We start from the raw sequence: 70,705 nt of genomic DNA on the forward strand, positions 1-70,705 counted from the left end.
GATCACAGGCACTTTTCTCTGTTCTCCCTCCCATAACAATTCCGGGTTCAGTTTCCTCTCATTTCTGATAATTTCCCTGCTGCCTGGAGATTCTCCCCCTGGGAGGTGTTTCCCTGTCCATGTCTCTTCCCTGTCAGTGCTCACAGACCATCCCACCCTCTGTGCCCTCCCCCTGGCCCTACAGATCCTGCCTGTTCACAGGGCACTGCCTGGGGACATCTTCCTGTTTGCAGGCTGGAAAACAGATTACAGATTAAGTGTAAGGTGTCCAGCAAAGGTGATGCTGGTTTTGCATAGGCAGAGGAGAGGCAAGGCATGCCAGGATTCTCTTGAAGACCTACTGCAGTTCATGTGTCTCAAGTATTTGTTTAAAATTAAAAACTGTCTTAATCACCACCCATTCCCCAGAGTAGGAGACTGAAAACACAGACTCAGGGAGGTTCCTTATCTTTGTAGTACTTTTTGTCTTCTCCTTGAAACCTCCCCTTGTCAATATTCTGGAGTGAGCTGGAGCTGTGAGCAGCCCCGACCCATGGAGAACCCAGCAGCAGAAGGACCCTGCCCTGCTGGGGGTCACTCCTTCCCCCCCACAGCTTCTCCCCTCAGTGTTGTTGGGATCTCCCGGGCAGGCTGAGCGCTGACCCTGGCAGGCGGCAGAGTCCCTGCCCGGCACAGCCCTGGGGTGAAGGGACCCTGCTCTGCAGGACAGCCCTGGGCACCCCTGCCTGCACATTTACATTTACACCCCACAACCACCCTGGGGAGAACGCAGCATTCACGTCTTGTCACTCTGACAGTGCAGAAGGCAATCCCTGCTCTGCAGCACATCGTCCCCTCTGATCAGAGAATCTCTGAGATCTGTACTTACATCTCTTGTAGGCTCTGCAATGTGACAGCTTTCTGAGATCCTACCATGATTTGCAGATGGCCCTGCAGCCACAGGCTTCATATCTGAGAGGATTTCATTTCCACTGAACTCTCAGCATCCTCCCAGCCCACACTGCATTTCCCTCTCTGTGCCTGGCTCCTGTGCCCTCGGTGCTGCAGGCAGAGCCCTCAGCCCTGCTGCGTGTGCAGAGGAGCTGCTCCTGGGCAGAGCTGTCTCTCTGCAGCACTGCCACTTGCCATGAGCTCCCTGTGTCCCAGGAGCCCAGCCCAGCTCAGCAGCACAGGAGCAGCCCATGATGTCCCTTTCTCTGTCCCCTCTGGGCTCCTCCAGGTGTCCCTCAGGCTCCAGGGGCACATCCTTTGAGACAACCTCTGCTCTGCAGAGATACTTCTTGCCAGCATTGTATTCTTGCTAGTAAAAAATATATTGGTATGAGAATATTCCAGGTGTGGTCTCCCCATGGCAGAGCAGAGGGGCAGGAGAACCTCTCTGACCTACTGACCACCCCCTTCTAACCCACCCCAGGTACCACTGGCTTCCTGGCCACAAGGGCCCAGTGCTGGCTCATGGTCACCCTGCTGTCCCCAGGACCCCCAGGTCCCTTTCCCCTACACTGCTATCCAACAGATCCTTTCCCAACTTACACTGGAACCTGGGGTTGTTCCTGCCCAGATGTAAGACTCTACACTTGCCCTTGTTCTATTTCATTACATTTTCCCTGCCCAGCTCTCCAGCCTGTCCAGGTCTCTGGATGGCAGCACAGCTTCCAGTGTCACCACTCCTCCCAGCTTGGTGTCACCAGCAAACTTGCTGACAGTTACTCTATTTCCTCATCCAAGTCACTGAAGAATTTGTTGAATAGTACTGGCCACAGCACTGACCCCTGAGGCACTGCACTAGATCCAGGCCTCAACTGGACTCTGGCCCATTGACCACGACCCTCTGGCTTCTTCCCTTCAGCCAGTTCACAGTCCACCTCACTACCCAATCATCCAGTCCACACTTCCTGATTTTAGCAGCAAGGATGCTGTGCGAGACTGTGTCAAAGGCTTTACTGAAGTCAAGGTAGACCACATTCACTGTTTTGTCATCATGTATCCACCTCATTATGTCTTCATAGCAGTCAATGAGGTTGGTCAAGCACGACTTCCCCTTGGTGAAGCCATGTTGACTGCCCCTAATGACCCTCTTATCCCTGATATGCCTTGAGACGGCACCAAGGCGAAGTCGTTCCATCAGTTTCCCAGGGATGGAGGTGAGGCTGACCGGTCTAGAGTTCCCCGGGTCTTCCTTCTTGCCCTTTTTGAAGACTGCAGTGACATTTGCTTCCCTCCAGTCCTCAGGCACCTCTCCCATTTGCCACAACTTCGCAAAGATGATGGAGAGCGGCCCAGCAATGACCTCAGCCAGCTCCCTCAGCACCCGCGGTTGCATCCCATCCAGACCCATGGATTTATGGATTTGCCTTCAAGCAGCCTTGCCCACGGGATTTCCCCCAGCAATTGCCTGAAAAGGCCAAAGTTTGCCCTGCTGAAATCCAGGGTTGCAATTCTGCTTGCTATCCTGCTCCTGCCACACCAGATCCTGAACTCCACCATCTCATGGTCGCTGCAGCCAAGGCAGCCCTCAACCTTTACAGCCTCAACCAGCACCTCCTTGTTAGTGAGGATGAGGTCCAGCAGCTCCTCTCCTGGTCGGCTCCTCCACCCTTTGCATCAGGAAGTTCCCATGGATGCACTTGCTGAACCTCCTGGGCTGTGTCTGCCTGAGTTGTCCTTCCAGAAACATCAGGGGAGTTCAAACCCCCACGACAAGCAGGGCCTGTGGCTGAGGCCGCTCAGCTGCTGGAGAGGCCTCGGCAACGTCCTCGCCCTGAGCTGGTGGGTTGTGATGGACACCCACAGCAGTGTCACCCTAATGCTCCCAGTGCTCCCAGTAACCCTCCCAATGACCCTTCCAGTGCTCCCAGTAACCCTCCCACTGACCCCTCCAGTGCTCCCACTAACACCTCCAGTGCTCCCACTAACCCCCACTAACCCCTCCAGTGCTCCCAGTAACCCTCCCACTGACACTTCCAGTGCTCCCAGTAAACCTCCCACTGACCCTTCCAGTGCTCCCAGTAAACCTCCCACTGACCCTTCCACTGACCGCTCCCAGTGCTCCCAGTAACCCTCCCACTAACCCCTCCAGTGCTCCCAGTAATTCTCCCACTGACCCCTCCAGTGCTCCCAGTAACCCCCACTAACCCCTCCAGTGCTCCCAGTAATGCTCCCACTAACTCCTCCAGTGCTCCCAGTAACCCTCCAGTGCTCCCAGTAACCCCCACTAACCCGCCAGTGCTCCCAATAACCCTCCCACTAACCCCTCCAGTGCTCCCACTAACCCCCACTAACCACTCCAGTGCTCCCAGCATCCCCTCCAGTGCTCCCAGTAACCCCCACTAACCGCTCCAGTGCTCCCAGTAACCCTCCCACTAACCCCTCCAGTGCTCCCAGTAACCCCTCCAGTGCTCCCAGTAACCCCCACTAACCCCTCCAGTGATCCCAGCAACCCCCGTTGTTCCCAGTAATCCTCCAAAAATTCCCCATAAACCCTCAGTGCTCCCAATAACCCTCCCAGTGCTCCCAGCAACCACCTCGTGCTCCCAGTAAACCCCCACCAACTGGAATGTTCCCAGTAACCCCCACAATGCTCCCAATAACCCCGCACTAATCCTTCTAATGTTCCCAGTTACAGTCCCAATAACCTCCCAGTAAAGCCCCAGCAACCCCCAATGTTCCCAGTAATCCTGCAAGAACTCCCAGGAACCCTCCCAGTGTTCCCAGAAACCCCCCACTAATAAACCTACTGTTCCCAGTAACCTTCCCAGTGCTCCCAGTAACCACCTAGTGCTCCCAGTAACTCCCCAGCAACCCCCAGTGTTCCCAGACACCTCCCCAGAGCAGCCAGTGGCCCCCACTAACCCCTCCAGTGCTCACAGCAACCCCCATTGTTCCCAGTAATCCTGCAAGGACTCCCAGTAAACCCCCAGTGTTCCCAGTAGCCCTCCCAGTGCTCCCAGTAACGACCTAGTACTCAGGCAACCCCACATGCTCCCAGTAACCCTCCCAGTATTCCCAGTACTCCCCCACTAATCTTTCTAGTGTACGTAGTAACCCCCACTATCCTCTCCAGTGATCCCAGCAACCCCCATTGTTCCCAGGAAACCTCCAAGAAGTCCCAGTAAAGCCCCAGTGCTCCCAGTAAACCTCCCAGTGCTCCCAATACTCCCCCACAAATGTCCATCCTGGGCAGCATCCTCTGGGCACTGTGGGGCAGGGGCAGGGTCGGTTGTACACAAGTGGGCCAGCTCTCCACTCGGGTGGGGAGAGCTGCTGGGTGAAGCTGCCGGCCTGGCTCGCACAAGCCACACAAGACCTTTGCTGGTTATCAGCATCAATGCATCCAGTCTTTCCTGTCACTGAATCCTAGAATCACAAAGTAGTTGGAGTTGGAAGTGACATTCACAGCCCGTCTGGTCCAACTCCCCTCGACCATCAGGGACATCTTCAGCAGCTCAGGTTGCTCAGAGCCCCGTCCAGCCTGGCCTGGGATGTCTCCGGGATGGTTCATCCACCCCCTCTCTAGGAAGCCCGTCCCAGTGTTTTACCACCCTCTTATCAGCCCCTTTTTGGTCCAGAAAGGCTGCAATAAGGTCTCCCAGGAGCCTCTCTTCTCCAGCTGAACACCCCAACTCTTCAACAGGCAAACTCATGACATTTTAATTTTTCAATAGACTAGTGTCACAAAAGCATGAGCACATCTTTTTCTATAGCATTTTATATAGCATCTATAGTCCCCTGTAGAGCCCAAATGTCACCAGTGGTACAAAGTGCCCACAGAGCCAGTTACCAGTGGGATCCCTCAGGGACCAGCACTTCGGCCAACACTGTTGAACGTCTCTATTCTCCCCCTGTATGATGTGACACAGTGAACCTTCAGCTCCTTAGTGGATGGTGCAAAGCTGGGCAGAGGCCTTGGACAACCTCACCTGGGTCACCCTGCCCTGAGCAGGACAGTGAGACAAGATGATGTTCACACCTGAGTTGCTCTGTGATTCCAGGAATCTTTCCCTTGGAAACGTTTTGGAAGAAGGAAGAGGTGGAGGAACAAGAAAATAAAAATAGAGGCAGAGGAGGAGACCTCAAAGGTGTCAAATGAACAGAGCAGTTCTGTGAAGAATGTTTCTCTACTCAAACTGTTAGCAGGAAATCTATAACCAGCTCCCCAAACTCCCTGTTCTGCTCATTGGCCCCTGGGATTTGCAGCACATTTCTTTACATCAGATTCTGCACTGAAGTTTGCACTGATTGTTACAACTTCTTCGCAGGGTTGCTTCATGTTTCCTTAGAGAACTGGGTGTAAACAGGCACCGGGGAATTTTTAATTAGAGGAAACAAAAAAGGAAAAAAAAAAAAGAAAGCACAATAGAACTTAATGATGTTTCTCAGTTCTGTGGTTAAATTAAGCAGTTTCCAGCGAGGTCCATTGCCATAGTTGAAGAGTTGCCTGTAGGGAGTACGAGAGCAACTGCTGAAAGACTTGACCTGCCTGAAGCTCAAAGCAGAGTGAGAGCTGAGAGGCTCTGAATGAGCCAAGAGTGAGAGGTGAAGAACCTCTGGGGAACGATGGAAAGTGCAAATGTCCAGACAGGCTTCTGAAGAGATGAGTTCAGACACGGGGAGCTGGGTAAGGACAGGTGGAAACTCCTGCATGTCCAGGGGATTAAATACACGTAGTGATAGACAGAGTTCTGGCACTGCAAGCACAGGGAAAGGCCAATGTTTCATCTCCCACAGTCCGTACACATTCTGAAAATTCATATTTTGGCAGAATAGAAATTTCGCAGACATTTTATTGGAAATAATGAACTATTTCATCTGATGAAAAAAAGAGTGTGGGGTTTTTTGTTCTTTTTTTTGTTGGTTTGGTTTTCAGTTTTGAGGGGAGTTCTCAGGTTTCCGGGCTGAGCTCCATGGTCCCACTCTAAGCACCCAGTGCAAACCTCGAGAGGCCCCGTGTACCTGACGTGTTTGCCTGGGACAGCCAGGTATCAGACCAGACTGATAGATCGATGGTGCTTTCATCATTTACAATTAGTATTCAACACTTGTGCATCTAGTTAGATAAGTTTCAGGACTGTAGGTGAAGAGGCAGATATGTGAAGAGCACTTAGAAGATGTGATAGAAGAATATTCCAGTTGAAAATAGAGAATCATAGAATTATTTCAGTTGGAAGAGACCTTCAGGACCATTGAGTCCAACCACCACCTAAATCTAGCACTAATCCATGTCCCTAAGAACCTCGTCTAAATGCCTTTAAAACACCTACAGAGATGGTGACTCCACCACTGCCCTGGGCAGCCTGTTCCACCACATGACAACGCTTTCCAGGAAGGCTTTTTTTACTAATATTCAATCTAAACCTCCTCTGGTGCAATTTGGGGCCATTTCCTCTTGTCCTATCACTTGCTACTTGGGAGAGTGTGGCAGATTGCAACCCCCCTCCCTCCTTCAGTATGGCACATCTCCCTCTTCCTCTGCTACTTGAGGCTAACAGCTTCTTTTGTTTGGCCCAGAGCACCCTGGCTCCTGAGGCATTAGAAGAAGGGAGTGCCAAGGCACACTGAGCTGCGCCCAGTGTGGGGGATGTTTGAAGGCTTCAGGGGCACCCACAGACAGTGTGGGGGGTGCAGAGAAGCTTCTAGAGTGCCTACAGTCAGATCTGATCAGATAAAAACGGGACTCTCGTCGAGACCCAAGCCCCATTTTGTGTGGGGGTCTCTTGGAGTACGAGCTTAGCCACTGCCGCCAGGAGAGCCCCCTCCCTGGGATGGAGACTCCGCTTGCCTCGCCGCCACGGGTGTAAGTAAACCTCTCGCAGGATTGCGAGTATATTTATACTTTTCGCGCACATTTGCACAAGTAAATTTATTCCTCGCGCAACCGTGAGTGGCTGCCGAGAGCCCCTCGCACAATCGCGAGTGTATTTTCTTTCCGTGCACATTTGCACGTGTAAAATAACTCTCGCAGGACTGCGAGCGTATTATAAATTTACTCTCGCAGAATCGCGGGTGCACATTTTCCGTACTCACTACGAGTACGTGTATCTCTATAAAAATAACCCCACACCGTGTTCAGGCAAGTGTGTACTCCTCCGGGACTCGGGGACGGCCCCGGCATTGTTTTGAGTGAAGCCACGTGCATGCACTCTGTGGACCGCCTGTTGTATTAGTGGCTGTCCCTCTCAAATAATTTTCCTCCCCTGATATCCGAACCTGTATTTAAGTCACTTTTGGGGTGCTAAAACCCTGGTCCTCGCCAGTCTAATAAAAGTTGTTTTTGGACCTTGTTGTCCCTTAAATTGACCTGTGGGTTGCCTCTGTGACAGAGAGGAAATCAACACCCTCCATGTTCCAACCTACTTTCAGGTAGTTGTGGACAGAGATAAGGTCTCCCCTCAGCCTCCTCCAGGCTGAACAGCCCCAGCTCCCTCAACCGCCCCTCAACCACACTTGTGCTCCAGCCCCTCAGCAGTTTTGTTGCCTCCTCTGCACTCCCCCTAGTGCCTCAATGTCCTTCTAATGAAGAGGGACCCAAAACTGAACACAGGATTCAAGGTGGGACCTCACCAGAGCAGAGTACAGTGGCACAATCACTTCTGTAGTCCTGCTGGCCATACCATTCTTGATATAAGCCAAGATACTGTTGATGGCCTTTTTGGCCACCTGGGCACAGGCTGGATCATGTTCATTCAACATCCCCAGATCCCTTTCCACCAGGCAATTTTCCAGCCGCTCGTCCCTGAGCCTGTAGCGCTGCCTGGGGTTGTCGTGACCCACGTGCTGCACCCGGCACTTGATCTTGTTAAAGTTCGGACAATTGACCTCAGCCCAACAATGCAGCTGGTCCAGATCCCTCTGTTGGCCTTCCCACCCTTCAGTTGATCAACACTCCCACCCAACCTGCTGTCATTTGCAAAATTACTGAGGGTGCACTCGATCCCCTCATCCAGATAATTGATAGAGATTAAATAGAACTGAGTTCAATACTGAGCTCTGGAGACACCACTCATGACCTGTCACCAATTGGATTTGGCTCCTATCACCACAACTCCTTGGGCCTGGCTCTCCAGCCCGTTCTTTACCCATCACAGATACACCATCCAGGCCGTGAGCTGCAGCTTCTCCAGGAGATGCTGTGGGATACGGTGTCAAAGGCTTTACTGAAGTCTAAGGACACAATATCCACAGCCTTTCCCTCATCCACTAATTGGGTCACCTTGTCATAGAAGGAGGTCACGTTGGCCAAACAGGACCTGCCTTTCTTAAACCCATGTTGACTGGACCTGATCACATGGTTCTCTGGTATGTGCTGTGTGATGTTACTCAAGATCATCTGCTCCATGACCTTGCCCATCACCTAGGTTAGACTGGCAAGCCTGTAGTTCCCCAGATCGTCTTTCTGGCCCTTCCTCTAGATGGGTGTCATGTTATTCAACTTCCAGTGAACTGGAACTGCCCCAGTTAGCCATGATTGCTAATAGATAACAGAAAGTGGCTCAGTGATCCCCTCCGCCAGCTCCCTCAGCACCCTTGCGTGTATCCCATCTGGCCCCATAGCCTTGTGGGTGTCCCAGTGGTGTAGCAGGTCACCGACCATTTCCCCTTGTATTATTTGGGAGTCACTCTGCTCCCCATCTTTGTCTTCTGGCTCAGGGGGCTGGGTACCTGGAGCACAACTGTTCTGACTATTAAAGACTGAGGCAAAGAAGGCATTTAGCACCTCAGCCTTTCCCTCATCCTTTGTCACTGTGTTTCCCTCTCCATCCATCAGAGGATGGAGATTCCCCTTAGCCCTCCGCTTGTTGATTATACATTTATAGCAACTTTTCTTGTTACCTTTTACAGCAGTACCCAGGTGTAGCTCCAGGTGGGCTTTGGCCCTTCTAGTTCTCTCCCTCCATAACCTCACAGAATTCTTGTATTCCTCCTGAGTAACCTGCCCCTCCTTCCGAAGTTTACTCCCATGCTGTCCCTGGAGATCCCCTGAGCTCTTCTGGGTGCACACAGTTCCTCTCCAGGAGACATCTGTCATCATTGCTATTGCAGGTGGGGCAGCAACAGGCAGATAAGTCCAAGACCTGTTACAGTCTTCTTGGACATGTGCAAACAAGAAGGAAGCTCTTAATCCAGTCCTTGGTCCCTAACACACCCCCCTGGGACTCTGAGCCTGTCCCCCTGAATCCATCAAGAACCCCAAAAGAGCAGGAGTCCTCCTGAGGGAGCAGCACCTGGGCTGTATTCCTGACACCAGCTTTGGAAGAGGCGTCCAGTCTTCTGCCCTGCCCTGAGGAGCCCCTGGGTTTATGGTGCTGTTTGCACAGACCAGCTCTGATCAAGTGGTTCCTATGGCCTGCTCCTCTCTACAGCCTCAGGGATGCCACTGTAGGGACAACAGGACAGTCTCAAGTTACATGAGACTTTAGGGGCCCCACAAATCCAAGGGCACAGCCATTTGTTTTAAAATTGCCTTTCCCATCCCGCCCCATCCCCAGTTCAAAATTCAAAGAGTGTCTAAACTGGATGTGTTGGTGTGTTCTTGGTCACGTTTGCACATGAAGATTAGAAGGAAAAGAGTGATATTCATATATGACCAGTAGGCAGTGTGCGATGTGGCTGCGGACCAGTATCTGCTCTCCACAAGACCTTCCCTGAGCTTGACATCAATCCTGTGCTCCAGCTCCACTGCAGGTTTGACAAAGCCGGTGTCTCTGTGAGGAGACACCAGCACTGAAATGGCCACGTCCTGCTGTTGCCCTTGGCCATGGCTCTAGGGAAGCAGCAGCCCCAATTTGCAGGCAGCAGAGAGGGAACGACTACCTAGGCGCCCATGAGCAGCCCCAAGACCACCAGGGCTGCTCCTCCATGGGGCAGCATTTGCCTCCTGGACCCTCCTGCATCCTGGGGCTGCTCCCCCAGCCCCAGAGGAGAGTGAAGAGATGGGAACTGAGTCAAAATGTTTTCAACTGCTTTATTTATTGAGTTTATAAAAAACAAAGGAGCGTATATACATATGTACATGAGGTCTTTGGTTCAAGTAAAGACACATAGGAGGTCAAGAATTTTATTATTACAGACAAGAACCAAAAAACAAAGCCCAGCAAAAGCACTATGGAAAAATATAGATAAATATGAAGAAAAGTGGCTGAGCCCTGAACCCTGGGACCTGGTAGATCTTTCTCCAATGTTTTTCAAGGCTTTTCCTGTGGTCAGTGTGAGTGTTTTGTGTTTTGGGGGTGGGTTTTATGTCAAGTGCTGTTGCTTTACCTGCAAGTCTCTGGTTTTCTGTGGAGTTGGAAATGCCTGTGAGTTCCTCACAACTCATCCAGCTTCTTTCATACACCTGGCAGTGGTCACCAATCACCTCAATGTCCCAGTCCCACACTTGCTTGAATCCTCTATTTGGATCCATACCCATCACTCCAGGAGGTTCATGGATCCACCAGGTTCATGGATGATTCCTGAGGACCATCCAAGTGTGGGCAGTGTGAGAGAGGAGCAGAGCAGGGTCAGCTCATGGGCCATGACTGAGCACAGCCACCCCAGCAGCAGCCGTTCCCCATCTCAGAGATGCAGGGAGAACCATTAACAAAACCTCTACGCTGGACTTCTGGAGGGCAGATTTTTGCCTATTCAGAAGTCTAGTTCAGAGCACACCCTGGGAAACAATGCTTAAAAACAAGGGGGACCAGGAGGGTTGGACATGCTTCAAGCAGGTGGTTTTGAGTGCACAGGAACAGGCTATACCAGTGTGCCGAAAGGCTAGCCGGCGGGGAAGACAACCAGCTTGGCTAAACAGGGAGATTCTGAATGAAATCAGAAATAAAAAGAGACTTTACCGACTGCGGAAAAAAGGGCTGGCTACTTATGAAGAATTTATGGAAATAGCTAGATCATGCAGAAAAAACATCAGTGAAACAAAAGTGCAATTTGAAGTTAATTTGGCCAATTCTGTCAGGGATAATAAAAAGTCCTTCTTCAAATATGTTAATAACAAAAGGAGGGGCAACGAAAACCCCCATTCTCTGTTGGACTCTGAGGGAAATATAGTTAACAAAGATGAGGAGAAAGCTGAGGTACTTAATGCCTACTTTGCCTCAGTTTTTACCAGTAAGACAGGTGGCCCTCAGGACAACTCATCTCTGGAGATGGTTGGCAGAGATAGGAAGCCAAATAGGCCCCTTGTATTCCAGGAGGAAATAGTTGGTGATTTACTGAGCCATCTGGATCCTCACAAGTCTATGGGACCAGATGGGATCCATCCTAGGGTGATGCGGGAGCTAGCACAAGAACTTGCCAAGCCGCTCTCCATCATCTTCCAACAGTCCTGGCTCACTGGGGAGGTCCCATATGATTGGAAACTGGCCAATGTTACCCCAGTCCACAAAAAGGGCTGCAGAGCTGACCCTGGCAGCTCCAGGCCTGTCAGCCTGACCTTGGTGCCTGGCAGGGTTATGGAGCAGATCATCCTGAATGGAATCACACAGCACCTTCAGGATGGACAAGGGATCAGACCCAGCCGGCATGGGTTTAGGAGGGGCAGGTCCTGTCTGACCAACCTGATCTCCTTTTATGATCAGGTGACCCAGCTGGTGGATGAGGGGAAAGCCGTGGATGTGGTCTATCTGCACTTCAGCAAGGCCTTTGACACTGTCTCCCATAATATATTCCTGCAAAAGCTGGTAGCCCCTGGCTTGGACAAGTGTACTCTACGCTGGGTTAAGAACTGGCTGGAGGGCCGGGCCCAGAGAGTGCCTGAGTTCCCAGGCGCGTCCCCTTTCCCGACACAATCAGCGTGACCGCATTGCCGACTGCTGGATTCACTCGCTATTAACTCATCTGTCACACAGTTCTGTTGTCCAGTTCTTATTCAGTGACTCCTTCTGCTCTCTCGTGGAAGCTGGAGGGTTAAAAGGCGGTACAGGCAGATACAAATTGGTATAAGGACTGATAGTACACTTGTTTACGACTTTAGCATCCTCAGCTTTCGCGGGTTCTTTAGGCAAGTTGTCTGACTCCAGTTCTTTGGACTTGCTGTTCTCATCAGGGTTGGGTAATTGAGTAGGAGGACACCGCTCGGCATTTTTCCTCCCCCCGCCCCAGACTGCTGAGCCAACGGGGGCCTGAAGGCACAGCAGCACATGGAATAGGGAGGGTATCAAAGACACGAACCGGGTAAACTCCACAGCGACTTTCAGGATCCTTATCAGTCTGCAACGCTACAAAAACTCCAGCAGCAGCAGACCGTTCAGCCTTAAACCTTTTATAAGCTTCCATGTAGTTACTAATGGTTTAGCTTCTTTATCTCTATTGCTGAACTTATCCCATCATTTCTGCCCTTTATTGTCCCAAAGTTAACATTTAAAAGCCTTCTCGGTTTCTCCTGGGTAGCCATTAATTCTACACCAAACTAACACTCTACATATGTTACTTTCTTCATATTGAAGTCCTCTCACAGAGAGAATATCAGGAGGAGCTTCACTCTTCCCTCCTCCTGCCCCAGCTGCTCACCTTTTCCGGTGATCCATCGACGAATTTATCCCCGGGGCGTCCGTACGCCTCTGTCCGGTCTTCAGTCCGGCTGAACCGCCTCCGGCTGGGCTGCTCCAGCTTTTCCCCGATCGCAGTGAGACGCCATTCAGAGCATCACGCCGGGGTCACCGTTTGATGGAACGATAAAGGACTCGGCATTCCGATTCAATGTGAACCACGCAAAGTCATTTATTACAGAAACAAGCCTCCTTATACGTGCAGTTGTTCTCTGATCACGCGTCCACGCTCCAAGCACGCATTCACTGATTGGATATCATCAATGCTCACGAGCTGTCCATGCGTTGGAGTCTCACTGATGACAGGTCCGTCAATCCACGTCATGTTGAGGCCTTGTTATTACAGAACTGCTTCTCTCCCACAGAAGGTCCTGTCTTCAGCACTTGAGTTGGCCTTGAAATTCCTGGCTGGTTCAGTAACAAATCTCCATCTAACAGAAACCCCTGCGCAGGTGCCCAGGGCTGAGCTGGCCTGTGCCTCCCCAGGCGCAGGGTCACAGTGGGGCCCTTTGTGACCTCACACTGTGACACCCACTGCCCTGCCGTGCTCAGCGCAGCCGTGGGCCCAGCTCACACTGTCCGACAGGACGGTGACGGGACAGGGTGCGAGCACGGAGCTGGCGAGAGCCCCGAGCGTAGCCCACGTCTGTCAGAGAATCAGAGTCTTCTTGGTTGGAAGCAACCCTTAAGATCACAGAGTCCAACCACAGCCTAGCTCTAGCTGCCCCCGGCAGACTTGGAGCAAGGAGCTCCTGAGCTCACGTCTTTCCCCGACGAGGAGCACACGGGCGCATCCCACACCCTTCACCGCTGCCTCTGGCAGAGCTGCAGCACCGAGGCGTTTTGCCGAAGCGCCCGCCTTCCTCATCCCTAGTCCTTCCCTTTGATTGCAAAATGGCAGGGAGACCCCCAATCCGACGCAGGCTGGCCTGGCAGGAGAGACCCCCCAGCTGCCCCAGGGTGGCCTGGCAGGAGGAGGTTGGGGCTCCCCAGGAGGTCACATCTCCACCGCAGCCCAACCAGGTGGATGTGGCCCAGCCACCGCAGATTGGTGAGTGAGGGGCCCTGATTGTCTGGGCAGGGTGGGGCCCAGTGATCGCTCCCTGCTCGACACCAGGGTCGCGGTTCCCCACACGCTGGCAGGGGGTTCCATGGGTGGGGATTATGCTGCCTGAAGCCCAGGGCTGCTCTGAGCTGGGAGCCGGCCCCAGCACAGCCTCTGTGGGCAGAGGGGACCCAGCTCCTGCTGCAGGGCACGGGCAGCGAGAGGCAGCTGGGCGGGCAGGAGGCAGCCGTGCTGTGGGACGGGGACCTTCCTGCCCGTCTGAAGCGAGTTCCTCACCCGCTGCACTGGGCGCTTTCCCCGTCCTGCTTGGCTCCAGCATCGCAGCCCGTCTGCCGGGCACCCTGCAGCCCTGACACGCACGGGGAGACTGTGCTGGGGCAGCGGGCACTGGGATGGACATGGGGCAGAGCTCCTTCTGCTCTGTCCTGCCTGCAAACCCTCTCTGCAGCCCTCCCTGCTCTCCTCCTTTATTAGATGCTGATGCGTTACCTGTGAACGGATTTCTAAGCGGATACATGGACTCCATCGTGTCCTTTCTCGGCAGCCCAGAAAAGGTAACCGCAGCCGCTTTAAAGGCACCTGTGCTGGCGTCTGCTGACATGGGCTCTGCTGCGGGTGCTGGAGGGTGCTGGATGGGCAGAGCTGCTGCTCCCAGGTCTCTAATGGGCACTGCACCCCCATGCTGCGGTGACGCTGGCCGCGTGTCCCCATCTCACGCTCCCTGTTGGCCTCTCTGCTCCCTGGCTGCCAGGAGGAGAGCCACAAGGTCGGGTTTCTCATGGACATCCGTGACCTGTGCGACACCAGCAGGCGCCAGCGCTCCCCAATGGGCCTAGATGTCTTCTGCCGGAGATACGAGCTGGCGGAGAATATCAAGGTGAGGGGATACCCGGCGGCTCTGGGGAAGGGGTCGAGGACTCCGGCACCGGCACCATGTGAGGACAGCGCTGGGCAGGGCCGGGGGCTGGCGGCGCTGGGTGCTGGCAGCTGCAGGTCCCATCCCAGCTGTGCTCTGCAGGTGCTGCTGGAAGAGGAGCCCAGGGACCAACTGCGCACGGCGCTGCGGCAGATCGCCATGCGTGCCATTGCCGAACTGAGGTACCTGCCCATCCCTCCCGGGGATGCCTGCATGAGGCCTCGAGGCGCTGCTCCAGGTACCAGCGTGCGGCTGGCTGCTCTCTCTCTCTCTGCAGCACAGTGGAGAGGGTGCTGGAGGGCAAGGAGACAAGGCTGCTCCAAGCCTGCTTCTCCAGTGTCTTCTCACTTCCACCAGAAGTGGAGGACATGGACCGTTACCTCTACTTAGAAGTAAGTGCTGCGTGAGCTACAGGAGCCCCCAGTCCCTCTGTCTGCTCCCCAACCACCCCGTGCCGTGATATAACCAGAGATCCAAGGCAGGGCAGGGTCTCAGCTCTGCTGTCCCACCCTCATCCCTTTGTCCCCTGCCTGTGAGCCCGGCCACGTCCAGTTTCACAGGCTGCTCTGCCCATAGCAGGTTATTTGCCCCTGGGTCTCTCCCAGGCACAGTGCAGCAGCGCAGGATTCGTCCCTCGGTGCTGGGAGTTCACATCAGTCCCCTGGGAGTGAGAGGGGTGGCAGGAAACACGACCACAACCTGTTGTGTTCTTGCAGACCATGCGGTCCATGGACAACATGCTGCAGGCGTTGCTCCTCAACTCTCGTGCCTCCAGAGTCAGCGACCTGCTGCAGAATATCTTCCAGGTCTGGGTGTGCGAAGTTTGGGCTTCGCAAGGGCTGTTCCTCACCCTGGGGACGGGGTGTCCACTCTGGAGGTGACAGTCCCACCCCGTGCCGTGCAGAGAGCGCTGCCGGGAGGGTGCCCACCTCCCTGGGGAACCAGGGGCTGCCCTCCAGGCTCTTCCGCAGCACAGTGGCCGCAGAGGGTGGCATCTGCCTTCCTGCCTGGCCATGGGGCTGGCCTGGGGCATGTGCCCCAAGCCTGCCAGGGACCCCAGGGCAAGAGCCTCGCTACAGGCTTTGGTCGAGTCCTGGGGAACCCTTAATGGAGCGGGCCAGTCCAGCCCAGGAGTTGAGCGGTGCTGCTTCTGCTGGAGCGGTGGCTGCTCCCAGGGCTCACCAGCAGCTTCTCTCTCCCCAGATGCTCTTGACTCTGAGCAGCTCCGAGAGAGAACATGTGCGGCAGAGGGCCGTGGGGAGGATTGAGGGGCTGAGCTTCATGTTGGCTGAGAATCCCACACTGGAGGTAAGGAGCCAGGCACCCTCCGGCCAGAGCGTCTGCCCATCCCTGCACCCCAGAGCAGCCTGCAGCTCTCCCCACGCGGGGCTGTTGCCCACCCAGCTGCTTTGGGAGCTGTGACCAGCACGGCCCTGGACAGTCCTGCCTGCCCACCGAGCCCTGGACACACGCTTGGGTTCAGGGCTTTGGCACAGCCGCCTGCCCTCAACCCTCCTGCTGTTCTGTCTCCCTCGCCCAGGCCTGGTGCCACTCTAGGACAGACATACACAGTCCTGTCAGCTATAGAGACATCCAGATCCCAGACCTGGGACAGCTGCTGGGGCATCTCCTCCTTTTCCAACATTCCTGGGGAGAGGCAAAAACTCTGGCTCGAGATGCAGTGCAGCACCTCGCTGTCTTCTTGGCTGGACAAAACAGTAAGAGAAATTGTGCTGGGCTTGATCCCTCTATACACAGACATCTCCCGATGGGTCTGCTCCTGTTCCTCACCTCCTTTGTCCTTCCCAGCTGCTTCCCGTAGCATCCCAGCTGCCATTTTGCTGCAGCAGCTGAGCGCTCTCCCAAAGTCTGGGATCTGTTCTCTGCTGCTCTCCTTCCTCCCTCCTTTCGGGATCCTGAAGCCTGCTGTTCTGTGGTTCCCAGACCCAAACATACGGCTGATTGCCATGACCCAAAGCCATGGTTGTCCTGCCAGTGAAGAGCAGGTCTATCTCTGAGTCCTCCTGGCTGGAGCTTCCAGTGCTTGTAGCAAGAAGCTGTTCCTGATTCCCTCCAGAATTCTCCTTGACCACTTATGCCCTGCCGTCACGAGGGCAGATCTTGGGGTGCTTTGGGAAGCTTGCTGACAAAGCTGCTGTGCTTTGCTGAGTTCTCTATGTTTCCCCGCTGTTTAGACAGGAGGAATCAAGCACAACAGCCCCACTTGGAAGATCCCGACAGCTCCTCTGAGGACTGGCTAAAACCCGACATCATGGTAAAGAGCTCCTGCTGGCACTCTTGTTGGTGGCATCAGCAGGGGACTTGTGTGAGCAAAGGCCTCCACAATCAGGGGGCTGGCACATCCCTGCTGAGAGGGTTCCTGCTGTCCCCAAGCAGGGACGATGCGAGGGCTGCTCTCCAGTGTCCCAGCAGCAGCCCCAGCCCTGCTGGCCACCAGCAAGCCCTGGTTCACGGCAGGACCAGCAGCCTGTGCCCAGGACCCCAACCCTCCTCCCTCTCCCCGGGCCTCTCTTCTCATCTTCCCATGCAGTCACTGCCGCCCCTGCTGCCAGCTTTGCTGCGGGCACTGCCGCAGCACCGCCGGGCGTCTCTGCAGGGCTGCTGGCACTGCCCGGCTATGCAGCAGCACCGGGGCACTCGGTGTGACTTTGCTTCGCTGACTCCGTTCCTCCCTTAGCTCTTTGCAGAATACCTCCAGCCTCCCGAGAGGACAGACATGGTCCTGGTGTTCATCGAGGCGATGAGCGACTCCAGCACTTTTGACAAGGAGGCAGCCAGAAACATGCTGGGCATGGTCAAGAGAAACTGTGATTTCTGGCTGGTGGATGTAAGTGGCCTTTGGCTGGATTGTCCTGCCCTTCGGCCCTGTCAGGCCTTGTTCCTCCCTCCATCCATCTCTTCCTCTCAAATCCTGGTGTCTCGGACACCTGAAGCCACCTGAAGGCGGCAGAGAGGGATGGGAAGGACATCTGAGGAAATGGCTGCACTCGAATGGCAGCACCATCCTCACCTGTGTCTCCTCCAGGTGCCAAAGATCACAAGCTGCATCCACAAAGCCCTGCAGTGCATCAACACGGCACCAGCCCGGCGGAGTGTGATGTCCCTAATTGTCCCCATGGCTGACAAGTGCCCTGGGGAGGTGGTGTCTACGCTGCTGACAATTGCACCACCAGGAGACAGGTACTGGCTCCAAAAGCCATGAGGGCTTGTTCCCTGTGGGGAGAGGGGCCAGAGATGCTCTGGCTGCCAGTGCCAAGGAATCCTGCAGGACACCCCCGAGGAGCAGGACCCTCCATCCCACCACGCTTTCCAGCACTGGGGCTCAGCCAGGCCCGCAGCAGCCACAGCTGAGCAAGACAGCCCAGAGCCCCCCACTGCACTCCTGCCAGCCCCACGGGAGCACCAGCTCAGCCTCTGCTGCTGCCCAGGGCATCCCAAGCGTCCTGCAGCGCGGAGCCGGACACGCTGCTGTGGGCCAGGCTGCCCTGCTGACAGAGCGCTCTCTTGCAGCACTGCCCTGGCACTGTGGGAGGTGATGTTCTCCGTGCCCCACACCCTGCAAAGCGTTTTGAAGGAGCTGCTCATCCAACTCCAGGACCAGCACTATAGGGTCTTATATACACACTGGGTGGACACCGCCATCCTTCGCTTGGCTGTGAGTTACTGGAAAAAGCTCCTGGTGCCCCAGGAGCTGCACGGTGCCAGGAGCCCCAGCAGCTCTGCCACTCTGAGCAGCTCTGCTCACTGCTGGCTTGCTTTCAGATACTGGCCAGCAGTGACCTGCAAGATGAGGAGTTTGCTCCAATGTACCGAGTCATGAGGTTTCTGAGGCAATGAAGCCTGGGGGCTGCCTGGAGAGCTCTCCAGGCATCGACCTGGTCCCAAGACGGAAACTCTCTTCTTCATATAGGCCAGAAAAATGAAGGTCATGCTGCCAGACCTGATGTGGGTCCTGCAGTACAGCAATAAGGCTATCAAGATCAAGGCTCTGGTGGTCTTCAGAAACGCGATGGCTCAGCTGGAGAGGGAGAAGGCCAGTCCCACCGCTGTGCAGCTGGCAGAATTTCTCCTGCCCCTCTTTGATGACGTAAGGCTGATGTATAAGGCTGATGTGTAAGGCTGATGTATAAGCCTGAGCCCCGCGGGTGGGCACTGGACAATGACAGCTGCCCTTCAGCCCAGCCACTCAAAGCAGGGACTTCTCCTCTGCTTTCTCCCCGGGGCTCTTGTGGGATGGCTTCTGTGTTCTGCAGCCCAGCCCAGCTTCTCCCTGCCCGCTGCTCCCACAGCTCCTCCCCACCATGGCTGCTGAGGCTGCTGGGGGTGCTGGCTGGCTGGGAGAGCACTTTGAGGCACAGGCACTGCCTGAGCAAGTCTCACGAGTGGCCTTTCATGGACCCAGGGCCGCAGATCTGGCCACAACTGCAGTGTGCACAATGCCGCCCTGGAGCGTCTCCCCTCCCGTCAGCCATGCAGGAGCTTCTGCTCCCCGTGGGCAGAGAGCTGCTGGTGCTCAGGTCCTACTGTGCTGCTCCCTCCCAGGAGCTGAGCCAGCTGAGAGAGATCTCCATCAGCCTCTTCAGAGACCTGATGAAGATGGTGGTGCGGAACGACAAGAGGGAGATGAAGAACACGGTGCGACGTGGCCTGCTCCCTCTCTTCTTCCGCATGAGTGACCAAGTGCAGAGCGTGGCCAAGGTACAGATTTCAAAGCCGAGCAGCGATGCAGGGAAGAGACCCCTGGGCGTTTGGGCCAGGGCATGTCACCACTCCCTAAGGGCAGAATCACCCCAGGAATGGAGCCCAGAGGAGGGTGACGCCAGGTCTCCTGCCCCAACCGTGGTGCCATCTCCCAGCTTCTCCTGTTCCACAGGCCGCTGGGGAAGCCCTCCTCGGTGCAGCAGAGCTCCTCAAGTGGAAACAGCTTGAACACCTGGTGCAGACACAGCAGACATGGCGGATTGGAGAGAGCTTGGTGAGGACAACCCCCAAGGCCCAGGGCCCAGGCTGGACGGGGCTGCCCCACATGTCTGTGCTGTGGGCTCTGCAGATGTGCCTCCCCTGTCCTGCTGCAGCCCCGAGCTGCATCCTTGTTCCCTGTGCTCAAGAACAGAGCCCCCAGGGCTCTTCCCTCTGCCCCGCAGCCAGCGGGAGGGAGGGCTCTCAGCACCCCTGGGACCCCTCGGCCTGTGTCTCTCTCTCAGCCCCACAGGGCTCCTGGCTGGAACACGGGAATGGCCGGAGGGGAAGGGTTCATGGGAGCATGGGTTCATGGGAGGAGAGACTGATCCAGCCAAGTGGGGAGGGACAGTGATATGCCCATGCCCTTGTGCTCTCTCCAGCTGGAGCGGGACAGGAGCAGAGCTCAAGAGCTCTTGAGTCAGAGCCTGCCGTACCTGAGGGATGCTCAGGCCAGCTTGCGAGAGGCGGCCGTGAGGTTCATCGGTGAGTCACAGCCCCCGGGTCCCTCTTTCGGCAGCCTGGCCCCAGTCCCCACCGCTGCCCTGGCACAAGGAGCAGCCCTGTGGCTGCCAGAGCCCCGGCTGCCCCGGGCAGGGCCTTGGCCTGCCCTCCCAGCCCTGCCCACGCAGGTGGCCTTGGTGGCCGCCTTGCCCGGTGCCACCATCTCGGCTCCTGCTCTCCCCTGGGCTCAGCCCTGATGAGGGGAGGGAGCAGGGGCTGACGGAGCTCTGTGCCCAGGGCTGGCTGCGCGGCCCCTGAGGGACCGAAGGGAGGAGGAGGAGCTGGCTGAGATCTGCAGCGGTGAGTAGGGAGTGTGGTCGGGAGGGGATGCCCGGGGGTCTCTGCAGACGTGGGAGCTCATCTGGGTTCTGCTTCTTTCCCTTGCAGCCCTTCAGCCCTTGGAGCAGGATAGTGAACCCTCCATCTGCTCCCTGGCAGCTCAGACCATCCGCATCCTGGGCAACCCAAGGGAGCAGCCGAGATCGCGATGGACCCTGCGAGCCCTGTGCTGCTGGCCCCACTAAGCCCGGCGGAGGTGCAGCTCTTCTCGGGAGGAGGGCTGGAGTTTAATAAAGCTGGAGGAGAATGCCAAAGCCCTGGTGTCCTTCAGATGTGCAGTGCCCTGGGCGTGCTGAGCAGACGGTGTCGTTCCTGGGCTCTCCCGCTGCCGCAGGACGTCTGTCCCTCAGCACAGCCTGGTTCCAGGCGCAGTTACGGTGCCGGCGGGCGGGCGCTCGCTGGCCCCCAGGCTCTGCACTGCAGGGGGAGGCAGGGGAGGCAGAAGGCCGTGCGGGCACGGCAGGCACGGGGGCAGCAAAGACACGCAGGTTTACAGCAGGGCTGGTCCCAGCGCCTCAGGAGCTGTTTCCCACTGGTTTGCCCTCAGCTCCCGCCATCCCCCTGGGGTTTCCACAGCGCCGTTTCAGCGAGACCCTCTGCTCCGGGCTGCCCGGCCTCGTCTCTCACGCTGCCCTCCCCTCCTCGCCAGCAGCTGCCGCCCGGCGCTTTCACCCTGTCCTGGAGCCGCTTTCCCAGCGGCACTGCCGGGCTGAGTCGGGGCAGTGCGGGTTCAGAGAGTCACAGGACGGTTTGTGTTGAAGGGACCTTCAAAGCTCATCCAGTGCCACCCCTGCTGTATGGGAACTGTGGAAGAACCGACGCCCTTACGTTCCTTTAACTCTAGAGTGGCAGTCTGGGGGGATTTTGAATGCATTAGCTCTGGTGGATATGGGGGCTGAGGTCACAGTTTTACATAGTGACATTAAGAACAAAGATGCTACATTGCAGATTTGTGGTTTGGGGGGACATCTGAACCCTGCTCTCCAAGCTACTGTTCCCCTCACAATCGCAAATCCCAAGCCATTTACTGGAACAGTGTTGATTGCCCCAATTAAAGAATATATCCTGGGTATTGATGTCCTACCAGGGCAGACGGTTGGAGCCTTAAATGGTCAGTTTGCTTTCGGCTCTCTGCGCACAGTATTTGCTATCCGGTCTGTAACTGTCTTGTGTAGATTCCCAAAATGGGATCCTGTTGTGCTGCCTGCACCCGCCAAGGGGGTGACTATAAAACAATATTGCATCCCAGGGGGGAGGAAGAAATTACTGAGACTATTCGGGCACTCTGACAAGTGGGGATCATTAAAGAAACTGTGACGGCTTTCAATAATCCTATCTGGCCTGTTCGAAAAACAGATGGTACTTGGAGAATGACTGTAGACTACAGAGAATTCAATAAAGTCACCCCTCACACCTTGCAGTTATGGTGCCAGATATGGTTACACTCATAGAAAAAACTGGCAAGAACTTATTGCCATGGAAAATGGTGCTAGACCTTGCTAATGCTTTCTTTTCAATTGCCATTGCCCCAGAGAGTCAGGACCAGTTTGCTTTCACCTGGCAGCAAAAGCAATACACCTTTCAGGTACTGCCCCGAGGATACAAGCACAGCCCCTCTATATGCCATCAATGGTAGCAGCTGACGTAGCACCATGGTCAGGTATCTTACTGTACGACATGATACTGATGATGTCTTGCTCACGGCAGAGTCACAACAAGAAACTGAAGCAGCTGCTGAGTCATTGCAGTCACATTTGCAGAACCAGGCCTGGACAATCAATCCAAAGAAAATACAGGGCCCTAGTACCACTGTACAGTTCTTGGGGGTCGTCTGGCATGGGCAGATTAAGGAAATACCAAATAAAGTGCAGCAGACAGTTCAGCAATTTCCTGTACCAACCACGGTAGCGCAGTTACAGGCCTTTGTGGGACTTCTGGGGTACTGGAGGACTTTTATCTTGTATTTGGCAATTTTAATGAGGCCTCTGCAGAAACTAACTAGAAAGAAGGCTGTTGGCAGTGACCAACAACAACAAGAAGCTTTTGATGCCTGTCAAAGTGCCTTGATTGAACATGCCCGATTATATACTCCCAGGCAAGGATATCCTTTTGAACTAGAAGTAACAATCTTGGATGATGGAGTCTCTTGGCGATTGTGGCAGACAACTGGACTAAAAAATCAGAAGGAACCCCTAGGGTTTTGGTCTAAAGCACTGCAAGGGTCTGCTATTCATTATACCCCAATGGAAAAACAGATTCTGGCTGTTGTTTGGGCACTGCAGGAAACTGAAAAAATCATGGGTCAAGATAGTGTAACTGTCCACACCCCCACACCAGATGACTCTGTTAGGGCCCATGCAGGAGTAGGTCAGGCAGCTACGCACTGGAAGTGGAACACTCTCTGCAGCAATGATTTTTACCAGGAAACTCACGTGACTGCCCCACATGCCACCCTTCTTGCTACAATATCATTTAATCATGTGCCTGCACTTGAGGAAACTCTTCCCCAGGAGACATCCCAACCTCTCCTGTGGAGGAGGCTCCTCCTTACGACGAGTTAACAGCAGAGCACAAGAAGGATGCCTGGTTTACTGATGGCAGTGCAGCATGCACTGCAACTGGACAAAGGCAACGGAGGGCGGTTGCGTATGCTCCTTTACAGAATCACAGAATCAATTGACTGGGTTGGAAAAGACCTCAGAGATCATCAAGTCCAACCCTTGGTCCAACTCCAGTCTGTTTACTAGATCATGGCACTAAGTGCCATGTCCAATCCCAGTTTAAAGCCCTCCAGGGCCGGTGAGTCCAGCACCTCCCTGGGCAGCCATTCCAATGCCTGACCACTCTCTCTGTAAAGAATTGCTTTCTAATCTCCAGCCTAAATTTCCCCTGGCAGAGTTGAAGCCCATGGCCCCTTGTCCTATTGCTGACTGCCTGGGAGAAGAGACCAATCCCCACCTGGCTAGAACTGCTCTTCAGGTAGTTCTAGAGAGTGCTGAGCTCACCTCTAAGCCTCCTCTTCTCCATCCTAAACAAGCCCAGCTCCCTCAGCCTCTCCCCATAGGTCTTATGTTCAAGTCCCTTCCCCAGTCTTGTTGCTCTTCTCTGGACCCGCTCCAGCACTTCAGTCTCTTTCCTGAACTGAGGAGCCCAGAACTGAACGCAATACTCCAGGTATGGCCTCCCCAATGCAGAGTACAGGGGAAGGGTCACTGCCCTTGTCCTGCTGACCACGCTAGTTTGGATCCAGGACAGGATCCCATTGGCCTTCTTGGCCACCTGGGCACACTGTTGGCTCGTGTTGAGCTTCCTGTCAATTAGTACCCCCAGGTCCCTTTCTGTCTGACTGCTCTCCAGCCACTCTGCGCCCAGCCTGGAGCGCTGCAGGGGGTTGTTGTGGCCAAAGTGCAGGACCTGGCACTTGGCCTTGTTGAACTTCATCCCATTGGAATCAGCCCATTTTTCCAGTCTCTCCAGATCCCTCTGCAGAGCCCTCCTGCCTTCCAGCAGGTCGACACTCCCTCCCAACTTGGTGTCATCAGCAAATTTGCTGATGATGGTCTCAATCCCCTCATCTAAATCATCAAACAAGATGTTAAACAGGACAGGACCCAACACTGACCCCTGGGAACACCACCAGTGACTGGCCGCCAGCTGGATGCAGCCCCATTCACCAGCACTCTCTGGGCCCGGCCCTCCAGCCAGTTCTTAACCCAGCAGAGAGTGCACTTAACCCAGCAGAGAGTGCACTTACCAGGCATAATACTATGGCAGACAAGTGTGCAGGTCTCTAGTCAGTGGGCTGAACTGATTGCAGCATTCCTTGCTATCCTTGAAGGGAGGGCACATTATTTATATACTGATAGTTGGGTAGTGTATAAAAGTCTCACAATCTGGTTGCCCCTCTGGGCCCAGGACGATTGGCATGTACAGAGATATCCTATATAGGGGGCAGATATATGGCAACAAATTGGGCAGCATGCACAGACATCTCCTTGGAGACATGCTTCAGCTCATCAAAAAGATGACTCACTTGAGTCACAGAACAAGAGAGAGGTAGATGAGATGAGCTCTGCCGACATACATGCTCAGGCTTTAAATGCGCATTTTGCTTGTGGTCATCGCTCAGCTTCTACTGCACGTGCATGGGACGTTGCTCATAACCAAACCCCTGTGCCACTACATGCTTATACGTCATGTGCACATAACTGCGCTACTTGTACCCGGTTACACCTGAGAGCACCATGTAGGCCGTGGGGACAGATGAAGCGTGGTCAGTGGGCTTTGAACACCTGGCAAGTTGATTATGTGGGCCCCTTACCCCCATCTAGGGGGTGGCAATACGTATTCACTGCTGCGGATACAGTGTCAGGGCCATTATTTGCCAAACCCACTAAACATGCTAATCAGCATAATACGATTGAGGCGCTAGAACAACTCAACCATCACTATGGACCTCCCCATCAAATACAGAGTGACCAAGGGACATGCTTTAGTGGATGTAATTCACAAGACTGGGCTCAAGGGTTAGGGATAGACTGGTTGTTCCACATTGCATATCATCCCCAGGCCAATGGTTTAATTGAAAGGATGAACGGGATGTTGAAGGAACAACTGAAGAAACTAACCAGTACTAAAACTTTGCAACATTGGAGCCCACATCTGACTAAAGCAGTTTTTTTGCTGAACAGTCGGAATATCCATAATCAAACACCCTGTGATCGCATCGCAACACCCCCAGTGCAAAACATGGTGCAGACTGAAATCCTTCCAGATGGCATTTCTTCCAAAATACTAACTACAGGGGAAACGGAATTATTCACCCCGATGGATTGCGAAGTGGGACTGTGACCTATTAATCTGGATGTGAAAGTCCACATAATAATTCCTGAGAATGGTGTATGGTTGTGTCCTCTGACTTCTCCTCTTATGTTGCATCCTTTGCTAATATCGGACTCTCGAGTTCTTGTATTTCAGGTATCTTCAATGACTACTTGTGCTTTGTCTAGAGGAGACAGCATTGGAACGGTGTTACTTGTGTGGCAGACCCAACGTCATGTTGAAGTTCAATCTGAGAAAGCACAGGCCATGGCTTTCCAGTCTGTGTGGGTAATTACCCCACACCAGGTTGTCAAGCCTGGAGTAATACTAGCTGAAGGAGCTGGAGCAACAGTGTATGTATTACTGGAAGGAGAAGATGCCCCTGTTTTCCTCACTTATCAGAGATTCTCGTCATGGCTTGTAACCCTATGTTACAAGTATAATATGCAGGACACACCTCCACAAGACTAACAGCTGCAGATCTCTTACTGTCATTTAGTAACGCAATAGCTCTGCTACAGATATGTATTATGCCAAGGGGTTTTGTTTGGGTTGTTTTTTTCACACTAATGTTTCTCATTGTTCTTTAGCCTTGGGTAGGTAGTGGCTGAAGATGCTGCCCTGATTTTTTAAGGCAAGTGCTGCTTCAAGACAGCTAATGAACTAGTCAGAATGGAAGATAACACCTAAATACTTGTGGGACTGACACATCAAATGAAGCAATCCACTGACAGTGCCTGGCCGAAAGACTCATCTCATTCCTTGAGAAGATAGACGGGATGCCAGATGCAACCTATCATTGCACACATATATTTGTTCCTTTTCTCTCTTTATATATGTATATGTGTTTGTTGGGTATCTCTGTAAATTGTTCTGTTCTGAACTTTACACGCCCAAGTGAACACCTCTGGTCATTCTGGCCCCAGCAGAGATGGTCCCTTGGGCGAGGGGGTGGAATGCATGGGAATTGCAGAAGATTGGGCGAGGAGGAGAAAGGTAAACACGCTCAAGTGACCCGCAGCTGGGGTATAAAGAAAGCACATACATCACATTAATTGTTCTACTGACCTTGTGTGCTTGACAAGTAGAACCTCTGTGTGAGATAACACAGGCCTGAGGGAAACCCTACGGTACCTTATCATGTCTGAGATTCCTGCTTTGTTTTGAGAAAGAGCAGAGCACAGCAAGAGGCTGCATCTGCTCTAAGCCTTTAAACACAGACGAGCGCAGCCGGCCTAACGACCTTCCAGCAGGGCTAAACTTATCAGCGCCTGCATCCCCGCTGGTGTCACCTCTGCCTGGGAGCTTAGGTGTGGCTTTGGAGATCCCCCAGTAGAGAGGTAACTAAAATAAAACTTGCTCTTTGCAATTGCATTCGTGGCCTCCGGCTCTTCTTGTGACGTGCCTGTGCTTGTCCACACAAGTGGCTTCTCTCTGAGCCAATGGGACGAGCAGATTTGTACACAAAATAGGCACAACTGTAAGAGCCCGTGAGTTATCTCCCGTCAGCCGGAGATCGTAGTTGCAGTTTTTCAGGTTTGACACTGGGATGGAGACGGCAAGTCCAAAGTCAGTGTAGTTTGGGACTTCTCTGACATAATCCAGAGACATGGGGATGGACCAGAGGAGCTTGATGGAGTTCCTGTTTCTATAAACCTGCTGTTGAGGATCCAGGGAAAAAGTTGGGGCCACGGGAGCAGCTGGAAAAAAAATGAAAAAAACCAAAAACTACACAACAAACCAACATAATGCAACACAGAATACAAAAAACTGGCTGCGCATTGACACCAGGACCTGTGCACAAAGCCAGTGTCATGACTCAGCCTAGAAAATCAGCTTACTCTTTTTCTGATTACTATTGAGGCAAATAGGGAGCCTTGAATGACAAAACAGGGTGTGGGGGTCATTTGCGTCTCTGTCTAAGGGCAGAGAAAAAACAGCCCCTGGATCTCAGAGCTCAGCGTAGCTTCCACGGTTTCTTTCCATTCACTGAAGTGCAGAAAATAAGTATTTTCACATGCCCAAAGTAAGAAGGCAAGTAATATACCCCAAACCCTGCTGGAAGTTTTCCTGGAGCTGACACAGCCGTCAGGCCAACAAATTCCTGCTTTCGCAGAGCAATCCAGGAGCACAAAAGCTTGTGAGAGGCCAGAGCAGCTCCATGTGTCCACTGGTGACCCAAGGACAAGGCCATCAGCCAAGATGACGCTCTCCAGGGAGGCACGTGGTATCAGCTCCAATTGCAGCTGAGTCGTAAGACGAGACCAGCCTACCCTGAACCTCAACGGTGAGAGGAAAGCTCCGCTTGGAAGGGATTTCCTGTCCAGAGTCCTCCATGAAGTACATGTATGAGCACTCGCCAGCAGACACTTTTGTAGCTGTGAGCTGCAGCCGGGCAGTCAGGAGGGGGTACAGTGATCGCAGGTCGATTTGCTCCCCAGTTTGATTGAAGAACCAAAATCTGCCAATTTTCCTCATCGTCTTGGCCATGCACAGAAAAGTGAGATGTTCCCCTTCATAACAGAAATGGTAACTGGGGTCTGTGGAGAGCGCAGGGGGTAAAAGGGGTCTGGTGAAGAAAAAAAAAAGGATTTGGAGGTTGGGAGGAAACTTTGCATAAGGAGAAGTGAGACACCCGTTTTCCCCGTGTTTTAGAAACCCCAGCCAACTAGAGAGCATCTAGGGAGGGGTCGAGCTGCACTTACCCACAGAGGACACAGCCAACGGCAGCAGCTGGAGGAAAGCCAGGAGAGATCGGCGTTGAGACAACGAGTGCAAGGAGGCTGCAAAAGGGAGAGAAAAGAAATCACTGATGCGGCCACTGCCCAATGGAGTCCTGTCCCTCGTGACCACCGTTCCAGGGGGCAGCCCCCCCACAACGTCACAGATTAACACAGGTCGTGGTTCCTCTTTGTGCCACCGCGGCACGGAAAGCCAAGATGGATCATGAAGAAAAATTAAAAACAATTTCACAAGACAGTGAGGCCACACCGGGAAAAAAAAAATCTAGAAACCTGAACTTATCTTTCAGTTACATGTGACACGTGTTGCATGAGATCATTTCTTCTGTCAGAAATGATTTGCTGATCGCCAAGCGATTGATTGATATCGGCAGTGGGAAACGGTATGTTGAAACTTAAAGAAATGAGGCTGTAGGAGAAAGGAAACTTTGGGGTTTCTGGCCAGCTTGAGGTGGGCTGTTGCTGGGATTGGAGATGTGAGGGGCTGGGGAGCTGTGGTGGGGCAGCCTTGGCTGGCAGACCAACTCCATGCACCCCTCAGCAGGATGGGAATGAAGAATATGATGAGCAAAAGTAAGAAAACTCATGGGCTAAGATAAAAAAAAAGTGAGATAAGTAATTGAAAGAGGAAGAGAGAAAAAAACGGAACACGTGATGCAAAGACTCATGGGCTCCCACAAGCACAGGGAGATCCAGCAGACCCTGAGCGATGGCTGCCCTCCAACCCCCCTTCCCTGCCTTTTTACTGATAAGCACCATGTTAGTGGCATGGAATATCTCCTGGGACAGACGGGGGTCCAGTACCAGTACAGTTTGAGGGTGGACCCACTGGAAAGCAGCTCTGCGGAGAAGGACTTGGGAGTTCTGGTTGACATCAGGTTGGCCACAAGTCACCAATGTGTCCTTGTGGCCAAGAGGCCAAGAGTACCTGGGGGATATTAAGAAGAGTGTGAGCAGCAGGTCGAGAGAGGTGAATCTTCCCGCTCTGCTCCGCCCTGGTGAAGCCGCATCTGGAGTTCTGGGTCCAGTTCTGGACTCCCCAGTTTAAGAAGGACAAGGAATTACTGGAGGGAGTCCAGTGGAGGGACACAAAGATGCTGAGGGGTCTGGAGCATCTTTCTAATCAGGAGAGACTGAGAGAGCTGGGGCTGTTCAGCTGGAGAAGAGAAGCTGAAAGGGATGTGATCAATAGGATCAGTATCTCAGGGTGGGTGTCAGAGGATGGACCAGACTCTGTTCAGTGGTGCCCAACGCCAGGGTGAGGGGCAACAGGCACAGACTGAAACACAGGAGGATCCATCTGAACATGAGGAGAAACTTCTTTGTTGGGAGGTGCCAGAGCCTGGCCCAGGCTGCCCAGAGTGGGTGTGGAGTCTCCTTCTCTGAGACATCCAAACCCATCTGGACCCACCTGTGTGATCTGCTCTGGTGACCGTGTGTTAGCAGAGCGGTTGGACTGGATGACCTCCAGAGGTCCCTTCATCCCAAACCAGAATGGGGTTCTGTGAGAAGAGAAGCCTCCAGGGAGACCTTATTGTGTCACATGTTGGGCACGTCTCCAGGAGCACCATGGCAACGAGTTTTCAGCCCAATTGGTCCTGTCCTCAGAATTTAGATTTGCAGTTGACAGGACAGAACTAATTCCATCAGCTCAGCCAAGAAATAGATGAATTTTACAAATATACAGAATTCTATATGAATATATAGAATATGTGAATATGAATATTAATTACATGAATTATGTAGTTATGTAATTATGCAATTATTATAAATTAATGAATATTAATTACATTAATTAAATGAATATTAATTACATATGGAGGAGAGGAGGAGACGGAAAGGGAGATGGAGAGAGGATGATGAAGACAGGAGGGAAGAGGGGATCAAAAAACAGAAAGGAGAGAGGAAGAAAGAAGAGATGACAGCAGCAAAAGAGAGACTTGAGAGGGGTATAAGGCAGAAGAAGGGGAAATTATGAAAGAAAGGAAAAGAAGAGGGGAAGAAATGAGAAAAAAGATAGCTGTATGGGAGGAGCAGCAAGGGGAGGATGAGACACTCACCCAGAAGCATCACGAGGCTGTGACCATCACGGCACATGACCCAGGGGCTTCTCAGGGCTCCGTGGCGGCCTCTCCAGGAGAGCAGCGAGCTGCCTGCTGGCCTTGTCCTGCCCGGTGTTTCTGAACCACCTTCTCCAGCCATCTGACACGAGCTGGGCAATCAGTGGGGCAGGAAGGGCTGATAATGAAGGAGAAGCCGCTGACCACAGCTGGGAGGAAGCTCGGGGGAAGCTGCACACTGGATGTGGCATCTTGGGGCTGTCATGTTTTCGGGATCTTTTCCTTTCCACATGCCCTAGATCACCTCTTTGCCCCAGGAACCATTGTCCATCTTGCGCTGGGGGACATCGGTGGCTGTTCTCTCTTCTCCCTCAGGCACCTTCCTCACAACGAGTGATGAAGAGGATCAGCAGTAGCGCGGTCCTTGATTCTTGTCCCCATTTCCCACGGGATCCAACCTTCCCTTTCCGTTTTCCCTCGGCTCCCATCAGGTCCGTGACCAATCCAGAGGTGTCGATAGTCTGGTGACCTGCAGCAAAACGGCCGGGAAGGGACGTCAGCTAATGAGTCGCATGAAGATGGTTTCCACGGCTTCCTCTTGCACCAGAACTGGGACGGCATCAGTGTTTGGAGTTACTTTTGCTTTCTCGGAGAGAATACAGATAACGAGATGTCGACATTAACACCTCGTGAATACATCGAGCTTTCTGTATCGCTTTATTCAGTATGACTGTAGATAAGGGCAGCAGCGAACAGTCACTGAAGCTTAAAGAACGTTTTTAAAACAAGTACCAAGGCCTCATATTTGTTCGGAAGCTTTTATTTTCAGGGAATAATACTGTTTAAGGGTCACTTTGGAAAGATTTAGAAGTTGCAGAGGACTCAAGGGCCCATCTCAAGATGCACCAACATCCAGTTAAAACATTTGTTTTGGAACGAAAAAAAGAAATTGTTTCTTTCTCCCTTCTTCCCTCAAACAGAGCAGAGGCCACAAGTGAGGCCCCTGTTGAGCAAAGACATGATCCACGTAATCCTGAGACTTTTGAGCAGGGCCTGTTGCGACGTGACAAGGTGTCGAGGGTTAAGATTGCGGGGTGACAATAAAACCCTGGCAGATATATTGCTAACCCCCTCTCCCCCCCCACTTCCCCCTTTGTGCCCCTCCCTCTCCCCCCTTCCCACTCAGGACAGGCGATCGGGAGGGAAAGAAGGACAGAGAGAAGAGAGCTGGAAAAATTAACAATGTTTTACTAATGCTACTAATAAGAATAGAGAAAATAATACAAAATATACAAAACCAATCTTGAAAGTCTCAGCAACTGCAGAGCAGGCACCCAAAGTCCTGGATTGGACTCTGCAGCCAACCGGAGCTGGATTCAGTCTGTCATTGGCCTCAGTTCACAAGCCAACACCCAAAGTCCTGGACTGGACTCTGCAGCCAATCGGAGCTGGATTCAGTCTGTCATTGGCCTCAGTTCGCAGGGACGACTAGCAAGGTCCTCTCCTAATGTCGGCCATAAGCAGAAGGGAAAAGGGCAAAAGGGAAAGCAAACGAGATCCTCCTGATCTCCCACTTTTATATGAAGTATTCACGTGAATGGGATGTTATACACAGTTGGTCAGTTTCTTGGTCACTTGCTTCTCGTCACCCCTCTCGCGAGATGTCCATCCGTGCTTATCAATAAGTTTGCATTCCATTGCCAGGTTTACCAAAACATGTGTCTGGTTCTCCAGGAAAATGCAGTTAATATGAAGCTTTAGCTGACAGGCAAATTCACTGAAAGAGAAACTTGTTTTTAACAAAACCAGGACACAAGGGGTGATGGTTTTCAGCTACAGGAGGGGAGATTCAGGCGGGACATGAGGAAGAAACTTCAAACCATTTTTGGTTCGTTGCTTTAGGCCCTGCTGAACGGAACCTCTGAGAAGGAGCTGGGGCTGAGCTCGGCCTTGTAAAACAGAGGGAATGTTTCACTTCTCCTCTCACAAAGTTCCCTCCCAGCCTCCAAATTCTTTTTTCCCCCAGAGAAACCCCAGGATCTCAGGGACTCCCCCAGGGATCCCAGAAACCACTGAGACCCCCCCAGCCCCACAGGGACACTCACAAGAACCCCTGGGATGCCCCCCAAACCCAGGGTCCCCCCCAATAACCCCTTTCTTCCCTCCAGCCCCCCAGGGACCTCACAACCCACCCAGGACCCCCAAGGGGCAGCTGCATGTGTGTGCGGGGGCTCTGACACCCCAAAAGTGATGGGGCACATGGGGTGATGTGGACCCCCCCGTGGTGTTTTGGGGGGTTCCCAAGTTGCCGTCCCCCCCACTTTAGAGTTTTTGTACAAATTGCCTCTATATTTGTACCTGGGGGAAAAAGTGGCCCCTCCCCAGTGCTGCTTCCCCAAACCTGGGGGAGCCCGGGCGGGTCCTCTGGGTCCCCCCGCTGGCACGGGGGGGAAATGAAAGGATTTTGCACAGAAATATTAATTATTGGTGGGAACAAACTGAGTTGAGGCCTAAATCAAGAGATTTAGTCATGTGATCAGAGTGATATTGGCTATTCAACTGTTTAATCACAGAATTTTTAAATTACAGAATGCAGATTACAGGATTTTTAATTACAGAAAATATTTAACTGTTTAATTATGGATTTTTAATGTGGAGAGGGACCAATGCAGTGGTTTTTAAGCCCAAGGCTCTACAGATCACCGCTACCTCTGATGGACATCTAATCCCAAGAAATTTAATTGGAAATTAATTTAATTTGAAACGTTCTTCATCAAACTGTTTAGGTCACTTTTGAGATACAAAAAGTTTTTAAAGCAAAACATTAATCCCAGTAAATTTACCACAACATTCCCTTCCATGAAACAAAAATTCAATAAAAACTTCAATAAAACTTCAAAATTTTTTGGTTTTTATTTAACATTCAGACGTCATGTTTAATTTTACACGGTTAATTAATACACTGGAGACCTTGGTGCGGGGGGGTTGGGTGGAGTGTGTGTCAAGGGGACATTGGGGGGTACATTTGGGGCTGTTTTGGGGTAAAAAAGGGGGACTGGGGTTCAGGGGGATTTGGGGGAGTCGCGGGGGGCGGGGAGCGATCGGGATGTGCGGGGGTCCCTGGAGGAGTATTCGCTGGGGGCAGGCCGGTCAGCAGCGCCTCCCCCCGCCAAAGAGACCCAGGGCCCCCAAACCTGGTCCCTCCTGCCGGCTGCACCCCAACCCCCCTACAGCTCCCCTGCACCCCCAGACCCGCCCCGTGCCCCCCACAACCCTCCGGAACAACCAAACCCGCCCCCCCGCCGCTCACCCGGGACGGAACCGGCGGCGATCGCGGTCCCGGCGCGTTGCTGAGGAGGATTCTCAACCGCGGAACTGCGCGGGGGGGATCAACGGGACCCACCCCCCCTGCTGCCCGAGGGCAACACGGCGACCGCCCGGCACCGGCCGGCGGGGCCGCACCCCCGGGCCCCCGCCCCGCCCCGCGCAGCCGCTGCAGCCGCAGGAACCGCCCGTGGCAGCGGCGCTCCGGCAGCAGCGGCGGAACGAACCGCCATGGCCGGGCTGCTGCTCCCGGGGCCGGCTGCGTGGCCACTCCCCCGGCACCGCCATTGGCCGCACAGCCTGCGTGTCACCGTCCGTCAGGACCCGTCCCGAGCCGCGATTGGCCTGGAGGCGGCCTCTGATGCCCATTGGCTGTGCCCCTTAGGGCGGGAATCCCCCCCAACCCACACTCGCCGCGCACGCGCAGTGTATGCAGCCACGGCTCCGCGCCTGCGCAGTGCAGCCACCCCCCCTCCCAGCCCCAAGATGGCCGCGGCGGCGGCGGCCGCGCTTTCCCGCGGCGCCGTCGCCCTCTGCGGCCTCTCGCTGCTGCGGCTGCAGCGGGGGCGGCGGCTGCGAGAGGCCGCACGGCGCCTCCGGAGCTCCCGGCACCGCCGGGCGCAGGCGCGGAGCCGCCGCCTCTTCGTTTCGCTGTGGCTGAGGGAGCGCTTGGGCGCAGCCCGGGCCCCGGCGGCGGCCCCGGGGCGGGAGCGGCGGCTGTGGAGCAAGGCGCGGAGCTCGGCCTTCTGGGAGACGGTGCGGGCCAAGGCGTTCAGCCGCGGGGAGTGGCGGGAGAACTTCCGCCTGGGCCCGGCCACCTTCGACTTCCTGGCGGGGCGGCTGCGCGCGGCCATCGAGCGGCGCGACACGTGCATGCGGCGCGCGGTGCCGGCCGAGGTGCGCCTGGCGCTCACGCTCTGGCGCTTGGGCGCCTGCACCGAGTACCGGGCGGTGGAGCAGCAGTTCGGCGTCTCCCGCTCCACCGTCTGCAAGATCCTGCGGGACGTCTGCGAGGCCGTCGTGGCCAACCTGGCCCCGGCCTTCGCCGCCCCGCCGGCCGCCGCGGGCGGGTTTGCGCTGCCGCAGCTGGCAGGGGTGCTGGCGCGGCTGCGCGTCCCCATCCGCGCTCCCGCCGAGGACGCCGCCAGCTACAGCGCGGGGCGCGGCTGGCACGCCGTGGAGCTGCAGGCCGCCGTCGACGCCCGCGGCTGCTTCTGGGACGTCGAGGTGATGCCGCCGGGTGTCAGCCTCCGGCGCTCGGCGCTGTACCGGCGGGCACAGCGGGGTGGGCTCTGCCCCGCGCCCCCCGCGCAGCTGGGGGCAGTGACAGTCCCCGCGTACCTGCTGGGCCGCCCCGGCGACCCGCTGCTGCCCTGGCTGCTGCGGCCGTTCGGCGGGGCGGAGGCGCGGGGGCGGCGGGGGCGGCGGCGGTTCAACGCGGGGGCAGCGGCGGCGCGGGCGGCCGCCGCGGGGGCGGTGGGGCGGCTGCGGGGCCGCTGGCGGTGCCTGCAAAAGCGCAACGACACGGACCTGGGGTTCCTGCCCACGCTGCTGGTGGCCTGCGTGCTGCTGCACAACGTGTGCCAGGCCCGTGGGGAGCCCTGTCCCCGCCACTGGCTGAGCCCCGCGGCGGAGGATGGGGACGGCGAGCGGCAGGGGGACGTGGAGGGGCAGGATGAGGGGGAGGGGGAGGAAGATGAAGATGAAGAGGAGGGGGCGGCTGCACGGCGCATCCGGGAGGCACTGGCTGCTGCCCTGCAGGGCTGAGGGGGGACCCAGGCATCCGGACCAACATTGGAGGGACCCAGAAGTCCCGGACCCACATCTGGGGGGACTCAGGAGTCCACGACCCACAGATTGGAGGGACCCAGGTGTCCAGGAAGGGTGTTGGGTCATGGCAATAAAGTTGTTTTTGGAAAGGAACTCTGAAAACACCTGGTTTCACCTGAAAACTGGGGGGTGGGGTGATCACACCTGGACCCTGCACCCCTCACTTGGGGCCTGTGACCCCCACGTTGGTCCTGGCCCCACAGTGGAGCGTTCCCTCCCATCTTGCCCCAAAATTGGGGCTTCTTACTTTTCCTAAAGTCACTTTTATTTTTTTATTTCAATAAATCAACATTATAAAAGGAGACTGGGGGGAAGGGCAGCCCCAGATGCTGGGGTCACTGTCCCATTCCCCCTCATATGTTGTCACGCATCACCCCACAACTGCCAGAAACTGCCCCATGTTGCCCCAGGGGCACCAGAATTGCCTCCAAACAACACGGCAGCCCCTGGGGCACCAGAATCACCTCAGGGCTCAAAACGGCAGCCAGAGGGACACAAACACCTCACACCGCTGCAGCTTCTCTTCATTTCTGGAGCTGCTCCTGAAGCCGCGACAGCTCATCCTGCTGTGCAGGTGTCAACTGGACAAGAGCTCTGGCTTTCCTAAAACCAGCCCTATTTCTGAATTCGTCTTTCTTTCCTCCCTTACGTCCACACCTCTCGGATGCTTCCTCTTCCCTGCGGAGCTTCCTCGGGAGTTTCCTGTTTCTCGAGCTTCCCTCCTGACAGCTCTGCTTCTTCTCATGGCTGTTGCTGAGCACAGAAACCAGCAACTTTTAGATCTTTCCAGCCCATTCACACCATGACTCTGTCCAACAGTGAAATTTCAGTCTGGGCTCTTCTTGCTCCTTGTTGGATGATTCACTGACCTTGAACGGGCCTTTGGTTTGTTAAACTGCCAATATTGCTTCTAGTCCATCACCTTGAAGGTTCTGTTCAGTGCAAATAAATCCTTTTCTTCCCAGCAAAGAGCAGAACAGGCCCCGTTGTGCAGATGTTTGTGATGTCTTCGCCTTGGCCTTGAAGTAATTTATTTACTCCCCAGTTGACTCCGTTCTTCACAGCAAAGTGTGAACCAGACCTGATCACACAGGTGCTCAGTGCAGTCTGGAGCTGTTTTGGTGAATACCAGCAGAATTTTACAGCTTCAGATTTCAGCAAATTCAGCTCCCTAAGTACCATGAAGCAAAGAGGATATTAAAAATCACACAACCTTGTCATTCTGGGTGATTCGTTCTATCTAGGAGGCCTTTAGTTAAGCTAAGTGATTGATGTGAGACTTAAATTGGGCTCGTCCACTGATCTGTGAGCAGCACAACCATGGCTGTACGGGCAGCTTGCTCAGCAGAGAGCTCACAGCAGCTCCCCAGGCTGCTGTATTGATGGAACAAAGTGGCTGTTTTGTAGCGCAGTGGCAGACGATGGGAAAGGTCTGCACGAGGCTCCGTGCACCCACATCTTGTCACAGTTCGGTGTGTTATTTGCTTCCTCAGGGTTTCCCAGCGGCAGTTCTGGGCTCAGCTGCTGCTCTGGCCTTTCCCTCCTCTGGAGCCTGCACCAAACTGCTGCTGGTATGGCTGGGGGGTCGATGCCTCTGCCAGCTCCCCTACTCGAAGCCACAGGACAAGACCCAAATTTGCCTGTCTGCAGCTCAGAACCTGCGCTCATCCCATCTCCCTCCCTGCGGGCTGTTAGAAACCACGTTCCTCACCCCATGAACGTCCCCGTTCATCTGGCTCATCTGCTGCGGGTGCGGGCAGGCGGCAGCCGTGTCGCCCCAGCAGAGCCCGCAGGGTGTCCCCGCCCTGCTCAGCCGTGGGGAACCCCAGTCTGATGTCAGAGCCACCACTGCAATGTCAGAGTTGGCCAGCGTGGCCTTCCCGCCCGGGGAAGGAGCCCCAGCTGCCATTTGGCTGTTGCCCTGGGCAGGCAGCTCCTGCTGCGGGTGCTGTTGGGCTGCTCGAGCTGTTGGTGCCTGGACAGGCCAAGTGCTGCGCTGAGCGGGGAGCCCGCCCTTGCCAGCCATGGCCAGGAGAAGGGCACCCCAAAGATGCCAAGAGGCCTCCAGAGGCTCCTTGGAGATCAAGGCCAACCAAGAGCCGGCAGGGGAGGCAGCGGGGCCAAGCTGCTGCCAGACGAGTGGGTAGGAAGTTGGCTGCTCACACCCGGGTTGGGGTGGGAGCTGGGATGCAGTGACACATGGCCTGTGGGGTGGGGAGCAGCATGGGGAAGCTGACAGAGGCTTCTGGAGAGAGAAACGGAGCTGGGGAAGTGGCTGGAGCACAAGTGTGATGGGAGCAGCTGATGGACCTGGGGGGTTCATCTGGAGAACAGGAGCTGAGGGGAGACCTTCTGATCTCTGAACTGCCTGAAAGGAGCTTGGAGCCAGGGGGGTCGGACTCTGCTCCCCAGGAACAGGCACCAGGAGCAGAGGAAACGGCCTCAAGTTGCGCCAGGGGAGGTTGAGGTTGAATCTGGGGAACAATTTCTTCCCCAAAGGGCTGTCGGGCATTGGAACAGGCTGCCCAGGACAGTGCTGGAGTCACCAGCCCTGGAGGGGTTGAACAGACACACCGATGAGGTTCTCAGGACATGGGATAGTGACGGTGTTGGGATAGCGGATGGACTCGATCTTGAGGGCCTCTTCCAAGCAAAATGGTTCTGTGATTCTATGAAGAAGACTCTACGGCTTGCGAATCCCCCTGTCTGCAGGGAGGGCTCTGGGCTGGACGGCTGGCTCACTGTCCTGGCCAAAAGCCAGTGTGCAGCAGGGGCTTGTGGGGAGGCCAGGACACAAGCAGCCCAGCCGTGCTCCCGGCGCTGCTCTCCAAAGCGGCAATGAGGACAGGTGTGGGACAGGATTTGGCTGGCCTCAACAAAACTCCCAGCACTTATCAGCTGGTAAAAGGAGACGTGTTGGAACTTGTTGGTCACAGGCCATGGGAAGGATAAAGGCAAGAACCTTACATAGAAGGAATAGAGAGTGCTGACTCTATGTTTAGACGAGGATCACGAGTTAGTAAGGTTGTAGAACAATCGTTCTGTAAAAGAGGAACTACTGTTCCTGCACAAGGAACACTGCTTGAGTTAAGGTAGTAACTGTTTAAGAAAATGTCTTAGCATTAGCCAATCTGTGAATGTCTAGTGTACAGTGTAGACCAATCAGCCTGTAGCACAGTATCAGGAACACCAATCAGCTCGAAACACGTTGCTGAGGAAAAGTATAAATGTATGTGAAGTACACTAATAAAGCCGACATTTTGTTTGCATCAAACTGCATCCCATCCCTCAATCGCGGCAGACAGGCCTAAAAAATGAAGAGCTGGCAGCGGCCTCACAAATCATGTCTGAGCACCGAGTCCTCCTCTTGCAGTCATCTGCCCTCCCTTCCTTCCAGGTGCCGCCGTCGACACGCGGAGAACTTCCCAGACCTACAGCTGCGAAGGGAATTGGATCTGCTGGGCTTTACGGCTGCTTCATGCGTTCAACCCTCCTGAGGCTGTTCTGCAGGTATGGCAGCAGAAATCCTCAGTGCTGGTTTCCTTCCTTCCTGAGAACTTGGGGACTGAGCTCAGGAGCATTTCCCAGCTGCAGCAGACTCCACAGACACCCCGGTGCCTGCGCTGCAAGCCCCGGGGGCAGTTGTGTTGGCCCCAGCGCTCTCTCACGCTTCATTTCTCTGCTGTTCTGGTTGCAGCTGGGTGTTTCCCCAGGGAACTGCTGGCCTTTCCAAGGATGTCAGGGCCAGGTGGTCATCCGGTTGCCAGCATGAGTCCATCTGAGCACCGTCACCGTGCAGCACGTCTCCAAGGAAGCCTCTCCCTCTGGGTCCATCATCAGCGCCCCCAGAGATGTTGTCGTCTTTGTAAGTCTCTGCTGGGCACTTCTGCCTGGGATCTGGCCCTGGGGCAAAGCCGTGACAGCGACTTTGTGCATCCTCGGAGGTTTGTTCCCCGCTTTCTCCTGAGCCCGGCCGTGCCCTGGCATGATACTTCAAGGGCTCCAGAGGTTTCCTCCCTCTCAAGACTTATTCTGGCCAAAGCACCTCAGGGTTCTTCACCAAAACTCCAAGCAGAGGCTGAGCTCCAGCCCAACCAGCGCCAGACGAGTGCTGGAGTCCGAGGAGAGGCTGGGAACAGGACGGGGCTGATCCAGCACGTACGTCCTCTCAGTGGACGTCGTCCAGTCTCTTCTTGAACACTGTCAGGCTTGGGGACATGACACCTCCCTGGGGAGCCTGTTCCAGTGTCCAGCAGCTCTGGGTGAAGAACCTTTTCCTCATGTCCAACTGACCCTCCCCTGGGACATCGTCCTCCCATTCCCTCGGGTTCTTTCATTGGTCACCAGAGAAAAGAGCTCAGCCCTGCCCCTTCAGCTCCCCTGCTGAGGAACCTGCAGCCCCATGAGCTCTGCCCTCAGTCTCCTCTTCTCCAGGCTGAACAAACCCAGGGACTTCAGCTGCTCCTGATAGAGCTTCCCCTCCAAACCCTTCACTAACTTCGTAGCCTCCTCTGGACACTCTGCAGTAGCTTTATATCCTTTTCTCCTGTGTCCTCAGCCCTGCACACAGTGAATGCCCCCGGTGAGGCCGCCCCAGCGCAGAGCAGAGCGGGACAATCTCATCCCTGCCCGGCTGGCCGTGCTGTGCTGGATGCACCAGGACACAGGTCCCTCTTGGCTGCCGGACACACTGGTGGCTCATGTTCAACTTGCTGTTGACCAGAACCACCAGGTCCCTCTCTGCAGAGCTGCTCTCCAGCACCTCGTCCCCCAATCTGTCTGTACAGCCAGGGTTGCCATGTCCCAAGTGCAAAATCCAGCACTTGCTCTTGTTGAACTTCATGTGGTTGGTGATTGCCCAGTTCTCAAATTTGTCCAGATCCTGGGATAAAAGTCGAGGCTGGTCTATACCTTCTGAGCTGTAGGCTGAGCTATTACACCAGTATAGACTGGCCACATACATGCTGTGGGTAGAGTTCCTTTTTGCTAAATCTTATTTCTTTACCATATCCTGGGACAGGTAAGCAGGGGTGGCAGTGCAGTCTGAGGCACTGGGCTCAGCCTAGAATTACAAGAAGCCCGCCCTGACTGATGCAGTAAGAAGGGAAACAGAAAAGGAGCTCGGCAAAGGCAGCCATTAAAGTAGCAGATGAAAGCCGGTCACTGCCACACACGAGGTGGGAAGAGGTGGGCTGGAGAGCCAGAGGGCTCTGCTGTCAGCGCTGGCAACAGGTCAGCAGCAGCTCCTCTGCAGAGCAGGTAACGTGCATTGGAGTCTTTCCAAAGGCCTTTGAAACTGCTGTGAACTGGGGCCCTGTGACAGTGTGGTGAGGCCATCAGCCTTGCAGCTCTGCAGCAGTTCAGAGTCACTGAAACACTCCTGGTGGCAAATGCTGTTTGTGGGCTTCATTTTGGGTCTTTTTTAGTCATTTTGTTGAGGTACAATTATTTATTTGGAATCAGGTGACGGCACTGGCGCTCATCTTCTCTTTCTGGAGCACATCCTGATATCCTTTGTCATCCAGAGCTTTGCCCTCTGTTCCTGAGAGGAGCGCTGGCCGCAATGGGGAATGACTCTGGTGAGTAGCAGTGTCACCAGCAGCCTCAGGCTTTGTGAATCCCCAAAGGCAATAGATGTGGCTGGTGCTCCATCCCTGAATGCTGATGTGCTGATGGCCTGGAGGGAATTCTGGGGCATTTCTTGAGAGCAGCCAGACTTACCAAGGTGTTCTCAATTAGACACAGCGAAATGTGTTTTGTCACTCCCTACCACTATGTACGGAGTTTGAAAGGCGTTGTTCGCAGCAAGATCTGATGTCAGTAGGGTTACTTTCTGTGCCAGGTACTTGCTTTTTCAAGTTACAGTCAGGAAAAGGGAAAACTTGACCTGGTAATGCAATTCATGGCTCTAGAGGGAAAGAAAGCACAGAAACCAGTGGGGGTTTGTTGGACTTTCAGCCAAGCAGGGAGCAGGGGAACATGCTGTTTTCCAAAACGGTTTCTTGAGCAGCAAATTTCAATGGCCGTGTTAGGCTTGCTGCAATGTTTCTGTGCCGGAGGTTTGACCTGGTTGTCCTGGGTGCTCCTGTAGAGAACTCGACTTTTAAAACGTGCTTTCCTGAAGCAGTGTCATCACATCTCTCTTCCAATGTGGTTTCTTGGCAGTCGTTGCTGAGGGAATGGCTCCGCCGCAGAGGATCCTCTTTCCCCCAGAGAAGATTTGCATGGCCTGGCAGCACAGCCAGAGAGCTGGAGCGGGACTGCACAACCTGGGCAACACGTGCTTCCTCAACTCTGTCCTGCAGTGCTTGACCTACACCCCCCCTCTGGCCAACCACCTGCTCTCTGGGGAGCACAGCCGGGCCTATCAGTACTTTTGGGAACATTTCCTTGTACACCTGTTGGGCATTGCCCAGAATCTGGAGCTGATTTAGGAGAAAAGCAGCCCTTCCTTGTACAGGGCTGTTCTTTGAACATGCAAGCGTAGAAGCCGCTTGTTGTATCTGGATGTGTTCATCTTCAGAAAGACACTTCATTCTGTCTCACTCCACATTCCTGCAAATTAAACTCCTTCGCTTATTGCACAGAAAACTTTCATCAGTTCTGCATCCCTCTGAAGAACGTTTTCTGTGCACTAAAATGTCCTGTGCTTGTTGGGACACTGGCACCTTGGGACAAGAGGAGTGGACACCCTTCATAGAACTTCAAGATCTCCATTAGCTTTCCCATCACTGTGGATATTTTGCTGACCTGTGGAGCTTCCCTCTCTCCCTCTTCAGGCAGCCAGGAAGGCTTCTGCGTGATGTGCAGAATGGAAGCGCGTGTTAACGAGGTCCTGCATTCCTCAGCCAGTGCCATCGAGCCTTGAGCGGTTGCCAGAGTCCTCACCCATAAGCCATTTCAGGTACTTTGCAGTGACCACGAGATGGTGGAGTTCAGCATCTTGGGTGGCAGGAACAGAATAGCAAGTAGAATTGCAACCCTGGACTTTAGCAGGGCTAACTTTGGCCTTTTCAAGCAATTGCTGGGGGAAATCCCATGGGCAAGACTGCTTGAAGGAAAAGGGGCCCAAGATAGCTGGATTGCATTCAGAGACTGCTTCTTCCACGCTCAGGATCAGAGCATCCCCACACGAAGGAAGTCAAGGAAGGGAGCCAGGAGGCCTGCGTGGTTGAATAGGGATCTGTTGGGTATGCTCAAGCAGAAAAGGAGAGTTTACAGGTTGTGGAAGCAGGGGCTGGCCACTTGGGAAGAATATAAGGCTGCTGTTAGAGGATGTAGGAAGGCAGCTAGGATAGCCAAGGCCTCCTTAGAATTACAGCTGGCGAGAGGGGTCAAGGACAGCAAAAAGAACTTTTACAAATACATAGCTGATAAAACTAATACCAGAGGCAATGTAGGCCCACTAATGAACGGGGTGGGTGCCCTGGTGGCAGAAGATACAGAGAAGGCAGAATTACTGAATGCATTCTTTGTCTCTGTCTACTCTGCCGGAGGCTGTCCTGGGGAGGCCTGTACCCCTGAGATCCCAGATGAAGCCAGGTCAATGGAGGAGTTTGCTTTAGTTGATGAGGACTGGGTTAGGGAGCAATTAAATAGTCTGGACATCCATAAATCCATGGGTCCAGATGGGATGCATCCGCGGGTGCTGAGGGAGCTGGCTGAAGTCATTGCTGGACCGCTCTCCATCATCTTTGCCAAGTCTTGGGAAACAGGAGAGGTGCCAGAGGATTGGAGGAAAGCAAATGTCACTCCGGTCTTCAAAAAGGGCAAGAAGGAGGACCCGGGTAATTATAGACCGGTCAGCCTCACCTCTGTCCCTGGGAAAGTAATGGAACAGCTAATCCTTGGTGCCATCTCAAGGCATATCAAGGATAAGAGGGTTATTAGGGGCAGTCAGCATGGCTTTACCAAGGGTAAGTCATGCTTGACCAACCTCATAGCCTTTTATGAGAATGTAACAAGGTGGATGGATGATGGCAGAGCGGTGGATGTGGTCTACCTTGACTTCAGTAAAGCCTTTGACACAGTCTCCCACAGCATCCTCACAGCTAAGTTGAGGAGGTGTGGTCTAGACAATAGACGAGTGAGGTGGGTTGCAAACTGGCTTAAGGAGAGAAGCCAGAGAGTGGTAGTCAGTGGTGCGGAGTCTAGTTGGAGGCCAGTATCTAGTGGAGTGCCTCAGGGGTCAGTGCTGGGGCCAATATTATTCAATATATTCATTAACAATTTAGACGAGGGAATAGAGTGTACTATCAGCAAGTTTGCTGATGACACTAAGCTGGGAGGTGTGTCTGACACACCAGAAGGCTGTGCTGCCATCCAGCGGGACCTGGACAGGCTGGAGAGTTGGGTGGGGAATAACCTGATGAAATTTAACAAGGGAAAGTGTAGAGTCCTGCATCTGGGCAGGAACAACCCCAGGTTCCAGTATAGGTTGGGAAATTACATATTAGAGAGCAGTGTAGGGGAAAGGGACCTGGGGGTCCTGGTGGACAACAGGATGACCATGAGCCAGCACTGTGCCCTTGTGGCCAGGAAGGCCAATGGCATCCTGGGGTGTATTAGAAGGGGGATGGCTAGTAGATCGAGAGAGGTTCTCCTTCCCCTCTACTCCGCCGTGGTGAGACCACATCTGGAATATTGTGTCCAGTTCTGGGCCCCTCAGTTCAAGAAGGACAGGGAACTGCTGGAGAGGGTCCAGCGTAGGGCAACGAAGATGCTGAAGGGAGTGGAGCATCTCCCTTATGAAGAAAGGCTGAGGGAGCTGGGGCTCTTTAGTTTGGAGAAGAGGAGACTAAGGGGGGACCTCATTAATGTTTATAAATATCTAAAGGGTGAGTGCCATGAGGATGGAGCCAGGCTCTTCTCGGTGGCAAACAATGATAGGACAAGGGGTAATGGGATCAAGCTGGAACACAAGAGGTTCCGCTTAAATTTGAGAAAAAACTTCTTCTCAGTGAGGGTGACAGAGCACTGGAACAGGCTGCCCAGGGAGGTTGTGGAGTCTCCTTCTCTGGAGACATTCAAAACCCACCTGGACATGTTTCTGTGCGACCTCACCTGGGCGTTCCTGCTCCAGCAGGGGGATTGGACTAGATGATCTTTTGAGGTCCCTTCCAATCCCAAACATACTGTGATACTGTGATACTGTGATATGTTTTTTGCCATTCCTGTAGGAGAGAACTAGTAACTTCTTCTTTCTTAGAAATTTCCAGCATGGCAGGCAGGAGGATGCCCATGAGTTCTTTGCACTGTGGATGCCATGCAGAGATCTTGTCTGAGTGGAAACAGCAAGTAAGCACAAGTAAATTGTCTTTCCAGCCTTCCGGAGCCCTTTGGACTCCTTGATGTATTCCCATCAAGGAAAATTATGCCCAGGGCTTTCAAAGCCAGACTCTTGGAGGAGATAATTCTCTGCCTTCCCATTTGTTTCCAGTGCAGTGGGTGTGAAGAGCGTAACCCGCCAGATTTACTTCTAGTTGGAGCTTGGTCTTACTCACCGCATCCCTGAACACTCTAACAGCCTGCTTGTATTCCTCCCAGGTGGTCTGTCCTTTTTTCCACATTACATAAACCTCCTTCCTCCACCTGAGTTTTGACAGGAGCTTCTTACTCACCTTTACTGGCCTCTTACTCCTATACTTGATTTCTTCCTTATAGGGATGCATTGGTGTTGCACTTGGAGGAAGTGATGTTTGAATATTAGCCAGCTCTCTTGGACCCTCCTACCTTCTGGAGCCCTGTCCCATGGGATTCTTCCAAGGAGGACCTTGAAGAGGCCAAATTTCACCCTGCTGAAGTCTATGGTTTTAGTCCTACTTCTTGTCCTGCTTCTTCCACACAGGATCTTGGACTCCACCATCTCGTGGTTGCTGCAGCCGAGACTGCCCCCAACTATGACATCTCCAAACCAGATCTTCTTGGTTTGTTAGGACAAGGTCCAGCAGCACACCTCTCCTCGTTGGCTCCTTGTCATGGTCCATTTGGTGATGGACTTGTGATCGTTCATTCAGCTTGATCTCAAAGTGCAAAATTAAGACAACCAAAATGCCAAGGTATTATAATTCAATCAAAGAGTGTTACTTTATTATTTTGTCCATAAAGTAGCACATGATAGCGTGAGTAGAGAAAAAGGGAAAGAAAAAAAAAAGAGGGAAAAAGAGGGTTGGTTACCACCACGGGTCCAAAGGCGTCCCTATGGTCCCAGGTTCCGAACTGCATCCTGCCGGTCCTCCGTCATGATCCGTGATCCTTTGGTGGGGAGATCTCAGTGATGTCCAGTCAGGAACCATCTTTATGCTTCTTCACCCCACCTCGCTCCCATTGTTTGAGGCCAATCTCCACCTTTGTTTCGCAATCCAGGCTTAACCGCACAGGCTTGAAGAATCTCCGCTTCACCTGCTAGAAGTCATCTGTGCCTGCGTGGCCTCACATTCAGGGGTCTCTTTCTGGTCCGTTGGGTGACCTCAAGACCCTCTGTGAGCCTCTGCACATGCTTCTCTTCATCAGCCTTTGTAAGAGGGAGGAGGTGGCTGTGGGAAACTGCAGCGGGTCCGTGGAATCCTTGACAGAAAATATGGGAGTAGAGATCAGCCTTGAAGATATTAAGTTTTACCCTTGAGAAGGATGGGAGTAAAGGAGTATCCGAAGATATGGAGTTGTACCCGTGAGAGAGAAGGGGATAGAAGAATAACATGGATGACAGAAAAATTAACCAATGAGATGTTAGTGCTGTAACTTGTAACCAATAGTGAAAAGACACATGAACTGGTAGAATTGTATAAAAATGCACTTGTAGCAATAAATGGCACCTATTACCTAACACTTTCATCTTGAAAGAATTTGGTCCATGTCGTTTGTCTGTCTCAACCGTGACATCTGGTGACCCCGACGTGATCCTGCCTGAAGAGGATCTCACATGACAAGGTGACAGCGTGAAGCTGTGAACAGCCGAAGAAGAGCTGTGGAGACGGAGCCCGGTACAGCTGATAAGAGCAGCCGAGGAGAGCTGCCGAAGATCCGGATCGTTGAAAAGAGACCTCGCTAAGGAGTGGGTGAGCTACCGGGAACATGGCGGGAAACTTATCTAAAGAAGAGGGTACTATATTATCCACATGGAAGCTGCTTCTGAAGAAGCAGGGTGTTAGCCTTCCGGAACTGACTTTAACAAAAATGTTACTATGGGGCAAAGCACAAGGTTTAGAGGTTAATCCTGTGACAGCATTTAGTGTGTCACAATGGATGGACTTGGGAGATAAACTGATAGTGCTACCCAAGGGTCCAAGGAAGCAACTGAGCTGTTAACGACGTGGCGCTTGTTATTAGATACTCTGAAAGAGTTAAAACAGCAACAGGCAGAGGCGGCGGAGGGGGATGGTCTTCCTGGCTCTCCTGGGCCAGATTCGGAGGAAAAGGCAAGATTAAGTACTACTCCGACCCCCCCTGTTACTAAAGATTCGTCAAAACCGCCCAAATCCATATTATCTGACACGGATAAGGATCCGCGGCACTTTCTTGGAAAGTTAAAAGGAGTAAAGGAGGAGCATACGTATGTGTGGCCCCAAGATCTGAAAAAAATTATGAAAGAGTCGTATACATGTGTGTGGCCCCAAGATCAGATAAAAGCTATGAAAGACTCACATGAAAAAACAGCGTTGGGTTATGTGTGATCTCGGGAGGGGCCCTTGGAGCACCGCTTAGAGCAGTGTGTTCAACCAACTGCTCCGCTGTCATCAATCACGGCTTGAACCTCTCCTCTACCATCATCAACCGCGGTTCTGCCGTCTGTGTCACCGCCATTAATCACAGTCCAACCCTCTGCCCCTCCGCTATCAGTCGCGGAAGAAAAAAATGGACATTTTTTTTCCTATCCCCCCTTATCTGAAGATTTGGGTGGGGAGGACCCCCCTGTGGTGAGCCAGACCGAGCCAAATAACGTAATTCCTGTAAATTTGGGTCCCCCCAGCCTGCCCCCGCCCCCCTCCCACGCTGCTGCAGAGCAAATTCCTGAGGGTGGGGGTAGAGTTTCGGAGCGTAAACCGAACTTACCAAAAAGTTGGGATTTACCCCCAGCTTCGATTACAGTTAGACCACGGGACCCTGTGTGTTTCTGGAAAAGGGTGAAGGAAAAAGCTATGGAGGTGGGGGACTGGGACTGATCTGAAAGTATATCAGTTCCTACCCCTGTTATTGAGGCGCCACTCATTGAACTTGTTGACTGTATGGCGTTTCCCGTCATATACCATAACCCTGCAGGGGGAGGGCCCCATGAGCACGTTTCTTATTCCTGGAAAGTAATTCGAGGTTTGCAAAAAGCCACTGCTCAGTACGGGCCTAACTCCCCTGCGGTTATGCAGCTGTTACGTTTGTTATCTATGGAAGCTATGACTCCCTACGATGTTTCTCAGTTAGCTCAGGTTGTTTTTCAACCCGTACAGCTCTCAGTGTTTCGAAGTATTTGGCAGCAAAGGGCTGAGGCACAAGCAGTGGTAAACGCACGCTTCCCAGAAACTGATCCCCGTTCTTCTACTGATGTGGATGTATTGATGGGTTCGGGGCAGTTTATTGATCCGCAACTTCAAGCGCAATGGCCTCCTCTAGTGCTTGAGCAAGTGAAGGCCATAGGGATCCAGGCTATAATTATAACAGCAGAGCTAGCAGAACCAAAACAGAGATATACTGATATCAAGCAGAGTCCTAAAGAGCCGTTTCTTTCCTCCGTTGAAAAATTACTAGCGTCTGTTGAACATCAGGTATTCGATGCGAATGTCCGGGGACTGCTAGTAAAACATCTAGCTCGTGATAATGCTAATATAGATTGCCAAAAAGTGATTGAAACTTTGCCAGGGGATCCAACTGCTTGTGCCAAGGTCGGTTCAGTGGAACATAAAATGACTGCACTTGCTGCTGCTATGGCAGCAGCTAAAACACAATATCAAAAGTGCTATGAACGCGGTCAGAATGGTCATGTAAGACTCATCAGTCCATGTAAAAACAAACAGGCTTCAAAAGCTGTACACACACCTGTCTATGATACAGCCTCAGTAACTTGCTTCAAATGTGGAAAAAAGGGACATTTTTCTAAGCAGTGCCATTCTAGGTATCATTCTAACAGACAGCTACTGCTGTTAGTAACAGAACCAGTTTTACAAAATGTTCCTGAAAGGATGAATCAGTTTTGTAAACTGTCCCTGAAAGGATGTTCAAGCATATCGTGTTCGAGTATACTCTTATCTTAACAACCTAGCTTTTATCTTAGCCTAAATACGCACAGAGTGAGGAGAAGTACATGCAGTATCTCCGGAGGTTGAGCAAGTCAGCAGTTATCTAGCTATAGAAGTAGTACGCCTGTGCAGTACCCAAAGGTCGAAGGGACAGAAGTGATGAAGACTACTTACTTCATCCTGAAGACCCCCTGAAAGACCACCAGAGGACACTGCACATTTTCAAAATAGTTCCAAGATGTTGCAGTCGAGGTTGCAGTCAATGTTGAGTAACCGTTACGTATCTTAATGAATATATGAATATGTATGTGAACGGACTGTATAAATACTCTGTAACTTAAACTGACCAGCGAAGCCAGCTTTGGGTGCGAACCCCTGGTTTCCCAACGCTGAAATAAAGCACCGCATATAACTACGCCCATGGTTATATGTCCTGATTGCTAACATTTTGGCGACCCAGGTGGGACTTCGTGGGCTGCTGAGGCGGATCGCATCTCGATCCTGCTCCAGCTAGCACCGAGGTATTCTTGGGGAGTGCATCGGACGCGACCGACCCTCTGCTGTTCACGACAGACCTCTGACTGGTAAGAAGGTGCTTTATCTGGATTATTGGGTACCCACCTGGTCTGGTTTTAGTCTGGTAGCCTGCTGGTCAGGCATCTGGTAGCCTGCCGGTCAGACGCGGCGAAAGCCATGCTCGGTTGGGCAGGGAGCTCCCGGGGTATTGCCTAGGCAGCCGACCGTTAGACAGAGGGAAACCTCTGCGGGCTCGGCATCTGGTCTGGTCTGGTTATTTGTGCCTCAGGCTCGGCACCTGGTCTGGTTTGGTAATTTGTGCGTACCTGGTCTGGTTATTTGTGCTGCTGAGCACCCGGTCTGTAGTTCTGGTGATTTAATCTGTATTTACTGTTGAAACCAGTGATTTGATCCGTGTTTACTGTTGTTCTGGTACCTGTGTTATCTTTCCGTGTTAGTTATCTGTATCCTTCTGTGCTGATATGTTCAATTCAAACGTATCGCCGTCAAATCGCTTACTGAAACATTAGAAGGAGGTGGGGTTTGGACAGTTTATGCATAAAAAGAAGTGCAATTGTGATCTGTTTGCATATTTGAACTCGGTATTCGGTTTGCGTGTCTGAGCTCAGTATTTTAGTTTGTATGTTTATATTTGGTACCAGAAGAATTTGTTTGGGGAAATAATTACAAAATAAGAACCGGTTCCGTTACTAAAGTGCCACCTTGCTCCCCCTTCAGATGCATCTGTACACATGAAAGTAAATTGAGTTAGCTGTATTGCAGTTAGTGTTGTTCTGTGGATAGACTGATTTGGATCTAAAATTAATGTCAGGGATTGATGCTTAATATGCTGTTTATTGACATTTGTAAGAAGTTACAAAAGGTAGGAGCTGAGGGATGTAACTATTGTTCAGCTAACTGGAATTACATATAAAGTTTATAATCTCAGGAATTAAATGAAGAGAGAAAAAGGGCAAAAGGAGTCCAAACCTGTGCCCGGCAGCTTCTCCTTGATAAATTGCGGAGAAAAAAAAAAAAGGTGAAAAGCTGACTGTCTGCTAAAGCGGTGAAAAAGGAGGGGGGAGCGGCAGCTGCTAGAGCTGGAGCTGCAGATCATCTCCTCCAGGCTCGCCGCCCGCGGGGGATGAAGCGGGGGGGGATCATCAAACGTAATAGCACCCCTTCGGCAGGCAGTAGGTGTGTGGGGGAACCAGTCTATGTAAAAGTTCCGTTTTCGCCATGGGATTTAGTAATCTGGAAGCAATCGGCTGGTCCTTATTGGGAAAATCCACATAAGGTTGCAATAATTAAGATGATAATTAAAATGCAGAATCCTGATTGGGATGATTTACAAGTGATTTTGGATACATTAATGGACCCTACACAAAAAGATATGGTTATACAGGTTGCGAGGGATAAAGTGAGAGAAGATATTCGGAATGGGAAAGTAGAGGCTAACGTTGATGAGAACTTTCCAAAAGAAGATCCCCGATGGAATTATAATACAGGAGGCGGGTTATGCCGTCTCCGGAGGTATCAGGATTGTTTATTGATTGGCATTCAAACTGCTATGCCGAAGCAAATGAATCGGTCAAAATTGTATAATGTGGTGCAGGAAAAGAATGAGTCTCCCTCGGCCTTTTTAGAAAGATTAAAAGAAGCTGCCAAAACCGGGATGCAAAATTTTTTAGTAGACACAGGGGCTACTTAGTCTGTACTGAATTCCTTACAGGAGGCGGTAGGTCACAGAGCTACAACAATTGTTGGTGCCACAGGGAAGGAGGAAGTACGGCCATTCCTACAACCTTTGGATTTGTGTTTTGGAGAAAAGGAACTAACCCACAAGTTCTTATATGTTCCAGACTGCCCAGTTTCCCTTTTAGGACGGGATTTATCGACCAAATTGGATGCCGTAATAATATTTGAGGATGGAAACCTGGTAGTGAAAATTCCAGAATCTAAGGTAGGACAAATTCTGTTATTAAAAGAAAACCTGGTAGTGAAAATACCGCAAGCAGTGGAGGAGGCTGTGATTCCTATGGTATGGGAGACTGACATACCTGGGAAATCAAAAACAGCCCAGCCCGTAAAAGTGGAACTGAAGGAAGATGCCAAGGCAGTACAGTTGAGGCAGTACCCACTGAAACTAGAAGCTAGGTTAGGAATAGTACCTCTAATTGAAAAGTTCTTGAAATATGGTATTCTAGAGGAATGTGAATCCGAATATAATACTCCAATTTTTCCAGTAAAGAAACCTGATGGTAGTTATCGATTAGTCCAAGATTTGCGGGCTGTAAACCAGATCACTAAGGACATTTATCTGGTAGTTGCAAATCCATATACCTTGTTAACATCTGTGAAAGAGAAATATAAATGGTTCACTGTACTTGATTTAAAAGATGCCTTCTTCTGCATACCCCTTGACCATGAAAGCAAAAAGCTATTTGCCTTCGAATGGGAAAATCCACACAATGGGAGGAAAACTCAATTAACCTGGACACGCCTTCCACAAGGGTTCAAGAACAGCCCAACCATCTTTCTAGCCAAGGAACTAGCCAAGGAACTAGCCAAGGAACTAGCCAAGGAACTCGAGGAATGGACTACAAAAGGTCGTATCATGATCCCTCGACAATGGTGTTAGTTGCTACAATATGTAGATGATATTCTGATTGCGACTGAGACACGAGAACTCTGCATCCAGGTAACAACTGAAATATTGAACCAATTGGGAATGAACGGGTACAAAGTATCGAAAAATAAAGCTCAGATTGCATCCGAGACTGTGATCTATTTAGGATGCGAGCTCTCTCAAGGACAGCGGAGGCTAAGCCTGAACAGGATACATGCTATTTGTGCTATTCCAGAACCACAAAACTTACGTGAGTTGGGATCTTTTTTAGGAATGACAGGATGGTGCAGACTCTGGATTATGGACTATGAGTTGATCGCCAAACCTTTGTATGAAGCACAAGGGAATAAAACGTTCAAGTGGGGAAAGCCACAACATGAGGCCTTCCAAAAGCTAAAACAGGCTTTGATGCAGGCACCTGCTTTGGGCCTGCTGGACTTGAGCAAAGACTTCCAGTTGTTTGTACACGACCGACAAAGACTTGCCTTGGGAGTATTAACCCAACGACTAGGATCCTGGAAAAGACCTGTTGGCTATTTTTCCAAACAGCTAGATCCAGTAAGTGCCGGGTGGCTGGCATGCTTACGGGCGGTAGCTGCTACAGTAATGCTGATCCAGGAGGTCCGAAAATTAACTATGGGAAAAAGGATAGAAGTGTTTGTATCCCATATGGTGACAACAGTATTGGAACAAAAGGGGGGCCATTGGCTTTCCCCAAGCAGAATGATGAAATACCAGATAATTCTGACAGAACAAGATGATGTTGTTCTAAAAACTACTAACCTAATGAATCCTGCTGAGTTTTTGGGTGCAGGTACTGAAGAAGGATATCTGGAACATGATTGTGTGGAAGTCATCGAGTACACCCATGCAAGTCGCCCTGATTTGAGAGACACCCCGCTGGCAGAAACTGACTGGGAACTCTGATGGAAGTAGCTTTGTGGAAAGTGGAGTACGGTGTGCAGGATATGCGATCACTACTGTCAAGACAGTAATTGAGGCCAAACCCTTACCACCAAACACCTCAGCACAAAAAGCGGAACTAATCGCCTTAACCAGGGCATTGGAACTCAGCGAGAACAAGGAAGTTAACATATGGACTGACTCAAAATATGCTTTCAGAGTTGTTCATGTGCATGGAGCCCTTTGGAAAGAGCGGGGACTGCTCTCTTCACAAGGAACAAACATTAAATACCAGAAGGAAATACTGAACTTGATTAATGCCATTTAGAAACCATCACAAGTTGCTATAATGCACTGTAAAGCTCATCAAAGTGGAACATCGAAAATTATTGGGGGAAATCGGCTTGCTGATCAAACAGCTTGGTCGGTGGCACGGCAAGTGAGAACAATGGTGGGTCTTGTCTCCCAGAAAGTAAGAGCAATTGATTTATTACCTTCAGAGCCACCTAAATATTCCATAGAAGATGAAAAACTGGCAAGTCTAGTAAGAGCCAGCAAGAATAATTCTGGGTGGTACGTAACCACCAATGGGCAAGTTGTGGTGCCAACCACTATTATGAGAGGAATACTTCAGACGGAACACCAGAAGTGTCACTGGGGTGCAGAAGCATTGGTAACTTATCTAAGAAAACAAATTATGTCGGTCCAGATGTTAACAATGGCAAAGTCCATTACAGCTAAGTGTGAAAGTTGCTTGAAAAATAATCCTCTAGTAAAAAGAAAAATAGAAATGGGGAAAATTAAGACAGGCACGCAACCCAGGGATTATTGGCAAATAGATTACGCGGAACTCCCCAGAACTCGTGGATATAGATATCTACTCGTTGTGGTGGATACCTTTTCTGGATGGCCAGAAGCTTTCCCTTATCGCACCAACCAAGCAAAGGAAACTGTGAAATGGTTATTAAAAGAAATGATCCCTAGATTTGGGGTACCAATAGGAATATAATCCGATAGGGGGCCCCATTTTGTGGCACAACTAGTAAAGGAGGTTAGCAGATGTTTAGGGATCCAGTGGGATCTGCATACTCCCTGGAGGCCCCAGTCCAGGGTAGAGAAAATGAACCAAACTTTAAAAAGACAACTAAGTAAGGTCTGTCAGGAGGCAAAGATTCAATGGCCGCAGGCCTTACCAATAGCATTGTTGTGTATCAGGATAAAACCTAAGAGCGGAATGTCAGTAAGTCCGTACGAAATTCTGTATGGCAAACCCTGTGAAGCACCCAACCCGAATCCAGAGGTCCGCATAAAGGGTAATCAGGACTTGTACAATTATGTGCTGTCTCTTGGCAGGGCACTGAATCGACTCTTATCTGCATTAGTGTGGAATTGACCACTGGCACTTGAAAATCCAGTACATAATATAGAACCTGGGGACACTGTATATGTGAAAAACTGGAATGAAGAGCCTCTGAGAGAACGTTGGGATGGACCCTACCAAGTACTCTTGACCACGTTTACCGCAGTTAAAGTTGCCGGAGTAGACTCCTGGACACATTACACCCATGTGAAGAAGGTTCCAAGAGCGTGGTCATCACATATCCTAGGTCCAACCACACTCAAGATTACATCGCAATAATGCCTGGTTTGCATTACCAAGCTTTGGTTTTGGTTATACCCCAAGTTTTTGTGCTTTTGAAAATTGGAGAGGGAAGTGCCACTCTATTCCACAAGGCCCCTGATAAACAGTGGGAAAGCTCGCCCGATGCATGGAAAATTTATAAATGCAAAAATGAGACTATTCGAATGGAATTGCAAATTAGGCCACGAAGAGCAGTAGATAGTAATGAAAGTACCCAGATACCACAGGTAGTACAAAGTGTACAAAATCAGTCAGAGAACCTAACAATAGGATTAATCCGAGACTTTGGCGAACACAAAATATCAGTAGCATCACTGCCTGCCTTCCCATACCAAAATCAGCTGAGGACCCAGTACAGTGGGGAATAATCGCTACTACCTTACCAGAAATAAACAGAACTAGTAAAATAGCATGTGAATCCCACACTAGAATAGAAGAAGTCCCAACTGAACAAAGGAGAAGAGAACGACAAAAAGGGAAAACGCCAGGACACAGGGCAGATTGTTTAAAATTACCTAAAGCAAGGTATATTACAATAGGACGATTCCACAATGTAGGATGGTGCTTCTATGACAAGTGGACCACTAAAATAGTGAATCAAAAGGTTGAACAGACCTACTGGGAATGTAAAGATCAGGATAACAAAAACATAACTGAATTATGGAACAATATGTGGACATTAAGTATTGTACAACAATACCAATACAGTGAAGCAATTCCGTGGTGCATATGGTGGTCCGATGTAACAGAAGGAATGACAGTACCATGGTGGAATTGCTCACGGCTGATAACTTGTCAAACAGACATTAAAGAGATACCTTTGTCCAGTGTCAAAGTAGCAGTGATTACAGGCTGCATTTGTCAGAAACAATTAGACTCACAGGCAGCCTTTAAAATTGGCATCGAAAAAGACAAAATTGACTGTAAAGGAGTTATAGGCAGTATGGGACATTTAGTTTGGGCCTTAAGTGATGGGACCTGGACTACACATTTGCCAATGCGAGGACCAATTAGAGAAATTACTTTGGGGTTGCCAACACTATGTCCCATTTGGAAAAGGTCACCTTTGAAAAATAGGCAAGAACTTTTACAGGTCAGACATAAACGGGAAATAAACGAGGATGATGTGTGGCATGAACCATCAAGCAATGTTAAATTTAGCCGGGCACTAGAATCTTTCTTTGCACCAATTGCAGCCTATAGGAATAGAGAAATGATTGATAAATTGATCGGGCAAATGGATCGATTGGCTAGAATAACTAAAAAAGGTTTTCGGGATCTCAATATACAATTACAAGCTTTGACTAAAACGACCTTGCAGAATAGAATGGCACTCGACATAATGTTGTTAAAAGAAAATGGCGTCTGTGGATATTTGAAAGACAGAATCGATCACTGCTGCATCCATATTCCAGACGTAACTTCAGAGGTTGAGAAAGACATTTCCGAGCTGACCCAAAGACAAGTGGAGCTGCAAAAGGAAAGACAAGATGCAGAACAGAGCTGGATAGAAGCTCTGTTGAATAAATTCGATTTAAACTTGGGAGGATGGGAAGTGTAGTTGTACTTGCAATTGTGATTGTTCTTCTTTGTTTGTTGTATGTAGGTATTAAGCGCAAACAAATTATTAGTCAAACAAATGCTAGGAATAATCACATTTTCAGTATCCTGAGTAGGAATTATGCTAATCCTATATTGGATAACCCTCCAGCTTATGAAGAGGCACGACTAGAACTATCACACCTGAAGGGAATTACCAATCAATAATCAAAGAAATTGATTGAGGTGAAAATGCATTGTCTAAGAATAGAAAAGCATTTTCAAAGGGGGGAAATGTTAGTAACCGAACCAATTTTACAAAATGTTCCTGAAAGGATGAATCAGTTTTGTAAACTGTCCCTGAGAGGATGTTCAAGCATATCGTGTTCGAGCATACTCTTATCTTAACAACCTAGCTTTTATCTTAGCCTAAATACGCATAGAGTGAGGACACTGCACGTGATCAAAATAGTTCCAAGATGTTGCAATCAATGTTGTAATCAATACTGAGTAACCGTTAACGTATCTTAATGAATATATGAATATGTATGTGAATGGACTATATAAATACTGTGTAACTTAAACTGACCTGCAAGCCAGCTTTGGGTGCGAACCCCTGGTTTCCCAGCGCTGAAATAAAGCACCGCATATAACTACGCCCGTGGTTATGTGTCCTGATTGCTAACAATGGAATCATAGAATAATTGTGGCTGGAAGAGACCCTTAGGATCATTGAGTCCAAACATAACCTAATTCTGGCACTAAACCATGTTCCTAGAGCCTCATCTGTATTTCTTTTGAACACCTTTCAGGGATGGTGACTCCACAACCTCACTGGGCAGTGTGCTCCATTGCTTCAAAACCCTTTCCCTGAAGAATTTCTTCCTCATATCCAATCTAAACCTTCTCATGTGCAACTTGAGGCCATTTCCTCCTGTCCTATCACTTGCTACTCGGGAGAAGAGACAACACCCTCCATGATAAAATCTCCTTTCAGGCAGCTGTGGAGAGTAATAAGGTCTCTCCTCAGCCTCCTGTTCTCAAGGCTGAACAGCCCCAGCTCCCTCAACCGCTCCTCATAAGACTGGTGCTCCAGACCCTTCACCAGCCTTGTCACCCTCCTCTGAACTCTCTCCAGCACCTCAATGTCTTCCTTGCCATGAGGGGCCTAAAACTGACCCCAGGATTCAAGGTGCAGCCTCACCAGTGCCCAGTACAAAGGGATGATCACTTCTCTAGTCCTGCTAAAGCTCTGATTGAATCAAGGCTTGAACACCTTGGTGTGACCCAGTTGGTGACAGGTTGGACTGCAGACTCATGAGGCCCCTTCAAACTCAGTTCTCTTATGATCCCATTGTGATGTTGGGCTCTGTTTCAGACTGGAGCAGAGCAGGCGATGATGGGGCAGGATCCACCTGTGCTGTAGGTGACCATCTAAACCAACATCTCAGCCAGTGAACCAGCCAACACCTCAGTGTGACTCTCTCTGGGCAACGTGTGAGGAGTCCTGGGCAGGGAAAGTTCAGAGGGCATGGGGCGCTGTGCAAGACACAACATGATCTTGGCTTCATTCCTGCAGGCCAATCAGATGTCAGTTAATGTCAATGAAAATTAAAATAAGTCTTTAGTGGGGTTTCTTTTCTTTAAAAATAAAAGAGTTTTCCAGAACTGGGCATGGGTTTAGGACACAAATGTCTTCAACTCCAGGGACACAAACACCTGGTGCCAGTGTAGATGCCCCGGGAACCCCTGCCCAGGCTCCACCTGCACTGCAAGGTGCTCTGGTCTCCCCAGGTCCTGTGTGACAGATGCCAATCCCAGGCCAGCACCTCAGGTACACTGGGGCCCTAAAATGGCCCTGGCTGTTTATGGTGAGACAGCTGATGACTGATGTCTGCCTGGAAACGTGCACTTTATTGTTGTTGTTTTATTTGTTTGTTTTGTTTTGTTTTTTGTTTGTGTGGCTTTGATTGTGTTTTGTTTTGTTTTGTTTTGTTTTGTTTTGTTTTTTAACATATTAATTAAAAAAATAAAAGGCCAAAAAGTGAATTACGGGGAAGGGTACTAAGGATAGGAGAAGAAATATTGGTCTTCCCCTGTACTTCTGTTACCAACACTCTAGTATTTCATCTCCCTCGTCATTCAGGAGTTCCCACCTCTCCTGATTAAATGTCCCTGTCAAAGGACAACTTTCCAGCAGACTGTGTGGACATTTGCCCTTCCCAGTGCTCTCAGGTTTCTCCTCCACTTGCTCTTTGGTCATTCAGTGGCCTCTCAACTGTCTGGTTTCTGCTTTGAGCTTCAGGGAGTTACAAACTTGCCCCATTCTTCAGAGCTCTAATTAACATGGCAGTCAACAAGTTCATTGTGTTTATTTTATCCTCTCCTATCTCTCTGTCTAAACCAGTTCTTGTGTGGGTGTCCCTTGTGGATGCTGGACCTCATCAGATCCAGCTTACACACACAGCTGAGGAAAGTGTTTTGCTGTTTATTAAACTGATGAAGGAAAAGTGATGCAATCTCTGGTGGCCAATGAGGGAACCGGCAGACTGGGGGTGGGGGTGAGGAGCCAGGTTGTCCATACAGTGTCCAGCCTCAAGGGACTGTTCTCCTGCCTGTCCAGATGTCTTCAGGAGACCCTCTGGATCAATGTCCATTGTAGAATGCTGCTGTCACTTCTTCTATACACTGAAAAATGACAGAAAACAAGCTTGAAATAATAAACCTCCTTCATTAAATCTTCTTTGAAACCTTCATCAGCAAGTGTCCCATTGAAACCTCTCCAGTTAGTTCTACAAGTCTGGAAGATTTGAAGGAAATTACAGAAAGAAACATTGCTCGTTAGGGCTTTCTGTGTTTTAATGATCCCCATGGCGTATTTGGTGCTGAGTCCATGAACCTCAGATACCAAGGACAGACTGAAGAATCTGCTCAACAAGTCCAAGTCAGAACAAACTCCAAAGTACCTTGAAGCATTAATGGGCCCCACTGAGGGCTGTTCCTGACAAAGCCTCCCCAGGGACTCCTTAGAGCAGATAATTGGAGGCAGTGATTGCATCAGGCAAAGGCAAAGTGCAGCAGCTCTGATGCTGAGAAAGCCCTTGGTTTGTCTGATGAAGGACAATGGCCAAGCCTTGAGCCCCTGCCCCTGGGAAGGAAGATCCTGTCCCTCACAGGTGGCTCAGGTTCTTCCTGCGGCTGTGGGGAGTGCAAACCCAGTGCAGGACAATGGTGTCATACCTCCTTGTCTCCCTGGGGGTGCAAGGAGGCAAAGAAGCCCCATGGCTATGACGACTGTGTCTCGCTGGCAGGGACATCAGCCATAGCCAAGGGGACAAAGACCTTGGCTCTTTCAGGGACATCCAGTGTCACCCTTGGCCATGTCCACCACAGTCCATCCTGCACTGTCCCAGGCCTGTGGCTGTTTCCCCACAGGCTGCAGACACCCCATGCGCTTCCCCACCTTGTTCTCAGCCCAGTGTGTCCCCACCTGTGCTGCTGTCTCTCCATCTGCATCAGCTGTTCCTTGAAACACAAAGTCATGGCTGATCCAGAGTCCTTCTGAATGACCACAGCACTGCACTCAGAATGACATTTCTTTATCCTGAGCTCCACTCTGGACCTCCAGAGCTGCAGTTTCTGATGGTCTTCCTTTCTCACGCTGTTTCCCAACAACAACAACAAAAAATTAAAAATTGACACCATGTTGTAAAGTGATTTTCAAGTTTTCTGAAGCTACTACTGCCCTTTCTTGTCATGGTTTTACCACAGTCACCAATCAAGACCATGAGAGCTGTTCACATCCTGCTCCCTGTCCCCAGGTGGGATAAGGGAGAGAAGTGAATAGGAGGGAAGAAACTTGTGGGTTTAGACAAAAAATTAATAAGACAATAAAAATAATACACTACTACTAGTAATATACTAAGATATACATAAAGTAAAATATATGACACTCAGTGCAATCCCACACAGAACTCCAGTTGTGCTGAACAGGCAGCCCAAAAGAAGAGAGCACCCTGGTCCTGAACAGCTGATCCCAGCAAGAGAAAGTACAAGTGCAAAGGGCAGAGAGGCCCAAGGGCTAGTTGAAAAACACCAAAACATCATAAAACTGAACTAACACTGAACTCCCAATAGAATGGAACTTCCAAACAGAGCTAAGCAAAGTAGCCGGAAAACCAAAACTAATGGGCTGGAAAAGGCAGCTCCAGCTTTATACCAAGCATGACACTAATGGTAGAGAATAGCTCGTTGATTGACCTGCATGTCAGTCAAGGTGCTGTCCTGTCTGTGCCCTCTCCTACCAATTTGATCTTTCAGCTGGACTCCAGAGAAGACCTTGGTTTCACTGACAATAGTCCAGGTAAATTAAATAGAAATAGATAAATTAAATTAAGAAAATATACTCAGTGCTATCCCCCGTGTAACTCCAGTCACACAGAGCAGCCAGTCCTGCAGAAGGGAGCACCTTGGTCCTGAACAGCCCATCCCAGCAAGAGAGAGCAAAAGGGCAACAGGCAGAAAGGCCCAAAGGCCAACGGCAAAATGGCAGAACAGCAAAAGGCTGAACTGACATTGAACTCCTGACAGAATGAAACTTCTGAATGGAACTCACCAAACCAGCTGGAAAACCCAAAGTAACGGATGTAACAAGCCCTAAAAGCCGGCTCCAGCTTTAGACTGAGCATGACGCTAATCACAAGGAATATTTCATTGATCAGCCTGCAGGTTAATCCAGGTGCTGTCCTGTCTGTGTCCCCTCCTGCCAATCTGCATCCACAGCTGGATGGCCAAAGAAGTCCTTGGTTTCCCTGACAACAGCCAAGATCTCAGTGAGTTCTGACATTCCTTTCATAGTAAATGGCAAACACTGTAAAGCTGTTAAAAGAAAAAATGAACTCTATCCCAGGGAAGAAACAGCGTTATCTCATTATTCTCATAGTAAATCTAAACAAAAGACTGTACTGGCTGTGAAGGAGAGAGGTTCAAAATGCATGAAGAAAATTAACTCAATTTCAGTAAAACCAGCACGTTTCCTCAGGCTCCACTTCACCAGGCTAAAGAAGTTTGGGTCTCTCAACATCTCCACACATGACCCAGACTTTCTCTGGCCACACGACAGCTCCTTCCATTCCTCCAGAATGGGGAACCTCACACTGGGACACATGGCTCCAGATGTGACCACACCAGTGCTGAGTCACGATGGGCAATAACTGCCCTTGTCTGGGTGGCCACGCTCCTCCCAGTGAAGCCCAATGTGCTCATGGGCATGTTCCTGTTTAGCACCACTGAGAACTGGCTGAACATCCAGGCTCAGAGGTTTGTGACCAGTGGCACAAAGCCCAGCAGAAGGCACCATGAGGAGCACTGGAGGACACCATATCCCTACCCAACAGGTGTCTCTTGGGTCCCTGTAATCACCTCAGTGACAAGGGGGAGAGCACTGACTGTATGGGTGGAGGAGATGGGGTCTGCAATGAGGGTCCAGGGGCAGTTTCTCCTGGTTGTTCACGCAGTAACAAGCTGGGCTGTGGGGGGTTGGTCTCCAGTTTCCTTCACGCTGCCTTTTCTTGTGGAGCTCACAGAGGCTGCCAGCCCTTTAGATGTCCCAGGACGGGCCTTGTCCTTCCTCTGGTTGCAGCTGTACCCCAGTTCTCCAGCTCAGCCCCAGCTCAGGAGCCTTGTCTAGGGGTGACTTTTGGGGTAAGGTTGACAAGAGGAGTGCATAAGTTTGTCTCAAGGACATGTGATGAGCACCAGGACTGAAGTAGCAGAGCAAAAGGATATGGCTTCTGGGTGAATACTTTCTTCGGTGCAAGTCTGGACACAGGGTCCCAGACTTACTTTCCATGCCACCCTTCACGAGGGATGATGCACTAAGAGATGGCAAGTGGAGGACACCAATCCTTCTGCAGCTACTTCCCAGGCCTGGTGAAGCACCAGGACAGCAAGGACTTCTGGCCCTGCACCCTTAACTCTGGGTGTTATCTTGGGGCAGCTGAACAACAGCATTTTTCTCTCCAAGGCAATTTCCAGCCCAGGTCAGTTCCTGTCTGATCTCCCCCATCCCTCCTCTGATCTGCTCTGGTGCTCCTGGCCCCATCCTGTGCTCCACAAAGGGCCCCAACCTGGCACTGATGCTCTGCAGAGCAGGTTGGCTGCAAAAACATGGGGTGACTGCACACTGGTTGTGCTGCTCAGTGAGGGACACAGATGCAACTGGCTGGGCTGCACTCTCACTGAGCTCTTTCCTGGGGGTCTAAAGCTCTGGAATGGGTCCAGAGCATTTCTTGTGACTCACTGGGTTTTCCACTCATTTGGGTTCAGCAATCCCTTCCTTGTCCTTCAGGTGCCTGGAGATTGGTGCAGGAAGATATGGACTTAACCCTTCCCAGGGACAGAGGTAGGCTGATCAGCCCATAATTCTTCAAATCCTCCTTCAGGCCCTTCTTGAAGATGGGTTTGACATCTTCCTTCCCCAAGGACCTCAGAATTTCTCTGATTTTGCTGTCACTTTTGAAAGCACAATCCAGAATCACGGGCAAGGGTGATGTAGCAGACAGGAACGCTTGCAATGAGTCGTCCCAGCAGCTGAGATGAATCTCACTGGGCCACTGGGGATTGTTCCTGGAGTCACACACAGAAATGCCAGAGGTCCATCAGAGCCAGTCTCAGGAATCCTTATGTACCCAGTGATGCTCAGAGACAGAGGCTGTCCATTTTACACAGAGGTGGGAATCACAGTGTCCGTCTGGCCTCCTGTTGCCACTCCCAAACGATGGGAGACAGCTCAGCCCTGTGGTGGGTCACCCTGCTCTGCACCCATCTGAGATGTCCCACATCATGAGGAATGGACACAGGGACCTCAGTTCAAGGAAGAAGATCCCAGTGGGTAGTTTCCCACGGGCTGTTACTCCCATCGTGAAGTGACCTTGAGACATTGTCTGTCCCACAGACCTTCATGGAACCCCCAGGAACAGCTGATGTTGTTAGTGTTCACCTGGGTTCATCTCATCTCACATCCATGATGTGCATGCTCACATCTCATCAGAACAATGCAGACATGGACTTCTGAGCTACTCATTCAGTGTCCCTCCGTGGAGGGAAGAGCAACCTATGTGAGTGGGGGAGAGAGGCCAGAGCTAGAAATGGTGGTTGTGAGGGGCCAGTCCATGACGATGCCCTGGGGCAGCTTCCCTGGGGTGTCCAGTGCACAGGGGCACAGCCCAGCCCCTGCTCTGCTGGTCCTGCAGGTCTCTGGCAGGAGCCTGGCTGTGAGAGGACACTGCTGTGTGCCAGCCCTGCACACACACACTGTTCAGCTGTACTCTGGTGGTTTCATCTGTGACCATTTTCTTGCTCATATGTTTGAGAGAAGGTTAGGAAGAAGAGCCAAACCATCATGCACTGCCCATGGGAGATCACCTTTCTATCTGGAAAGGCTGTTGTGAGGCCAGCTCTGTCACAGCAGTGCCAATTGCCTGTCCCTGCCTGCGCTCACAGCACTGACACACAGCAGGACGGTGACCAAGCTGCCAGAGCACTCAGGCCTTGCACCAACACCAGGGATGAGAAGGAAAGTGTGGGAGTGGAACCAGAACAGCTCTGGAAGAACAAGTGCTGGTGCTCCCTTCCAGCTCTTCTCCCCTCCTCCCATGCACACAGAAACTGTCCCTGCAGCTCCAATCAGACCTTCGTGAAAGGTTCCCATGAAAAGAGTCACTACAGGGCTCCTTATTTTCTTTAAATACACAAAGAGCATGGGCAGTGATTATGAAAGAAAAGCAGAAAACCAATTTGAAAGGGTATGGCAGCATTATCACAATTTAAAAAACACCACCAAGAAAATATAGAGATGACAGGCTGGGCCTATAATTAGTTTCATTAAAACTCCGATATAGAAGCAGATGTGCAGTTTGTTGCTTCATAACAGACTAAGATCAGACTTTCCACAAGGCATCTTTGAGCTGCTGGTTATTGTGTTGTTTTTTAATTTTCTGCAGATATTCTATCTTCAGAAACGTGTCCAGGGGAAAGACTCATAGTCAGTCAGGTTTGAAGAGAGCCCTGAACATCTGGTTTCACTCTCCTTCCCAGAGCAGGGTGACCAGGTGAGGTTGTTCAAGGTTCCACTCAGCTTTGCATCATCTCCATCACAGCACAGAAGGGAGAATAAAGACCTTCAGCAGTTTTGGCCCAAATGCTGGTCACTGGGGGATGACACACTAACTGCACAGAGGACACTGCATCGCAGATGATATTTGGGCTTGATGTTTCAGTGAACTTCCCACCAAGCATCCACTTCTTCAGCCCAGACAGCACCAATACATCTATAAGGACACCACGAGAGACCATGTCCAAGGCCTGGCACAATTTCATACACACAACATGCCTGTCTTTCCCCTGCCCGTTTTGGTTCACAAGTCTCTTTCTTGTCCTTCAAGTGCCTGCAGATGGCTGCAGGAGGACTTGTCCCATCACCTTCCCAGGGACAGAGACAAGCTGACCAGCCTGTGATTCTCCCCATTCTCCTTCCTGCCTTTCTTGAAGATGGGTTTGATGGATGCCAGGGCCTCCTCGATTGCACTGTCATTTTGAAAACACGATCCAAAATCACAGGGCAACAGAGGTGAATCTCACTGGGTCAGTGGGGTTTGTTCCCAGAGTCACACACAGAAATGTCAGGGTTGTGCCAGGTGTCCATAACTGAGTTGGCTTTGTGGACCCTCATCTGAGGCAGAATCATAGAATACTCTGATAGGAAGAGAGCCTTGGGATCATTGTGTCCAACCATAGCCCAGATCTCGCACTAAACCATGTCCATGAGAACCTTGTCTAAACACCTTTAAACCCCTCCAGGGGTGGTGACTCCCCCACTGCCCTGGGCAGCCTGTTCCAATGCCTGACAACCCTTTCCGGGAAATACTTTTTTCCTAATATCCAATCTAAACCTCCCCTGGTGCAAATTGTGGCCAATTCCTCCTGTCCTATCACTTGCTACTTGGGAGAAGAGACCAAGACCCGCCATATTGCAACCTCCTGTCGGGCAGTTGTGGACAGTGAGAAGGTCTCCCCTCAATCTCCTGTTCTCCAGGTTGAACAGCCCCAGCTCCCTCAACCGCTCCTCATCACACTTGTGCTCCAGCCCCTCAGCAGCTTTGTCGCCTCCTCTGTTCTCTCTCTAATGCCTCAATGTCCTTCTTGAGATGAGGGGCCCCAAACTGAACACAGGATTCAAGGTGCGGCTTCACCAGTGCCGAGCGCAGTGGCACAATCACTTCTCTAGTCCTGCTGGCCACACTATTCCTGATACAAGCCAGGATGCTGGTGGCCTTTAAGGCCACCTGGAAACATTCTGGCTCATATTCAGCCAGCTATCGCTCAACACCCGCACATCCCTTTCCACCAGGCAGCTTTACAGCCACTCCTCCCTGAGCCTCTAGCGCTGCCTGGGGTTGTTGTGACCCAAGTGCAGGACCCAGCACTTGGCCTTGTTAAGCCTCAGACAATAGGCCTCAGCCCCACGATCCAGCATGTCCAGATCCTTAGGCATGGCCATCCTCATGTCCCACGTCATGAGGAATGGACATGGGGACCTCAGTTCAAGGCAGCACATCCTAGTGCTGTATTCAGACCTTCATGGAACATGCAAGAATAGCTGATGGTGTCTGTACTGAGTTGGGTTCATCTCACCTCATGTCCATGATATCCATACTCATATCTCATCCATGCGGTGGAAACATTGGCTTCTGACTTACTCATTCAGTGTTCTTGTGTTGAGGGATGAACAACCTCTCTCAGCTGGGGTGAAGGGCCAGTGCTGGAAAAGGTGGTTATGAGGGGCTGGTCTGCGGTTGTGGGTTATCTAGGCTTATAGGATATTAGCAAAAATATATATCTATAGTTAATATGCTAGTTCTAGCTACTGGACCTGTTGTGTTAGCATGGAAAATTACTAAGGGCCGTGAAAAGTTACAACATGCAGATGTAAGCACAAAGAGCAGAAACTTGTGATGATAGATAGGAATGTCCTGTTTAGCAACAGGACCTTGTGGCTGTGAGAAAACAGCCTGTAAAGCTTACCCAGCACACGGGACACGATAGTGATAAGGAACTAGGACAGATTTGCATGCTCTTACTAACCTATCATAAGCTCAGCTTTTGTAATATGTATGAGATAATTAATTGTTGTACCAATCAGCATAATCCACGACAGTAGTTGTTATGCATGTAACAGTATAAAAGGACTGTGTAAAGAACAATAAAGTGGACACTTTGCTTGCATCAAGTTGCGTCCCCGTCTCTCAATCGCGGCATGCGGTGACTGTCCTGGGCCAGTTTCCCCAGGTTGTCCCATGAACATGGGCACACACCAGCCCCTGCTCTGCTGGTGCTTCAGGTCTCTCCCAGGAGGCCTGGCTGGGAGAGGACACTGCTGTGTGCCAGCCCTGCACACTCACACACTTCAGCCGTTCACTGGTATTTTCTTCTCCGGGGCATTTGCCAATTCAGCCCTCCCACCCCCTCCTGAATTGTGCCACCCCCCTGCCCGCTCCCCAGCCGAGCCCGGCAGAGCAGCCACACTGGAACTGGAACTGGTCCCACAGCAGTGGGGACCAGTGGGAATGAAGGACAGTGAGAATGTTCATCCAGCCAGCAAGCTGAGTGCGTCTCCAGCACAGGCAGCTCCAGACCCAGGTCCAGACTGGCTGCCCAGGACAGCATGAGGCATTTGGCCTAGGAGATCCTCAGGAAGGTCCTGCGGCCACAGTGCCAGGGCCACCTGCCCCAAGCTGCCACCTGCAGCAAAGGGTTTCTCTTTCCGTGTCTTTCCTGTACACATACAGTGCCCCACTCTTCTCCTGGAACATCCCGTCTCCCCACAGAGCCCTTTCCCAAGAGACCTGAGCTATGCTGACCTGGCCAGCTGTTCCTGCCCCCCTTCCCATGCTCCATACAGCTCTGACCTGGCAGTGCTGCTCTGCAGAGCAAGTGGGCTGTGGTGCCCAGGGCCATGGGGTGAGTCCACAGGTTCACGTTGGTCAGGATGGGAGGAAGACCCAGCTCAAGGTGGCTCCTGCTCACTCCCCCTCAGCACACAGACAAGGCTCCTGCAGCCCAAGAGATCCCAGAGAGAGGATTCTGGGCAAACAAGTCACTGCAGGGTCCTTTATTTCATTTATACACACAGAGAGTACAGCACCTTATTTACACAAAGACTATGGGACACACCAGACAGGTAGATATGGACACAGCCATAGGAAGACAAATAATTTTGCTTGTGGATAGCATTAATATAAGCAAGAAAAACAAACACCAAAGAGAAAAGCAAACAAACAAACAAACAAACAAAACCACAAAAGCTACAGAACTCAGGTTGAACAAGTAATGCGTTATATTACAAGTGACATGCAGAAGCAGGAGGTCACTTCATTACAGCTTTTGAGAAGCGAACAGTCATCACTTTCCTTATAGACTCCTTGAGTTCCCTGTTCCTCATGCTGTAGATGAGGGGGTTCACTGCTGGAGGCACCACTGAGTACAGAACTGACACCACCAGATCCAGCCATGGGGAGGAGATGGATGGGGGCTTCAGGCTGGCAAACACACCAGTGCTGACAAACAGGGAGACCACGGCCAGGTGAGGGAGGCAGGTGGAAAAGGCTTTGTGCTGTCCCTGCTCAGAGGGGATCCTCAGCACGGCCCTGAAGATCTGCACATAGGACAGTACAATGAACACAGAACAGCCAAATACTACTAATATACTAACCACAAGAAGCCCAGCTTCCCTGTGGTAGGAGTGTGAGCAGGAGAGCTTGAGGATCTGGGGGATTTCACAGAAGAACTGGCCCAGGGCATTGCCCTTGCACAGGGGCAGTGAAAATGTATTGGCCGTGTGCAGCAGAGCAGTGAGAAACCCAGTGGCCCAGGCAGCTGCTGCCATGTGGACACAAGCTCTGCTGCCCAGGAGGGTCCCATAGTGCAGGGGTTTGCAGATGGCAACGTAGCGGTCGTAGGACATGATGGTGAGCATAGAATACTCTGCCACTATCAAGAAGACAAATGAAAAGAGCTGTGAAGCACATCCCAAGTATGAGATGGTATTGGTGTCCCAGAGGGAATTGGACACAGATTTGGGGAGAGTGGTGGAGATGGAGCCCAGGTCGAGGAGGGCGAGGTTGAGCAGGAAGAAGTACATGGGGGTGTGGAGGTGCTGGTCCCAGGCTATGGTGGTGATGATGAGGCCATTGCCCAGGAGGGCAGCCAGGTAGATGCCCAGGAAGAGCCAGAAGTGCAAGAGCCGCAGCTCCCGTGTGTCTGTGAACGGCAGGAGGAGGAACTGGGTGATGGAGCTGCTGTTGGACATTTGCTGCCTGTGGGCATGAGGACCTGTGCAAGGAGGAAAAGACAGTGACAAGTTAGGGGAGAGTTCTCATGGGAAAATATCATGTTGTTTATCATGGAAAACCCGCTCCCTGATGGAGGGATATTTCAGCTCATTCTCTCTTTCTACCAAGTGAGAAAAACTGTTCATCACAGTTTAAAATGCAGCTTGGGCATCTAGTTTCCATGAACACAGCTCTGGGGCAAGACTCCTTGAGTTGGTGTCAGAATAAAAAGTGACCCACACTCGCACCCCAACCCCGGAGAGCAAGAGCACCAGGGACAGGTGGAGAAACAGGGAAGGACACTGCAGTGCTACCAGAAAATAAAGCAAGGACAGAAAGGCAGACGGGCATGCTGTGGAACCTTCTCCTTACCCAGCTGTGCTGCTCCCACTCACATAATGACACTGTAGAGCCAGTACTTTTAGCACCTTTTTTTGGGTACCACATTCCAGGAACCCTTCACCTGGAGGTCCAGCTGCTGAGATGGAGACTCGTGACCTGGACCCCATGGCTTTGGGGCAGAGGGTCTGCTGGGGAGGAGAGGAGACCAGGGGTTGCACTGGGAAATGTGTCTGCACTGCAGAGGATGCCAGGGGGGTTCCTAAATACCATCCCTGGCATATCTGGTACGAGCTCCTTCTCCCTGCCCATGTCTGTGCTGCCTGCAGCTGTGTCTCTCTGTCCCTGGTCTGCTCCCTGTCAGTGTCACAGACCCCGTCCCACCCGCTGTGTGCTCAGCTCTGTCCTGCTCACACCTCCTGGCACTGCCCAGGGGCAGCTCTGTGTGTGCAGGGGCTCAGGAGCAGCTCAGACAAGTCCTAACGAGAACTGGGGTCTCAGTGTCTGCTCCAAAGAGAGAAATAAATCCCCATCTCCCACTGCACACCCAGACGAGCAAGAGTGGAAAACTGAAAGCACAGACTCCTTCCCTTGCAGCTTTTCATGAGTTGATGTCATTGTTCAGAAGGACCCTCTGCTATGTCTGTGGGGGGATCTGGAGCTCTGAGCAGCCCTGACCCACACAGCCCCCTTCAAGCCCACAAGCTCCCTGCCTGCCCTGCCGGGGGTCGCTCCTTCCACCCACAGCTGCTGCCGTGGGATCTCCCCGGGCAGGCTGAGCGCTGACCCTGGCAGGCGGCAGAGTCCCTGGTCTGGCACAGCCCTGGGGTGCAGGGACCCTGCTCTGCAGGACAGCCCTGGGCACCCCTGGGTGCTCACCCAGCTTCACAGCTGTTCAACATGGCCTGACAAGAGCCCCGTATTTACAGATCCCACAAGCTGTGCCTGTGCCAGTTTCAGGAGATGCCTCCAGGAGCTACAGATGCACTGCCCTGCACCCAGAGACTTACCATGGCGAGGGCTGCAAAGGTTTCTCCTCCAGGGAGCTCTCAGTCATCCTCCCAATCCTGACCACCTTTAATCTCTCTCTGCCTTGCTCGTCTCCTGAGATGCCCAGGCAGAGCCCTCAGCCCTGCTGCACTTTGCAGAGGAGCTGCTCCTGGGCAGAGGTGTCTCTCTGCAGCGCTGCCGCTTCCATGAGCTCCCTGTGTCCCAGGAGCCCAGCCCAGCTCAGCAGCACAGGAGCAGCCCAAGGCGCTTTAATATGACCCCTCTGGTGGGTTTGGTGCTGAGTCCATGGACATCAGACCCTGAGGGGAAGCTGAAGAATCTTCTCAAGAAGTCAAACTCAGATGTAAACTCCAAAGTTTCTTGTGGCATTAATGGGTCACACTGAGAGACACAACTGAGAAATTGTTCCTAGGATCTGGTTAGAGCAGAAAACTGGAGGCAGAATGACAGGTCAGGAAAAGCAAGGTGAAGGTCTCTCTGATAACCAGTAAACCTGGATGTGTTTCATTAGACAAAGGGCCAGGCCTTGACCCCCAGCCCTGGGAAGGCAGATCCTGTCCCTCCCACGTTGGCCAGGGCCCTTCCTGGGACAGTGTGATGTGGGGCTGTGCAAGGCCAAGGGCAGGACTATGGTCCCACACCTCCCAGGTTCCTGGCTGGGGACAAGGAGGCCATGAGGCCCCTGTGCTGCAAGGACAAGGTGTCTCCTCACAGGCATCAGAGGTGCAGACAACAGCCATAGCCAAGGGGAGAAGGAGCTCATGTCTGGTGGGGCTTTCAGCCTCTTTCCATCCTGTGATCATCTCCATGACAGCCTGTCCTGTGCTGTGGCATCCCCTGCACCTCTGTCCCTGCAGGCTGGAGACATCCCCCCTGCTGCCCCACCTTGCTCTTGTCTGAGCATCTTCCTTCGTTTGATGAGATCTCTCCATCCTCCCCAGCTGGTCCTTGAAGCACAAAGCCTTGGGCTGATGCAGACTCCCTCTGCTGACCTGCTCCACCACAGCACTGCCCTTCCATCGCATTCCTTTCTGCTCATGTCCAGCCTGGACCTCCCCAGCTGCACTTTGGGCCATTATTTCTTTCTCATGCGCTTTCCCACTATGCAGAAAATCTCTACCACCTCTGAAACCACATTCAAGCACTCTCAGGCTACTCCTGTACTGCTGCAGCCTCCCCAGTGCTGCTGGGCCAAAGCAGCCCAGGTCTCTCAGCACCCCACACCATGTGCACAAGGTCCTGAACCTGCCTTGGCACAGCCCTGCACTCTCCAGTTCCTCCCTGCTGCTCCAAACTGGGAAGCCGCACACTGGCACACACCCGTGTGTGTGGGGTCACACCAGTGCTGAACCGAATGGGATGAGAACTGCAGGTGTCTGGGTCCCCACGCT

General features: G+C 51.9%; 1 protein-coding gene across 14 annotated transcripts; it reads right to left on the reverse strand.

Moving 5' to 3' along the window:
• Positions 1 to 24,819: 24,819 nt before the first annotated feature.
• On the reverse strand, positions 24,820 to 33,678 carry LOC135576379 (uncharacterized). Of its 14 annotated transcripts, none has more exons than XM_065041207.1 (7): positions 33,277 to 33,678; positions 31,260 to 31,915; positions 29,967 to 30,495; positions 28,663 to 28,834; positions 27,871 to 27,948; positions 27,439 to 27,734; positions 24,820 to 26,865 (listed from the first exon to the last, which is right to left on the reverse strand). In XM_065041207.1, the coding sequence occupies exons 4-7, from the start codon at positions 28,779 to 28,781 to the stop codon at positions 26,510 to 26,512; spliced, it is 849 nt and encodes a 282-aa protein (XP_064897279.1). In that variant the 5' UTR covers positions 28,782 to 28,834; positions 29,967 to 30,495; positions 31,260 to 31,915; positions 33,277 to 33,678; the 3' UTR covers positions 24,820 to 26,509. The 14 variants fall into 14 exon arrangements, 6 of the variants coding, with proteins under 6 accessions (XP_064897279.1, XP_064897280.1, XP_064897281.1 ...); XM_065041208.1 differs by having other exon boundaries at positions 31,260 to 31,743; positions 33,277 to 33,676; XR_010468085.1 differs by lacking the exon at positions 31,260 to 31,915 and having other exon boundaries at positions 27,431 to 27,734; positions 28,711 to 28,834; positions 29,967 to 30,612; positions 33,277 to 33,644.
• Positions 33,679 to 70,705: the final 37,027 nt, after the last annotated feature.

This window comes from Columba livia, chromosome 25, assembly GCF_036013475.1.
Source record: "Columba livia isolate bColLiv1 breed racing homer chromosome 25, bColLiv1.pat.W.v2, whole genome shotgun sequence".
Classification (NCBI taxonomy): Eukaryota; Metazoa; Chordata; class Aves; order Columbiformes; family Columbidae; genus Columba; species Columba livia.

Excerpts from the sequence above, each read along its gene's own strand:
- LOC135576379 (XM_065041207.1), bottom strand. The coding sequence starts at position 28,781 with ATGTCAACCAGAACTCCCAAGTCCTTCTCCGCAGAGCTGCTTTCCAGT. Across the intron at positions 27,735-27,870 it reads GTTGGCTGTGTCCTCTGTGG|ACCCCTTTTACCCCCTGCGC; the intron begins GTAAGTGCAGCT and ends TTTCTTCACCAG. Across the intron at positions 26,866-27,438 it reads TCTCACCGTTGAGGTTCAGG|CTGCTCCCGTGGCCCCAACT; the intron begins GTAGGCTGGTCT and ends TTTTTTTTCCAG.